General features: G+C 38.5%; 3 protein-coding genes and 1 pseudogene across 8 annotated transcripts; 1 reads left to right on the top strand and 3 right to left on the bottom strand.

The window, feature by feature from the left end:
- The first annotated feature begins 22,810 nt into the window (after positions 1-22,810).
- LOC117276745 (putative late blight resistance protein homolog R1B-17) lies at positions 22,811-24,610 on the top strand (annotated as a pseudogene).
- Positions 24,611-42,965: 18,355 nt separating this feature from the next.
- LOC104096171 (zinc finger protein 4-like) lies at positions 42,966-47,752 on the bottom strand. Of its 6 annotated transcripts, none has more exons than XM_009602500.4 (4): positions 47,177-47,574; positions 46,168-46,260; positions 43,795-43,928; positions 42,966-43,683 (listed from the first exon to the last, which is right to left on the bottom strand). In XM_009602500.4, exons 3-4 carry the CDS (start codon positions 43,837-43,839, stop codon positions 43,096-43,098), a joined length of 633 nt encoding a protein of 210 aa, XP_009600795.1. In that variant the 5' UTR covers positions 43,840-43,928; positions 46,168-46,260; positions 47,177-47,574; the 3' UTR covers positions 42,966-43,095. The 6 variants fall into 6 exon arrangements, with proteins under 6 accessions (XP_009600795.1, XP_009600794.1, XP_033511996.1 ...); XM_009602499.4 differs by having other exon boundaries at positions 42,966-43,686; positions 47,177-47,573; XM_033656105.2 differs by lacking the exon at positions 47,177-47,574 and adding an exon at positions 47,658-47,752 and having other exon boundaries at positions 42,966-43,928.
- Positions 47,753-54,935: 7,183 nt separating this feature from the next.
- Positions 54,936-55,469, bottom strand: LOC138909371 (uncharacterized). Its single transcript, XM_070200566.1, has one exon. The coding sequence runs from the start codon at positions 55,467-55,469 to the stop codon at positions 54,936-54,938; it is 534 nt and encodes a 177-aa protein (XP_070056667.1).
- Positions 55,470-56,331: 862 nt separating this feature from the next.
- On the bottom strand, positions 56,332-57,081 carry LOC138909370 (uncharacterized). The gene has a single exon (XM_070200565.1). The coding sequence runs from the start codon at positions 57,079-57,081 to the stop codon at positions 56,332-56,334; it is 750 nt and encodes a 249-aa protein (XP_070056666.1).
- Between the last annotated feature and the right edge of the window lie 15,008 nt (positions 57,082-72,089).

Raw genomic sequence — 72,089 nt, 5'->3', positions numbered from 1 at the left:
TGAATGCCTTCTTGTCTCCTCAATTCAATGCCAACGATCCGAAACTGAAATTCACCCCTTAATGATACTACAACGATATACTATACTAAGCAACTGCAGTCTACAATATCAATATCTAGTGGTACCAACATTAGTAACCAATTCCATAGTTTAGGCTATTTAGACAATTTACCAAATACCTAGTGGGCATACATTTATAAATTTCTTAACCATAGAATTAGTTCTTCCAACTACCATCATTTACCAATAATTCATCCCACCATCATTCTTTAACAACTTATAATCATAACATCACATGTGTGACCAACCATTCTCACCCAACCAACAAAATTTCATCAAATAATCACCTTTCAATCTCTACAATGGTTATGTATTTAAATTGAGAATTTATGGCTTCCAATCACTATACCATAAGTTCCAATACTTGCTTAATTCATACTCATATTTCCATAATAAATCCATACATGTACACATAATACTCTCACACCCAAGAATCATACTTCTTATGGCTTACTTTTAATCTAAATTCCGAAATTAAAAACTAGGGTATGGAACCTTACCTCTTTGATGAAGATCTTGTGATTAGATTCCTTGATTCTTGAAGAATAGTGCAAGATTGGATGATTAGAATGTTAGGTTTACTCCTTCTCTCTCTAAAATGCTCTTACATCTCTCTAAAATATCAGGTTTTTACCTCAAAAATGACTTAACCCCTCTCTCTACCCGGCCTTGGGGTTATGTAATGGGTTCCTACGTGCGCGGCCGCGCACCTGGGCAAGTGGTCGCGCACCTGAGGCAGAAACTCTCAAATATGCGCGGCCGCGCATATGACACAGGTCCAGTAAGATGGCCATAACTTTCTGTATACATATCCAAATGACAAACGATTTGATGCGTTGGAAACTAGACTCAACGATATTTGATTTGATAGGTTATAAACCATACAAATCTTCATATCTTGAGAGTTATGGTCATTCGAAGTTAGGTCTTGTGCGAACTCTCTTGAAACTTTATCCCATCATATAATTTTCAACTTGACTTAGCCTTAGGGATATTCTTAGGCCATAAACCATTTTTAATGCACCTTATACATATATTATCTTGATCAATTAATATCATTCAAATTATCAGTCTTGTTCATACCCGAATTAATATAATTAGCACCCGCCAATCTTCTTAATGGTCTTAAAACACTTCAAAATTTTCCGGGGTGTTACACATCTGGTATGCTTCAATTTCACATAAAACTTCCAAACTTAAATTGCATCCTTAAGTAATTTTATTAGGTAAAAATATGAATTAATTAACCATGTTAAGTAAGATGAGTCTATTTACAAACACATGTCTTGCATATATTTATTTACCGAAAAAAGGAAATGCACGTGAGTCTTACCAAGCTTAAGTTAGGTGACGATTTTCTCCGTGAATTCGCTCAATTTTAGGACACTTGACATACAGTCAAATCTTTTTATAACAACAACCCTATATAATATTTATTCACTATAAAAGACAAGTTTTTTTCGGAATTGATTTTTTAAGTTATATTTTACTCTCTATAACAGGCTTTCACATATAACAGCAACATCCATATTTATGGCAGAATGTTCTTTGTAAAATTACTCATATAATGACCTGACCGGTCGTTTTGAATGTATTAGCTTCGATCCCCTATTTACTGTTTCCCTCGTACCTTTTTCTGCTTATGTGACTTGCCGGGAGGTTTTGTTTTTGGGTTTCGGAGTGTTTTGGGACACTTAGTCCCTAAAATAGGAGTTTAAGTCTTAGGATTTTGACCGTAGTCGGAACTGTGTGAAGACGATTCCGGAATCGAGTTTTGTCTGTTCCGTTGGGTGATTTTGGATTTAGGGGCATGTCCGGATTTTATTTTGGGGGTCTGTAGCTCATTTAGGCTTGAAATAGCATAAGTGGAATTTTTGGAGATTTTGACCGGTAGTGAACTTTTTGATATCGGGGTCAGATTCCAATTCCGAAAGTTGGAGTAGGTCCGTAATGTCGAATATGACTTGTGTGCAAAAATTTGAGGTCAATCGGACGTGATTTGATAGGTTTCGACATCGATTGTAAAAGTTTAAAGTTTCAAGTTCATTAAGTTTGAATCGGAGGGTGATTCGTATTTTTAGCGTTGTTTGATGTGATTTGAGGGATCAACTAAGTTTGCATGGTGTTTTAGGACTTGTTGGTATGTTTGGTTGAGGTCCCGGGGGCCTCGGGTGTGTTTCAGATGCATAACGGATTGAATTTGGACTTAGGCTAGTTGCTGAAGATTTTCTGATTTCTGGTGTTTTTGCACCTGCGGAGGGGGTACCGCAGGTGTGGGATCGCATGTGTGAAGGAGGAGCCGCAGATGCGGCCAAGAAGGAGCTGGGAAGGAACCTGCAGGAGCGATACATTTCCGCACCTGCGATAGTCGCAGATGCGGTCGCATAGCCGCATGAGCGGTACCTGGGATTCTAAGTGGAATCCGCACCTGCGATGGCATTTTCGCAGGTGCGGCGTCGCATATACGACAGAGTGTCCACAGGTGTGAGATTTCTGGACAGAACACTAAAATACAAAGGTTCTCTATTTTTGCTCATTTTCAACATTTTGAACTCGGGTTTGGCGATTGCTTGGGAGCATTTTGAGGGGTTTCTTGAGATAAGTTCCTTGTGCTTATTTTTGATCAATAATCTTGCTTCCCCATTTATTTTCCCACCTAGTTAATGTGTATTTAAGGTGAAAATTGAGAGTTGGAGGATAGGGATTTGAAGAGTTTGATTTGGGGTTTTGAGTGGTCATTTGAGGTCGGATTTTGATAAATTTGGTATGGTTGGACTCGTGAGTGAATGGGATTTCGGATTTTGTAATTTTTGCCCGATTCCGAGACGTGGGCCCAGGTCGACTTTTTAGGGCGAATTTCGGAATTTTTGTTAAAGTATTGATTTTATTAATAAGATGAGTCTATTATGGTTGTATTTATGATATGTAATAGCTTTTGGCTAGATTTGGGCCATTCAAAGCCGGATATTCGTGGGAAAGGCATTGTGACCGATTGATTGAGCTTGGTTCGAGGTAATTGGCTTGTCTAACCGTGTGTGGTGGGAATTCCCTTAGGATTTGGTACTGTTTTGATATGTGAGCATTGTGTACGTGAGGTGACGAGTACGTACACGGGTTAATTGTTGTAAAACCTCAATTTCTGCTAAGTAAAACATGTTTCCTTCTTATTTGAGTTACATCAGCATGTGTAGTATCATGTTAGCTTAGAATAGCATGTCCACTTGCCTTAATTGCTAATCTGAATTCCGTGCAGCATGTTTAGTGAAATTCCTGCTTTTCCTTGACTTGTACTTTGTCTAAATTGTAGGATTTCGTGTTGTAGCTGTTAATTCTATTGTTTGAGCTGCATATTTACTTTGGGACTACAGAACGGTATTCCGGGAGATCCCCCTGTACTGCATATTTACTTTGGGACTACAGAATGGTATTCTGGGAGATTCCCCTGTACTGCATATTTACTCTGGGACTACAGAACGGTATTCCAGAAGATCCCCTTGTACTGCATATTTACTTTGGGACTACGAAACGGTATTCCGGGAGATCCCCCTGTACTGAATATTTACTTTGGGACTACGGAACAGTATTCCGGGAGATCCCCCTGTACTACAAATTTACGTTTGGGACTACGAGACGGTATCTCGGGAGATCCCCTGTTGTTATCTCTGTGTACCGAGCTGTTGTCTTCTATTATTTCATTCCTGTTAAATTTCAGTTTTTATTTTACTGTGGTATTTCATTATACCTTATTTTATTTTATATATATATATATATATATATATATATATATATATATATATATATATGGCCCTAACCTGACCTTGTCACTACCTGACCGAGGTTAGGCTTGGCACTTACTGGGTACCGATTGTGGTGTACTCATTCTACTCTCTGCACATGTTTTTCATGTGCAGATCTAGGTGCTCCTTATCAGCCGCACTATTAGTGAGCCGGGACAGCTTTTGAGACTTCAAGGTATATCTTCCACGTCTGTAGACCTCGGAGTCCCCTTCTACTCTTTCCCATGTCCATTATCTTTTGTATTTTTTCTTTGTTAGGCTCTGATGTATAGAGACACTAGACTTTCCTTCTGTTGTTTGTGATTCATGATGTTCCGGTTTTTGGGATTTTTGTGTATTTTGAATAGTTGGTTATTGTACATGCCAGGCGGCATGGTACCTAGTTATGTTGTTACTGCTACAGTTAGTTGTTAAATTTATGTTTTTATTTCATTATTCTGCAAATGTTAGGCTTACCTAGTCGTAGAGACTAGGTGCCATCACGACGTCATACAGAGGGGAAATTGGGGCGTGACAAGTTGTTATTAGAGCTCTAGGCTCATAGGTGTCGTGAGTCACAAGCCGTTTTATTAGAGTCTCGCGGATCGGTACGGAGACGTCTGTACTTATCTTCGGGAGGCTATGGAACTATTAGAAATATTTCACTACTTTGATTCCTTGTCGTGCGAAAATTGTTGACTTCAAAAATTCTAAACTTCTATATTCTATTCTCTCACAGATGATGAGGACACGTACAAGCGGATCTGATGACCAGGCACCCGCGCCCCCTGCTAGAGCCACGAGAGGCCAGGGCCAGGGTAGAGGCCGAGGACGTCCACGTGGTGCAGCCAGAGCACCCGCACGAGATGCTACAGAGGAGCCCCCAGTAGCTCCAGCTGGAGGGCAGACACCTGAGGTACCTGTTTCTGCACTATCCTCCCAGGAGACTCTAGTCCAGTTTTTGAGCATGTTCAACACCTTAGCTCAGGCTGGATTGATTCCACTTGCTCTTGCCACATCTCAGGCTGAGGGAGGAGCACAGACTCCCATCGTCGGTACTCTAGAGTAGCGGGTTCAGGTCGACCAGGTTCCAGAGATTGTACCAATGCAACCGGTAGCTCCAGCTCAGCCCGAGGTTAGGGAAGCAGCTTCTGAGGCGGAGCAGCTCAGACTTGAGAGGTACAAGAAGTACCACCCACCTACCTTCAGCGGATTAGCTACAGATGATGCTCAGGGTTTTCTGGAGGAGTGTCATCATACTCTCCGTACTATGGGTGTAGTGGAGACGAGTGGGGTTTCTTTTACTACATTCCAGCTTAGAGGAGTAGCCTATCAGTGGCGGCGTGCTTATGAGTTGAGTAGTCCGGCTGAGGCAGCTTCACTTACATGGACTCAGTTTTCGGACATGTTTTTGAGAGAGTATGTCCCTCAAAGCCTCAGGGACTCATGGAGCGCGGAGTTTGAGCAGTTGCGCCAGGGTGCTATGACTGTGTCAGAGTATGCAATTCACTTTAGTGATTTGGCTCGACATGCACCGACCTTGGTGCCACAGTTCGAGAGAGGGTTCGATGGTTTATTGAGGGACTCCACCCCAGCATCCAGATTAGTATGGCCAAGGAGTTGGAGATGGATATTTTTTATCAGCAGGTTGTGAGTATCGCCAGGAGATTGGAGGGCATGCTTGCCCGGGATAGAGAGGAGATGGAGGTCAAGAGGTCTCGAGAGATTGGTTCTTATTCTGGTGCTTGTGCCCCAGCAGCTCGCCATGGTAGGGGTTATGTGAGTCTCCCCGTCCATTCAACTCTTCCAGCCACCAGCCTTATTATGCACTGCTAGTATCTAGCATGCCTTCTGCACAGGGTGTTCCTAGCGGCCAGTCCAGCAGACCTGGACCGAGCCAATCACAGTAGCCACTCCCTCCCAAAGCTTGTTTTTAGTGTGGCGACACTCACTATATGGTGAAGGATTGCCCCAGATTTAGGAGGGGTGCACCTCCACAGACGTCTTAGCCACAACGTGCTCCACCGGGTCCTCAAGCTATGATTACAGCACCAACTGCCACCCTACCTGCTCAGCCAGCTTGAGGTGGTGGTCGAGGAGGTAGAGGTCGCCCTAGAGGGGGGGCCAGGCCAGATATTATGCCCTTCCTGCTCGTACAGAGGCAGTCACTTCTGATTCTGTCATTACAGGTAGTCCCGGTCTGTCATAGATATGCGTCTGTATTATTTGACCCAGGCTCTACATATTCTTATGTGTCCTCTTATTTTGCCTCGTATTTGGGCATGTCTCGAGATTCTTTGAGTTCCCATGTTTATGTGTCTACTCTTGTAATAGATTCTCTTGTTGTGGACTGCGTGTATCGGTCGTGTTTGATTGCTCTTAGTGGTTTTGAGACCAGAGCCGATTTATTATTGCTCCGCATGGTTGACTTTGATATTATTTTAGGCATGGATTGGTTGTCATCCCATTATGCTATTCTTGATTGTCACGCCAAAACAGTGACGCTGGCTTTGCCAGGATTACCTCGATTAGAGTGGAGAGGTACCTTAGAGTATACTCCCAGCAGAGTTATTTCATTTCTTAAAGCTCAACGAATGGTTGAGAAGGGGTGTGACGCATATCTAGCTTATGTGAGAGATGTCAGTATTGATACCCCTACAGTTGAGTCAGTCCCGGTAGTGAGAGATTTTCCAGATGTATTTCCAGCTGATCTTCCGGGCATGCCTCTCGACAGAGATATTGGTTTTGGAATTGATTTGTTGCCGGACACTCAGCCCATCTCTATTCCTCCATATCGTATGGCTCCTTCTGAGTTGAAGTAGCAATTACAGGAGTTGCTTCATAAGGGCTTCATTCAGCCCAGTGTGTCACCTTGAGGTGCTCTTGTCTTATTTGTGAAAAAGAAGGATGGTTCTATGCGGATTTGTATTGATTACCGCCAGTTGAACAAAGTTACAGTGAAGAACATGTATCCATTACCTCATATTAATGACTTATTTGATCAGTTACAGGGTGCCAGGGTGTTTTCCAAGATTGATTTACATACCAGCTATCATCAGTTGAAGATTCGGGAGCCAGACATCCTGAAGACTGCTTTCAGGACCAGATATGGTCACTATGAGTTTCTTGTTATGTCTTTTGGGTTGACCAATGGCTTAACAACTTTTATGCACTTGATGCACAGTGTGTTCCATCCTTATCTTGACTCATTCATTATTGTGTTTATTGACGACATTCTGGTATACTCCCAGACTCGGGAAGATCATGAGCAGCACCTGAGGACTGCGCTTCAGACCTTGAGAGAAAAGAAGTTATATGCAAATTTTTCAAAGTGTGAGTTTTGGGTAGACTCAGTGGCATTCTTGGGTCATATAGTATCGAGTGATGGGATCCAGGTAGATCCGAAGAAGATTAAAGCAGTATAGAGTTGTCCCAGACCATCCTCAACTACGAAAATTCGGAGTTTCCTTGGTTTGGCGGGGTATTACTGTCGGTTTATTGAGGGATTTTTATCTATTGCAGCGCCTATGACCAGGCTGACCCAGAAGGGTGCTCCGTTCAAGTGGACAAAGGAGTGTGAGTAGAGCTTTCAGAAACTCAAGACTGCTTTGACTACAACCCCAGTATTGGTATTGGCTTCAGGTTCGGGGCCTTATACAATTTATTATGATACGTCGCCAGTTGGCCTCAATGCGGTGTTGATGCAGGACCGTAGGGTGATTGCCTACGCGCCCAAACATCTGAAGGTGCATGAAAAGAACTCTCCGGTCCACGACATTGAGTTAGTCGCTATTGTTCATGCCTTGAAGATTTGGTAGCATTATTTGTACGGTGTTCCTTGTGAGATTTACATCGATCATTGGAGTTTGCAGCATCTGTTCAAGCAAAATGATCTTAACTTGCGTCAGTAGAGGTGGTTGGAGCTACTTAAGGACTATGTTATCACTATTTTGTACCATCCGGGAAAGACCAATGTGGTGGCCGATGCTTTGAGTCACCGGGCAGAGAGTTTGGTGAGTTTATCATATCTACCAGCAGTAGAGAGGCCATTGGCATTGGATATTGGATATTTCTGAGCCGAGTTGAGTATTGGCTTGTGTGGTCTCTCGGTCTTCTTTTTATGATCGAATTAGGGAGCGTCAGTATGATGACCCCCATCTGCTTGTCCTTAAGGACACGGTCTAGCACGGTGATGCTTAAGAGGTCACTATTGGGGATGATGGTGCATTGAGGATGCAGGGCAGGCTATGTGTGCCTAATGTGGACGGTTTGCGTGAGTTGATTCTCCAGGAGGCTCACAGTTTGTGGTACTCTATTCATCCGGGTGCCGCAAAGATGTATCAGGACTTAAGGCAGCATTACTGGTGGAGGATAATGAAGAAGGACATAGTAGAATATGTAGCTCGGTGTCTGAATTGCCAGCAGTTAAAGTATGAGCATCAGCGGCCAGGTGGATTGCTTCAGAAGTTAGAGATTCTGGAGTGGAAATGAGAACGAATCACTATGGATTTCATTGTTGGACTCCCAAGAACTCAGCAAAAGTTTGATGTAGTTTGGGTTATTGTAGATAGGTTAACCAAGTCGGCTCATTTTATTCCTGTGATGACTATCTATTCTTCCGTGCAGCTATCTCGAATCTACATCCGTGAGATCGTCAGGCTTCATGGCGTATCGGTATCTGTTATCTCTGACCGGGGTACGCAGTTTACATCATGGTTCAGGAGAGCTGTACAGCATGAGTTGGGTACTCGGGTTGAGTTGAGCACAACATTTCACCCTCAGACGGATGGACAGTCTGAGCGCACTATTCAGATACTGGAGGATATGCTCCGCGCTTGTGTGATAGATTTTGGGGGTGCTTGGGACCAGTTTTTTCCACTTGCAGAGTTTGCCTACAATAACAGTTATCAGTCCAGCATTTAGATGGCACCGTATGTGGCTCTGTGTCGGTCCTCAGTGGGTTGGTTCGAGCCGGGCGAAGCCAGATTATTGGGTACGGACTTGGTTCAGGGTGCCTTGGAAAAGGTTAAGGTGATTCAGGATAGACTTCGCACAGCCCAGTCGAGACAGAAAAGTTACGCGGATTGAAAGGTTCGCGATGTTGCATTCATGGTTGGAAAGTGGGTCTTACTTCGTGTTTCGCCTATGAAGGGCGTTATGATATTCGGAAAGAAGGGCAAACTGAGCCCAAGGTTCATTGATCCTTTTGAGGTGTTGAGGTGTGCTGGGGAGGTTGCTTACAATCTTGTCTTACCTCCCAGCCTAGCAGGAGTTCATCCGGTATTCCATGTTTCTATGCTCCGGAAGTATCATGGTGATCCGGCTCATGTATTGGATTTCAGCTCAGTCCAATTGGACAAAGATCTATCTTATGTTGAAGAACTAGTGGCTATTTTAGACAGGCAGGTCAGAAAGCTAAGGTCAAAGAACATTGCTTCTGTGAAGGTTCAATGGAGGGAATAGCCGATCAAGGAGGCGAATTAGGAGACCGAACAGGATATGCGCAACCGTTATCCTCATCTTTTCACCACTTCAGGTATGTCTCTATGCTCGTTCGAGGACGAACGATTGTTTTAAGAGGAGGAGGATGTAACGACCCGGCCGGTCATTTTGAGTGTATTAGCCCCGATCCCTTATTTACTGTTCCCCCGTACCTTTTTCTACTTATGTGACTTGCCGGGAGGTTTTTGTTTTGGGTTTCGGAGTGTTTTGGGACACTTAGTCCCTAAAACGGGAGCTTAAGTCTTAGGATTTTGACCATCGTCGGAACTGTGTAAAGACGAATCCGGAATGGAGTTTTGTCGGTTTCGTTAGCTCTGTTGGGTGATTTTGGACTTAGTGGTGCCCGAATTGTGTTTTAGAGGTTTGTAGCTCATTTAGGCTTAAAATGGCGAAAGTCGAATTTTTGGTGATTTTGACCGGTAGTGGACTTTTTGATATCGGGGTCGGATTCCAATTCTGGAAGTTGGAGTAGGTCCGTAATGTCAAATATGACTTGTTTACAAAAATATAAGGTCAATCGGACGTGATTTGATATGTTTCGACATCGGTTGTAGAAGTTTAAAGTTTCAAGTTCATTAAGTTTGAATTGGAGGGTGATTCATGTTTTTAGCGTTGTTTGATGTGATTTGAGGGCTTGACTAAGTTTGTATGGTATTTTAGGACTTGTTGGTATGTTTGGTTGAGGTCCCAGGGGCCTCGGGTGTGTTTCAAATGCTTAACGGATTGAATTTTGACTTAGGCTAGTTGCTGAAGATTTTCTGGTTTCTGGTGTTTTCGCACCTGCGGAGGGGAGACCGCAGGTGTGGGATTGCATATGCGAAGGAGGAGCGCAGATGCGGCCAAGAAGGAGATGGGCAGGAGCTGCAGGTGCGATGCATTTCCCAACCTGCGATAGTCGCAGATGAGGTCGCATAGCCGCTAGAGCGGAACCTGGGATTCTAAGTGGAATCCGCACCTGCGATGGCATTCCCATAGGTGCGGCATCGCATATGTGACAGAGAGTCTGCAGGTGCGAGATTTCTTGACAGAATACTTAAATGCAAAGGTTCGCAATTTTTGCTCATTTTCAACATTTTGAAGTCGGGTTTGGCGATTTCTTGGGAGCATTTTGAGGGGTTTCTTGAGGTAAGTCCCTTGTGCTTATTTTTTATCAATAATCTTGCTTCCCCATTTATTTTCCCACCTAGTTAGTGTGTATTTAAGGTGGAAATTGGGAGTTGGATGCTAAGGATTTGAAGAGTTTGATTTGGGGTTTTGAGTGGTCATTTGAGGTCGGATTTTGATAAATTTGGTATGGTTGGACTCGTGACTAAATGGGCTTTTGGATTTTGTAATTTTTTCCAGATTCCGAGATGTGGGCCCGGGTCGACCTTTTAGGGTGAATTTCAGAATTTTTGTTAAAGTATTTATTTCATTAATTAGATGAGTCTATTATGGTTGTATTTATGATATGTAATTGCTTTTGGCTAGATTTGGGCCATTCAGAGCCGGATATTCGTGGGAAAGGCATTGTGACCGATTGATTGAGCTTGGTTCGAGGTAAGTGGCTTGCCTAACCGTGTGTGGTGGGAATCCCCTTAGTATTTGGTACTGTTTTGATATGTGAGCGTCGTGTACGTGAGGTGACGAGTACGTACATGGGCTAATTGTTGTAAAAACCCAATTTTTGCTAAGTAATAACATATTTTGCTTCTTATTTGAGTTACATCAGCATGTATAGTATCCTGTTAGCTTAGAATAGCATGTCTACTTACCTTAATTGCTTATATGAACTCTATGCAGCATGTTTAGTGAAATTCTTGCTTTTCCTTGACTTGTACTTTGTCTAAATTGTAGGATTTCGTGTTGTAGCTGTTAATTCTATTGTTTGAGCTGCATATTTACTTTGGGACTACAGAACGGTATTCCGGGAGATCCCCCTTTAATGCATATTTACTTTGGGACTACGGAACGGTATTCCAGGAGATTCCCCTGTATTGCATATTTACTTTGGGACTATAGAACGGTATTCCGGGAGATCCCCCTGTACTGCATATTTACTTTGGGACTACGAAATGATATTCTGGGAGATCCCCCTATACTGTATATTTACTTTTGGACTACAGAACGGTATTCCAGAAGATCCCTGTGTACTACACATTTACATTTGGGACTAGGAGACGGTATCTCGGTAGATCCCCTGTTGTTATCTGTGTGTACCGAGCTGTTGTCTTCTATGATTTCATTCCTGTTAAATTTCAGTCTTTATTTTACTACAGTATTTCATTCTACCTTGTTTTATTATATATATATATATATACCAGTAGGGCCCTGACCTGACCTCGTCACTACCCGACCGAGGTTAGGCTTGGCACTTACTGGATACTAATTGTGGTGTACTCATGCTACTCTCTGCACATGTTTTTTGTGTGCAGATCCAGGTGCTCCTTATCAGCCGCACTATTAGTGAGTCGGGACAGCTTTAGAGACTTCAAGGTATATCTGTCGCGTCCGCAGACCTCAGAATCCCCTTCTACTATTTCCCATGTCCATTATTTTCTATATTTTTCCTTTGTTAGACTCTGATGTATAGAGACACTAGACTTTCCTTCTGTAGTTTGTGATTCACAATGTTCCGGGTTTTGGGATTTCTGTGTATTTTGAATAGTTGATTATTGTACATGCCAGGCGGCATGGTTCCCAGTTATGTTGTTACTGCTACAGTTAGTTGTTAAATTTTTGTTTTAATTTTATTATTCCGCAAATGTTAGGTTTACCTAGTCGTAGAGACTAGGTGTCGTCACGACGTCATACGGTGGAGAAATTTGGTCGTGAAAACTCATCTATAAAAGCCATATAGAATCTCTAAAATTACTAATAATAGTTCTAAAAATATGCACATGATCTTATTCATTGAAGAAAATCTCCATCTTGCATAATACATAAGATTTAAAGATTTACCATGATATCTTTTTCATTGGCCAAATGCCAAAAGATATTTATTGTAACGACCCGACTTATCGTTTTAAGAATTAACGCCCCATTCAGTGACTTAAGGTCTCGATCAGCTTCATAATATGTATAATGAGCCGCGGGTGTGGTCGAGTTTGATTTTTGGAAGATTTAGAATTAAATTGAAAGAACAATTCCTATTTAGAAGCTTAAATGGAAAGAGTTGACCGGAGAGTTGACTTTTGAGCAAACGACCCCGGAATGAAATTTTTATGATGTCAATAGCTTTGTATGGTGATTTCGGACTTAGGCATATGTTCGAATTTGGATTTGGAAGTCCGTAGGACAATTCGACGTATTTTGGCGAAAGTTGGAAAATGAGAAGAAGAAGAAGAAGATGATGCTTTGGCTTTGGTGGTCCGATCCGCGAAAGCTATCGAGGTCGCCAGACCTTCTGAGCCGATGACGGCTACACCGGTCGAGGCCAGTTCTGATACCCCGAGTCTCGATCAGAGTGTCCCGGGCGATTCGCTCGAGACCATGATAGTGGGACATTTGCCTTCTCTTCCGACCTTTTCTAAGGAGGCTTTAAAGGAAGCTCGAGAATTGAAGACCCCCGATATAGGCGGAGGCTCTAGTGTAGGGGATCCTTTTCGAGATTGCTTTACTGGAGTCGGTGATGCCTCCGATATTACTGACGTTTCTCTTCTCCTAGAAGAGGCCCAACGTTTCATTTCTCGGGTAATGATTTTACTGCGCTTGGTTTCTTCGTTCTTTTCTAAACCTGACTTGTGTTTTTTTTTTCCTTTTGTGTAGGCCATTAGCAAGTTTCGAGCTGACCTCAGCCAGTGTGAAGTCGCGCTTCAGAAGGTCTCGGGGGAGAGAGATGCTCTGCTATTTCTTTGCGGCCAAAAGGATGAGGTTATAAAGGACCTCCAAGCATATTTGGCTAAGGCTCGTGAAGAAGAGGCCGAACTAGATAAGCAGGTGAGCCTCGTTCTGTTAGAGTATGGGTTTGACCCAACTGTGGAAGCTAACCCTTCATTATCTCAGCTGCAGCAAAAGGTTGAAAAGATCCGGTTGCTTCGTGAAGAAGTCAATCAAATCAAGGCCGAATGTGATCGGTGGAAGGAGACTATCAACCGCCTGGCTGCAAAAAAAAGAAACTATCTCGGCTAAATTATCATCGGCCGATGTTTAGCTTCGAAGCGTCAAGCAAAAAGGTTCGGCTCAGGCCAAGAGGATCGAGGAGCTTGAAACAAGGCTTGCTGAGGGCAAGGCAGAGATTGAGTCATCGAAAGTCATGGCGGACAAGTCTATTGCTGTGTATTGGGCCGATGCCGAGGCTGCTCAAATGGAGGTAGCGGATACTGCCAACACTCAAGCACATTGGGTTGCCGAACTTGCTAAGTGTCGATCTCAGAGGGAGACCCTCGAGGAGATACACGCTCGAGGTTTCAATCTTGCTGAAGAGATAAAAAGGGCCAAAGAACTCGAAGCTGATGTTGAAGCCTTGGCTTTTGATGGCGACGACGATGATGATGATGATGATGGTATCAAGAGCGGGTCCGATAATGGGGAGGAGCCCGGTGGAGAAGAGACCGCTCTCGGTGATAACCCAGAAGCTTAGCCCTTAGCTTCTATGTTGCATTTATTCATGTAAACAATTTTTGTATATTTATACAAATATCTTTTTCTTTTTCTAACTTGCTTCTGCTTTCTTGCCTTGTGAAGATTTCATTCATGCCTTGCGAATGTTTTCATAAGGATTTAGGCGATTTCATCGAATTCGGCCTTCGTAGCCTTTATGGCCGAGTGAGTGTTTGCTCGAACTTGAAATAAAAGTAGCCCACAGGCTTAGTAGTCGAGTGAACGTTTCAAACTCGAAGTAAAGTAGACCTTAGGCGTAATGGTCGAATGGGTGCTTGCTCGAACTCAAAATGAAAGTGGCCCGTAGGCTTAGCAGTCGAGTGAATGATTCGAACTCGAACTTAAAGTATCGTAGCCCGTAGGCTTTTTATGATCGAGTGAGTGATTGCTCGAACTCGAAGTAAGATAGCCCTTAGGCTTTAATAATTGAGTGAGTGATTGCTTCGAACTCGAACTCAAAGTATCGTATCCCGTAGGCCTTTTATGATCGAGTGAGTGATTGCTCAAACTCTAAGTAAGATAGCCCTTAGGCTTTAATAATTGAGTGAGTGATTGTTTCGAACTCGAACTCAAAATATCTTAGCCCGTAGGCTTTTTATGACCGAGTGAGTGATTGCTCGAACTCGAAGTAAGATAGCCCTTAGGCTTTAATAATTGAGTGAGTGATTGTTTCGAACTCGAACTCAAAGTATCTTAGCCCGTAGGCTTTTTATGATTGAGTGAGTGATTGCTCGAACTCGAAGTAAGATAGCCCTTATGCTTTAATAATTGAGTGAGTGATCGCTTCGAACTCGAACTCGAACTCGAAGTATCATAGCCCGTAAGCCTTTTATAATGGAGTGAGTGATTGCTCGAACTCGAAGTAAGATAGCTCTTAGGCTTTAATAATTGAGTGAGTGATCGTTTCGAACTCGAACTCAAAATATCTTAGCCTGTAGGCTTTTTATGACCGAGTGAGTGATTGCTCGAACTCAAAGTAAGATAGCCCTTAGGCTTTAATAATTGAGTGAGTGATTGTTTCGAACTCGAACTCAAAATGTCTTAGCCCATAGGTTTTTTATGACCATTGAGTGATTGCTCGAACTCGAAGTAAGATAGCCCTTAGGCTTTAATAATTGAGTGAGTGATTGTTTCGAACTCGAACTCAAAGTATCATAGCTCGTAGGCTTTTTATGATCGAGTGAGTAATTGCTCTAACTCGAAGTAATATAGCCTTTAGGCTTTAATAATTGAGTGGGTGATTGCTTCGAACTCGAACTCGAAGTATCGTAGCCCGTAGGCCTTTTATGGTCGAGTGAGTGATTGCTCCAACTTGAAGTAAGATAGCCCTTAGGCTTTAATAATTGAGTGAGTGATCGTTTCGAACTCGAACTCAAAATATCTTAGCCCGTAGGCTTTTTATGACCGAGTGAGTGATTGGTCGAACTCGAAGTAAGATAGCCCTTAGGCTTTAATAAATGAGTGAGTGATTGTTTCGAACTCGAACTCAAAGTATCGTAGCCCGTAGGATTTTTATGATCGCTTGTATCAAAAATTCTTTTGATGGTGGTTGGCCTTTAAGCCTGTTTGAATCAGGAAGCAGGAAGATCTTTTCAAAGTGTGAGATATCTGAAAAAAGAAGAAGTTCTCCTTTATAAGTCATTATACATGTGTTTGTTTCTTGTGCCAGAGTTCGAGCAAAACTACGTGGGCATGGTTCGTTTTGACCATTTGGCCCTTACACTTTTCTCTATCGAGACCCTATTCGACATGAATTTGATAAGAAACAACTTTCTTGTGCCGAACTTGATTTATTTGATTGGTAGCCCCCCAGTATTCGAGGTTGATTACGAAGGAGCCTCAGATACTATTGATTTGTCCCTGGGTAGCACATAGTTGTTGCCTCATTAAAAACCTTGCCGGAAAAACCCATTTGGGATAAAAAAAACCGAACTAAGGGAAAAAAGAGTACAATGCGTGCTTTGAAACTAGAGGTCTTAATGTTTTTTGTCGAATTCCTGCAATGAGTTAGTGTCGAATATACGTATATAGACGATAGAGAAGATAAAATCATACCTTAACAATAATATCGTTTGAGAAGCGATATGTTCCAATTGTTTGGTAATGGTTTTCCATCCATTGCTCCAAGTTTATAAGAACCTTTTCCCGACTATATCAAGGATTTGATAGGGTCCTTCCCAATTTGGGCCGAGCTTCCCTTCATTAGGATCTCGAGTGTTGACGGTGACCTTCCTTAGGACCAAGTCCCCGGTCTTGAAATGGCGGAGGTCGGTTCTTCTGTTGTAGTACCTTTCGATTCGTTGTTTTTGTGCAGCCATTCGAACCAGTGCCGCTTCTCGTTTTTCATCTAATAATTCGAGGCTAGTATTCATTGCCTCATAGTTCGATTCTTCCGATGTATATCGGAACCTTGTGCGTGGTTCCCAGACTTTGACCAGAATTAAAGCTTCAAAGCCATACACTAAGGAAAATGGAGCCGCTCCTGTACTGGATTTAGATGTTGTCTGATATGCCCAAAGGACTTCGGGCAAAATTTCTCTCCACTTTCCTTTAGCTTCGTTCAATCTTTTCTTTATGTTTTGGATGATAATCTTATTCGTTGATTCGGCCTGTCCGTTCCCACTAGGATGATATGGTGTTGACAGTATCCTTTTTATTTTATGATCTTCGAGAAATTTTGTCACTTTAGCACCAATAAATTGCTTACAATTGTCACATGTTAATTCTGTTGGTATACCAAATCTACACACGATATGATTCCAGATAAAATCTATAACCTCTTTCTCTCTTAATTTTTTGAACGCATGTGCTTCAACCCATTTAGAGAAATAGTCAGTCATAAACAAAATGAATTTAGCTTTACCTGGGGCCGATGGTAGAGGGCCGGCGATATCCATTCCCCATTTCATGAATGGCCATGGAGAAATGACTGAATGAAGCTGCTCTCCGGGTTGATGGATCATTGGTTCAAACCTTTGACATTTATCGCATTTTCGAACGAACTCCTTAGTGTCCTTTTCCATGCTATCCCAGTAGTATCCTGCTCTGATGATTTTGCAAATTAGTGGTTCGGCGCCGGAGTGGTTTCCACAGGTGCCTTCATGGACCTCCCGTAAAACATAATCGGTGTCCCCTGGTCCCAAGCATACTGCCAGTGGTCCGTTGAACGTACTTCTGTACAATGTGCCATCTTCAACCAACGTGAATCGAGCAGCCTTGGTTCGTAGGACCCTCGATTCTTTAGAGTTCGATGGGAGTTTTTCGTTCTTTAAGTATTTAATATACTTATTCCTCCAATCCCAGGTTAAGCTTGTGGAATTTATCTCTACATTCCCTCCCTCGATTATAGATCTCGAAAGTTGAACGACAGTCCCCGAGTCGATCTTATCTTCTTCGACCGATGACCCCAGATTTGCTAGTGCGTCGGCCCACTGTTTTGTTCTCGAGGCACATGTTGTAGGGTCCATTCTTTGAAACGGTGTAGAGTTACCTGTAGTTTGTCCAAATACCTCTGCATCCTATCTTCTCGAACTTCAAAAGTTTTGTTCACTTGGTTCACCACTAGCAAAGAGTCACATTTGGCTTCAATGACTTCTGTTCCCAAGCTCTTAGCTAGCTCGAGATCTGCAATCATGGCCTCGTACTCAGCCTCATTGTTAGTTAATCTAGTAGTTTTGATGGATTGCCTAATAATGCCACCTGTGGGAGGTTTTAATACGATGCCAAGCCTGGATCCCTTCACATTTGAAGCACCATCTGTGAAGAGGGTCCAAACCCCCGACGATGTACCTAATTTTAACAAGAGTTCCTATCCAACTTCGGGTGAGAGGGTTGGTGTGAAATCGGCCACGAAGTCTGCTAAAATTTGGGACTTGATGGCCGTTCGAAGCTAATTTTCAATATCGTACCCACTGAGTTCGACGACCCATTTGGCCAGTCGGCCCGATAGTTCGGGCTTGTGGAAAATGTTTCGAAGTGGACAAGTTGTTAAAACGCATACGGGGTGACAATAAAAGTATGGTCTTAACTTTGTAGAGGAGTTTATCAATGCAAGCGCCAATTTCTCTAAGTGTGGGTATCTAGTCTCGGCCTCTCCTAAGGTCCGACTTACATAATAAACAGGAAACTACGTACCTTGCTCTTCTCGAACTAGGACACCACTTACTGTGATTTCCGATACCGCTAAGTACAAGTAAAGCTTCTCATTTGTCTTCGGAGTGTGAAGTAATGGTGGGCTCGATAGGTACCGCTTCAGTTGTTCTAGAGCCTGTTGGCATTCTGGGGTCCAGGTGAAATCGTTCTTCTTTTTGAGTAGAGAGAAGAATTTGTGGCTTCGATCTGACGATCTTGAAATGAATCGGCCTAAGGCAGCTATTCGTTCGATTAGCCTTTGCACTACTTTCACACTATCCACGACGGTGATGTTTTCGATGGCTTTGATTTTGTCGGGATTGATCTCGATCCCCCGATCCGACACCATGAACCCGAGGAACTTGCCCGATCCAACCCCAAAATCACATTTCTCTGGGTTGAGCTTCATGTTGTATTTCCTTAAAACTTTGAACGTTTCCTGCAAATGAGTCAAATGGTCCTCTATGCGCAGGGACTTAACTAGTATGTCATCAATGTAAACTTCCATCGATTTACCTATTTGTTCTTCGAACATTTTATTCACTAGGCATTGGTACGTAGCCCCTGCGTTTTTTAGCCCGAATGGCATTACATTATAGCAATAGGTTCCATACTTAGTGACAAATGAAGTTTTTTCTTGGTCCTCCGGGTTCATGCTAATTTGATTGTACCCGGAATAGGCGTCGAGAAAAGTGAGGATCTCGTGGACGGCTGTGGCATCGATCAAGCGATCGATGCTAGGCAGTGGAAAAGAATCTTTGGGGCATGCTTTGTTTATATCTTTATAATCTACACACATTCTAAGTTTGTTCCCTTTTTTGGGGACTACAACCACATTGGCTAACCATTCGGGATATTTTACTTCCCGAAGTGACCCTATTTTGAGAAGGTTAGTTACCTCATCTCTTACAAATGCGTGTTTTACCTCGAATTGAGGTCTTCTTTTTTGCTTCACCGGTTTGAACCTAGGGTCCAAACTCAGCTGGTGTGTTGTTATCGATGGTGGGATCCATGTCATGTCTAAATGGGACCAAGCAAAATAATCTATGTTATCACTAAGAAATTGAATAAGTTTTTTCCTGAGTTCGGGGGTCAACCCCATTCCCAGGTATACCTTACTCTCGGGCAGACGTTCGATTAATATAACCGGCTCCAGTTCTTCGATCGTCGACTTGGTGGTGTCGGAGTCATCAGGGACGATGAGATCTCGAGGTGTCGTAAACTCTTCCTCGTCATCTTCTATTTCCTGCTTCATCGATTCGGTCAAGACTGGTTGTTGTGATTGATATTTGGTTTCTTGCCTATCTTTTGTGCTCGACCTTTCTGAGGCCAATAACGTTGGTATCGGTGTTATCTCACCGACCGCAAACATTTCCTTCGCAGCATGTTTCTCCCCGTATACTGTCTTCACGCCGTCCGACGTAGGGAATTTCATCACTTGGTGTAGAGTCGAAGGCACTGCCCTCATATTGTGGATCCATGGTCTTCCGAGTAGGGCATTGTACCTCATATCACCTTCGATTACGTGGAACTTGGTGTTTTGGATGGTTCCAGCCACATTTACGGGCAGAATAATTTCCCCTTTAGTTGTTTCACTGGCCATATTGAAGCCGTTTAAGACCCGAGCTGCGGGCACGACTTGATTTTGTAAACCGAGCTTCTCCACTACCCAAGATCGGATGATTCGTAGAGCTACCTGGATCCACTAAGACACGCTTAACTTGAACTTTATTTAATAGGATAGAAATTACCATAGCGTCGTTGTGAGGTTGAGAGATGCCTTCGGCTTCTTCAATTCATAATGATAAAGTGCCCTCGGGTACATAGCCTCGAGTTTGTTTTTCCCTTATGGCCGATATCTTGTTGTATTTGAACACGGGTCCTTGTGGAGTATTGACCCTACCGATGATCATATGAATGATATGCAGAGGTTCCTCTTGTTTATCTTTTTTGCTGGCGTCCCTTTCTCTGAAGTGATTCTTGGCTCGGTCACTGAGAAACTCTCGAAGGTGGCCCTCATTGAATACACGGGCTACCTCTTCTCTTAATTATCTGCAATCCTCAGTCCTGTGGCCATGCGTACCATGATACTTGCACATCGAATTCGGGTTCCTTTGGGAAGGGTCGGTTTGCATTGGTCTGGGCCACCTAGTATCTTTGATTCTTCCGATCGCCGATACAATGCCCGATGCGTCGACGCTGAAATTGTACTCCGATAGCCAAGGTGCCTCTATAGGATCGGCATATTTAACAAAGCCACTCTTGCTCATAAGCCCCTAAGAATTTTGTCCTCGATCACTCCTTCGATTGTTCTGAGTGGCATTGCGCATTGAACCATTATTCATTCGATATGCGACGTACGGTTGATATCGGTCTCTATTTGGACTTTGCTCTCTGTCGATGTCCCTCTGGTTTTTAATAGATGTCCTGTTCTGATGCATGGATATGGAAGGAGCTCCAAACTAGTCGTCTTCGACCATAATTTTTGACTGATATCGGTTGTGTACATCCGCCTAAGTTATTGCTGGATACTCAATCAAATTTTGCTTCAGCCGATATGATGCTATTGAACTTTGCTCGTTCAACCCTTGGGTGAAAGTTTGGACGGCCCAGTCGTCTGTGATCGGTGGTAATTCTATGCGTTCCATTTGAAATCGGGACACGAATTCCCTCAGCATTTCATTACCCTTTTGTTTTACGTTGAAGAGGTCTAATTTCCTTGTTGTAACCTTTATGGCACCAGCATGTGCCTTTACAAATGAATCCGCTAACATGGCAAAAGAATCGATGGAATTTGGTGGCAGATTTTGATACCAAATCATCGCTCCCTTCGAGAGGGTTTCTCCGAATTTTTTCAATAACACGGATTCAATCTCATCGTCTTCCAAATCGTTACCCTTGATGGCACACGTGTAAGAGGTGACATGTTCGTTAGGATCGGTCGTACCATTATATTTGGGAATTTCGGGCATACAGAATTTTTTGGGGATTGGTTTAGGGGCTGCACTCGGGGGAAACGGCTTTTGTATGAATGTTTTCGAATCCAACCCTTTTATCATTGGTGGAGCTCTCGGGATCTGATCGACCCTGGAATTATATGTTTCTACTTTTTTATCGTTGGCTTCGACTCGTTTTGTGAGTTCCTCGAGAAATTTAGTAATTCCGGGAGTAGTCCCCGATTCTTGATTGTTTGACTTCACTATGGCTGGCTCCATTCTGTGGGTGATTTCTCGAAGCGGATTGGGCTCCGGCCTGCTTTGTTCCTCAGTTTGGCTATGCAACTGAGCTATCGCTATTTGCTGGGCTTGTAACATCTCGAAGATCATCCGTAAGCTGAATCCGATCTCCTCCACATTATGGGTGTCTCGAGCTACGGATCGAGTACCGCCCTGAATGCTTTTTTCCGGTTCGGAACATTGGTTCGCCTCAAGAGCCACCTGTGAATTGACATCTAGCGGTACTTCGACTCGAATTTCAGGTACTTCGACTCGAGCTTCAGTGACATCGTTAAGTGGCCTTCCGGCCCTGGGTATCAATTTGTTGGTTTCATCTTGAAGGCCGGCTTCGTGGTCGATAGGTAAAGCCATCAATCGAGGGTTGGCCATTGCTGATTCGAAGTTGTAAACTGGTGTGAATTGCATATTTGTATCAAACAACCACTGTTACCCTTAGCCCCACGGTGGGCACCAAACTATTTACCCAAAAAATCGGATATAGTTAAATTTATAAGTAGTTCTAAGGATATGTGATATAGCTTGACATAAATCGTACGTAGAAGTGGAAATGTTTAGATTCTTGGCTATAAAAACGGGAGATAAACTATTGAACAAGAAGAGTGAGTATGCTGAGTAAGACAAGCTCAAGAGATTTATTCTTCAATAAGAGAAGTAGTCTTTTCTTACAATGTGTGAACATGCCCTGTGCTTACAAGGATTCCCCCTTTTATAGTAAAGGGGTCTTACTTTATTTATAATAAAAAATATATAGTGGAGAACACATGATGAATTGTCTCTTCCTCGATTCCCGCCAAGATTCCCTGCACTAGTGTAGTTGCAACGGCTCTTATCTGCGAGCTCGATATTGGCTTGAGCTCGGTATTGGGTCGAACCCTCGGCCTTGGTTCGAGTTTGTCATTCGGGGTGAGTGTCAATCGGTCTGTGCGTCTCCGACAACCTTCATGTTGCCTTGTAGTTCGATTTGGTCATGGGCTCAATAATGATACCGAGCCGATTTCTCGATCATTCTTGGAGCTCAAAGCTTGTTTGTACTATCTTCGAAACTCGTCTCGAAGTCTCACTTCGGTCGCTTACCATTCGAACTCGATCAAACGTACGAAGGCCAAAATCTATTTCGACCATATACAATCCCATTATTCATTTACTTTTCTGTTGAGTTCCTCATTGGCTGTGGAAGGGTGATTTGACTCCTTATATAGTCATGGCCAATTCTATGCCTGGACATTGTAAAACCACACTTGCAAGAAAAATCTATAATGATCCTAAGATTCCATATGAGTTTTTCAGTTGCATTTGGGTTTTCGTTGGACAGTCATATATAAAAGGGGACATCTTTATTAGTATTTTGAAAGGGTTCACGAAATGCATTGAAGAGTTCCAAGATAAAAATGAGACAGAGATAGCTGAGGAAATATGTTATCGTGTGGCTAACGGAGGTAAATGTCTGTGTGGGAGACAAATGTTGTAGATTTTGTTAGGACAGCTTTCCCAGAAAACAAGACATGATGACCACTTGACACGTACATGTGGGATGTGGATAGATCGGTAAATGTTGATCCTCACTATCTGAAATTTCGAGATCAGAAGGAAAGTTTCCACCTGTTGGAAAATAGAGGTTTTGGCGATAGCCATTGTCCTGTTGAGTTAGTAGAACATAGAGAAGGCATTGTAGAAAAATATTGTGTAGTACCATGCACTTACAATTGTGGTAATTGCAGGAGCTTTAAGAGGTTGATTGGAGCGTAGTCAAGGAAAATGTTGGGAGACACTAATAAGAGATGTCTGAAGATTGTGGGACTGAGTTAAAATCATTTGCCTCAAGATAGAAAGTCTTGCTTCTTGTATTTTGGTGCCTTTCCTCGAGGCTTTGATATCCCTGCTTGGAAATTGATCCTCCTGTGGATTGCTGAGGGGCTCATTATTTCTAACTTGCCAGGTAGCGAAATTAAGGAGATAGCAGTGTGTTATTTGAATGACTTTGCAAATAGAAATTTAATGATGGTAATTGCGAAGAGGTCTAGCGGTCAAATAAAAACATGTCGTGTTCGTGACATGTTACATGAGTTATGCATTATGCAGGCTACTAGACTTAGTCTTATCCAACAAGTTTGTCTCACAAATGGTCAAGATAGTCCTTCTATACAAAACTCAAATACTTCGCGTCGATTGTCTATTCAATCATCTGTTCCGACAAATTTTATCTCCAAAACTACAACTGAAAACCATGTTAGATCTTTCTTATATTTTTCCTCAAATTATAAACAAATTGACCTTTCAAATATCGATGTCCAACTCATCCCCAAAGCATTTCCACTTATCAGGATCTTGGATATTGAATCCCTCAAATTTAGTATTCCTATGGAATTTTACCAGCTATTACACTTGAGGTATATTGCTATCTCAGGTGATTTCAAGGAACTTCCTAAACTCTTTAGTTACTTCTGAAATTTACAAACTCTTATGCTTAATACATCAAAGCCCACCCTTGATATAAAAGCTAACATATGGTACATGTCACAGTTGCGCCATCTGCGCACCAACAAACCTGCAAATTTGCCGCCCCTACTACCTCTACAAGTTTTTGTCTGCAAACTCTTTTTCTGGTTGCACCAGAAAGTTGCAACCAGGGAAGATGTTCTTGCAAAGGCTAGTAATCTCAAAAAAATTGAGTATTAAAGGGAATATGGCAACTTTTCTTGAAACTAGCAAGGGTGAATTCAGTAATTTTCGAGTGCTAGAGCGCCTGGAAAGTTTGACACTACTGAATGATGATACGAATAAAGCTCTTCACCTTCCTTTAGCATTCTTTGTATATCTACCCAAACTGAAGAAGTTAACTCTATCAAAAACAAGATTTGAGTGGAATGAGGTGAATAGGTTGGGGCAGCTGGAATGTCTAGAGGTCCTAAAGTTGGAAGAAAATGCATTCACCGGGAATTCTTAGAAGATGGATGTAGGTGGTTTTAGGAAACTTCAAGTCTTGTGGATTGAAAGGGCAGAACTCGTATCATGGGAGGCATCAAATTGTTCCTTCCCGAGGCTTAGGAACCTTGTTTATGTCTCCTGTCTTAATCTTGCAATGGTGCCACCGGAGCTGGCCGATTTAGATTACCTTCAAGAGATGGTGCTGGAAAACACAAGCAAAGTAGGTGATTCTGCAAAAGAAATAGAACGCAAGAGAAAAGAGAAACAAACTCCAGAAAGCATTAAATTCAAGCTCACTATTTCTTACCGAAGCTGATTCAAATGCCACAATGTGAAGGTGAAGGGATAGTCAAATTCATCTCCTGCTAGTATCATTATCCGTAGAGATTTTTCAATAAGATTGTATCCATCTTGTTGGCCTAAGTGAAGGTTAGTGTTGAAGATTGACAAAGGAAGCTCAGGCATGAACCAGGTCCATCCCTTGTGTGCATAGATACGGGCAGATTCGAGCATGTGGGATGCACGTGAAGGAGATAAGCTTAACGTGATATAATTGATATCTCCTGATCGAAAAAGTTGCATAATTGATAAGGAGAAGGACTCCTTAATCAAAGAGAACACTATCCAAGATAAGGGAAGACTTAGAAGTTGAGATCAACTAGAACTCTTCCACCAAGGAAGAGTAGCATTAGAACTCTAGTTATTTTCTACTCTACTAACTCTATAAATCGCAGGATGTTCTCATTCTACAGGCATGCACAAAAGAAGAAGTTAAACGTGAATTGAGAGCAAAATAGCAAGGCATTTTGCAAACAATTCGTGTGTAATTCAAATGTGCAAACCTGAAGCTACATGAACTAGATAGAAGAACCAGTTCCAAGTGTTTGTCTTTTATTCTAGTTCAATTGTAGTAGGTGCTTTCATATTGTACCTTTCAGCTTTATCTAGAGGCAATTATAATAGGTACTCAGAGTATTCAAGTTAGAGTTAACTTGAAGTTGTCGCAACAGTTAGAGGTTGTGTGCCACAACGGGATTAGAGTTAATCCTAGGTTTACAAAAATGTTTTGTAAATGCAGTTTTTGGCTCAGTGATTTAGTGAAGAGTTTTGGAAAAATCCTACTGGGAAGTAGGTCGTGGTTTTTTCACCTTTTGAGCCGGGTGTTTTCCACGTAAAAATTCTTGTGTTCTTTAATTTATGCATTTATTATTCCGCAACAGTAGTATAAGAAACACATAGAAGAACCGGGTCCTTTTATAATCTGTGCACGTAAAAAATTGGACACCACATAAATTATCCCCCCCCCCCCTCTTGTGTAGTATTGAAGTTAAAACATCAATTGGTATCAGAGCGGGTTATCCTTGAAGAGGCTAACACCTTAGGAGAAGATCGAGATGAGTGCACCACCTGGAAACTGGGAAGGGCAATCCACTGCTAGACCACCACTTTTTAACGGCCAGTATTACTCTTAATGGAAAAATAGGATGAGAGATCACATTATAGGAGAAGACTATGAGTTATGGGACATTGTCACAGATGGACCACTGGCTACCATGAAGATAAATGACGAAGGAGAAAAGGTGGCAAAGACAAGAGCTGACTACACTGCTGACGACTTGAGGAAATGGGAGAAGAATGCTAAAGCCAGGAAATGGCTTGTTTGTGGACTCGGTCCAGATGAGTACAGTAGAATCCAAAGTTATACCACTGCTAAGGAAATCTGGGACACTTTGCAAGTGGCCCATGAAAGGAACAACTCAAGTGAAGAGGTCCAGAGGAACACTACTATATTCTCAATATGAAAATTTCACCATGAAGGAAGGGGAAACCATCCAAGAGATGTATACAAGGTTCACCACATTGAAAAATAAACTTAAGTCTCTTGGAAGGATTATTTCTGAAGAAGACAGAGTTGAGAAGATTTTGATAAGGGTTCTGCCAGTTACTTGGGAGAGCAAAATCACTGCCATTCAGGAATCAAAGAACATTGCCACTTTTAAGTTGGATGAGCTAATTGGAAATCTCACTGCTTATGAATTTAGAAGGAAAACCATGAAGATGGATGTACCCAAGAAGGATAGGAGCATGGCACTCAGAATCACTGAAGGTTCTGATCTAGAAGATGATGAAATGTCTATGATCACAAAGGACTTCAAGAAGTACCTAAAGAGAGGAAAGGGTCCTTCAAGAAGTGGAAGCTACAGCAAACCAAAGGCTCCTGAAAGGCAAACCAATGAGAGATGCTACAAGTAGGGTAAGACTAATCACCACATCAAGAACTGCCCTCAATGAGAAATTGAATGGAAGAAGGAAAGAGCTGAACGAAGAAACAGGAAGAAGGAACAGGTTAAACCCAAGAAGAACAAAGGATCAACAAAGGCTATGGTTGCTGCTTGAGGAGAAAGCTCAGATGAAAGCTCAGATGATGAAGATAGAGATGAACAAGCACTTATGGCCATTGGAGAATCTGATGAGGAATCTGAGGTAAGTGTAATTCATCTCAAAGACAAGATTAAATTTTTGTCTAAAGAAAGGCTATCTGAATTACTTCTAGATTTCATTGATGAATCTGAGGATGTAAACAATGAAAATGAACAAATGTCTAAGGAATGTGTGATTTTGAAAGTAAAGTGTAAGAACCTGGAACTTAGGGTTAGTGAGACTATAAGTAAAAATATTGGATTAAAGAACCAGGATCATGCATTTGAATCAAATGTCCTAGAACTTAGATTTAAAAACCTAAAACTAAAATTAGGAACAAGTAAGAAGATAGATGATTGCACACAACTCACTCTAGAAGAAAATGTAGGTAAACTAAAAGATGAGTTTTATAAGAAGGATGAGCATGTTAGAATTTTGAAGGAGGATCTAGGCAAAGTCAAGCATGAACTAGACAGAACTTGTAAATGGAACAGGTCCTCCGATGAACTTTCATGGCTACAGGAACATCATAGTAGCAATAGAAGAGGACTTGGCTTTGGGAATCTGCCACCTAAATGGAATCCCAAAAGCAAGTACCTTACACTTCTTGAGAACGAGATTTGTACTCACTGTGGTAAAACAGGTCATTATAAAAGTGAATGCAATGCAAAAGATAAGTCAAGCCAAAAGAATAAAGAACTTATTTAAGGGAAGAATAGGCTACCAAGTTGGGCTAAAAAGAATTTGATTCATCATTTTGCAAGGGACCCAAACTAGTTTGGGTTCCTAAGACTAACACTTGATTTCCTTTTGCAGGTCCAAGTGAAGGGAAGCAGCCAAATATAGTACATGGATTGTGGCTGCTCAAAGCACATGACAGGAAGCAAGAACCAGTTCCTTTCACTTGAGGACTTCAAAGGGGGTAATGTCTCCTTTGGAAATAGGAAGAAAGGTGATATCATTAGGGTTGGAAAGGTAGGTAAGACTGATTCTCACTCTATTGAGAATGTCTACTTGATAGATGGCTTAAAATACAGTCTAATCAGTGTATCACAATTGTGTGATAGAGATAACTTGGTAGCATTCACCTCTACCAAATGTTTTGTGATTAATCTTACCACTGACAAGATTGTTTTGCAGGGAAAAAGAGTGAACAATATATATATATTGTAGATCTGTCCACACTTACAGAAAATGAACTTGTTTGCTTAAGTGTGTTGGACAATGATCCCCTCCTTTGGCACAAGAGACTTGGACATGCAAGTCTGAGTCAACTCAACAAATTAGTTTCCAAGGACCTGGTGATAGGGTTGCCTAACATCAAGTTCAAGGAAGACAAAGTTTGTGAGGCTTGTGCAAGGGAAAAGCAGGTAAGATACTCTTTTAAATGCAAGAAAGTGGTAAGCACCACCAGGACGATGGAACTGGTCCATATGGATCTTTGTGGTCCAATGAGAATATTAAGCAGATGTGGTAAAAGATATGTGATAGTGCTTGTTGATGTTTACTCTAGGTTTACTTGGACATTGTTTTTAACATCTAAAGATGAAGCATTTGACATGTTCACTTTTTTTGTTAGAAAAACTCATAAGCAACTAGGAAATCAACTTACATCAATTAGGTCTGATCGTGGCACTTAACTTGAAAATACTAAATTTGCTGAATTTTGTGATGAGCATGGCATAGATCATAATTTTTCTGCTCCTAGGACTCCACAACAAAATGGAGTAGTTGAAAGAAATAATAGGACACTTGAAGATATGGCTAGGACTATGCTTCTTTCTAGTAAACTTCCCCATAGCTTTTGGGCAGAAGCTGTAAATACTTCATGCTACATCATAAATAGGTACATGACTAGACCTCTTATAGAGAAGACTCGTTATAAGTTACTTAAAGGGAGAAAACCAAACATATCCCATCTTAGGGCATTTGGATGCAAGTGCTTTGTGCACAACAATGGTAAAGACTCCCTAGATAAGTTTGATCCCAGAAGTGATGAGGGAGTATTCTTGGGATATTCTTCACATAGTAAAGCTTATAAGGTCCATAACAAAAGAACTATGTTTGTTGAAAAAAGTGTTCATGTGGTTTTTGATGAAACTAACATCCTTTCTGAGAGACATGAACATGATGATGAAGCAATTGGGCTGGTGAGAAACTTAAATGAAACTACAGCCCAGACTAAAGCTGCACTAGAAGAAGGAACAGGTGATGGAATAGGTTCTTCTACCCAGGGCAACCTGACAGGGGGAATAGAAAAAAGAGAAAATGATCCTCAAACCTCAATGGAACATGTCCATGAACCTGTTCCACAGCAACAAAACTGGAACATCAAAGGAAAACCAGCTAGTTGTGAAATCCTACAAGTATCAAAGTTCTCATCCCATTGAGAACATAATTATTGATCCAACCTCTAGAATTAAAACCAGATCTTCATTAAAGAATCTTTGTACTTTTGATGCTTTTTTATCTCTTATTGAACCTAAAACTGTTGCTGAAGCTTTGCAGGATGCAGACTGGGTAAATTCAATACAGGATGAACTCAACCAATTTGAAAGAAGTCAAGTTTGGCATCTGGTACCAAAACCCTTGGATAGATCGGGAATTGGCACAAAATGGGTCTTCAGAAACAAACTTGATGAAGATGGAACTGTTACAAGGAACAAGGCAAAATTGGTGGTTCAAGGATATAGCCAGGAGGAGGGCATAGACTATGATGAAACCTTTGCTCCAGTTGCAAGGTTGGAAGCAATAAGTCTCCTTATAGCCTTTTTTGCTTACATGGAATTCACCCTCCACCAGATAGATGTCAAGAGTGCCTTCCTCAATGGCTATCTAAAGGAAGAAGTGTTTGTCAAGCAACCCCTGGGGTTTGAAAGCAAGGAAAGGCCTGATCATGTGTACAAACTTGACAAAGCACTCTATGGGCTCAAGCAGGCTCCAAGAGCATGGTATGAAAGATTATCAAAGTTTTTGCTTGAGCATGACTACAAGAGAGGTAAAATTGACAATACTTTGTTCTTGAAAGAAAAAGGTAAGGATCTCTTGGTAGTTCAGATATATGTTGATGATATAATCTTTGGAGCAACTACTGATAAGTTAAGTAAAGAATTTGCTAAACTAATGGAGAGTGAATTTGAAATGAGCATGATGGGTGAGCTTAATTTCTTTTTAGGCTTACAAATTAAACAAAATTCAAATAGAACTATGATCCATCAGCAAAAGTATGTAAAAGAGTTGCTTAAAAGGTTTAAAATAGAAGATTCCAAAGAAATTGACATTCCTATTGCAACAGCTACAAAGTTGGATATAGATGAACTTGGTTCATCTGTTGATCAAAAGTTGTATAGGGGAATGATTGGCTCATTGTTGTATCTCACTGCTAGTAGACCTGACATTATTTTCAGTGTAGGCCTTTGTGCAAGATTTCAGGCAAATCCAAAGGAGTCTCACTTGACTGCTGTCAAGAGAATTTTGAGATATCTAAAAGGCACCACTGATCTCTGTCTATGGTATCCAAAAGGTAGTAATTTCAATCTAGTGGGATATGTTGATACTGATTATGCAGGTTTTCTAGTGGATGGAAAGAGCACCTCAGGTATGGCACACTTTCTTGGCTCATGTCTTGTTTCTTGGGCTACCAAAAAGCAAAATTCAGTAGCCTCATCTACTGCTGAAGCTGAGTATGTTGTTGTTGCTTCATGTTGTGCTCAATTGTTGTGGATCAAAGAGCAATTAATGAACTTTGGAATTGATGTTGGCTGTATCCCCATTTTTTGTGATAAAACTAGTGCTATTAGTATGATCAAGAACCCGGTTCATCACAAGAGAACTAAGCACATAGATGTTAGGTATCACTTTTTGAGGGATAACTATGAAAAAGGGTTGATCACTGTAGAATTTTGTGCTACTGATAAGAAAATAGCTGACATCTTCACAAAAGTCCTAAGTTGAGATCACTTTGAAAGGAACATGTTAGAATAAGGGATTATTAATATCACCTAAAAGGACCTGTTCAAAATTCACAACGAAAAAAAATTGAAAAAGAAATATTAAAAAAAATTATTTTTGGTTAGAAAATCTGAAAATGTGTATATAATTAGATTAATTTTTTATCAGACTCATACTTTCAATAGTATACTCTTGTGACATGTGTTAAAATGACTCATTAATCTCTAATGATATTTTCTCTATTTTGGCAAATTTAGACTTACATAAGAATATTATCAGTGAAGAACCTGGTTCATCAAGATGTGATGACCCAAAAGGTCATATTATGTTTTAGAACTTGAATCTGAGATCTTAAGCATTAAAATATCATTTTTACCCTCCTCGATTTATGTGCGCAGTCAGGCGTGTTTCCAAAAAACTTTCATGTTGAAAATTGATGAAAATAAGAATTTTGCCTTAAAAGTTAATTTTAGTTGACTTCGGTCAATATTTTTGATAAACGGGTTCGGATTCGTATTTTGACGGACTCGGTTGGTCAGTATCGAATTATGGGACCTAGGCGTATGCCCAGAATCGAATTCGGAGGTCCCCAGCTCGAGTTATGATTTTTTGATGAAAATTAAAAGTCTGAAAATTTATTATTTTTAAGAATTGATTGATGTTTGGCATTGTTAGTACCGGGTCCGTATTTTGGTTTCGGAGCCCGGTACAGGTTCATTATAGTATTTAAGACTTGTCTGTGAAATTTGGTGAGAAACGGAGTTGATTTGACGTGATTCAGACGTCCAGTTGAGAAGATAGGAATTTTAAAGTGTTCTTGAGAATTTCATTTGATTTGTTGCTAAATTCGTAGTTCTAGGTGTTATTTTGGCGATTTGATCACGAGAGCAAGTTCGTATGATGTTTTTAGACTTATGTGCATGTTTGGTTTGGACCCTCGAGGGCTCGGGTGAGTTTCGGAAAGGCCACAGGATGTTTGGACTTTGGAAAATCTAGTTTTCTGCAGATTCTGGTGTTCTGACATGTCCTTCTTCGCGTTCGCGAAGGTACTCTCGCGAACGCGAAGGGTAAACTGGTCAGCTAAATTGGCTTATGGATTCAGTGCCGGTTGTTCGTGAGTTTCCAGAGGTGTTTCCTGCAGACCTGCCGGGGATGCCACCCGACAGGGATATTGATTTTTGCATTGATTTGACTCCGGGTACTCAGCCCATTTCCATTCTGCCATACCGCATGGCCCCGCCAGAGTTGAAATAATTGAAGGAACAGTTGCAAGATTTGCTTGATAAGGGCTTCATTAGACCTAGTGTCTCACCCTGGGGTGTACCTGTGTTGTTTGTGAATAAGAAATATGGATCGATGAGGATGTGTGTAGATTATTGGCAGTTAAACAAAGTCACCATCAAGAACAAGTACCCATTGCCGAGGATTGATGATTTATTTGATCAGCTTCAGGGTTCCCAAGTGTTTTTGAAGATTGATTTGCGATCTGGCTACCATTAGTTGAGGATTAGGGCATCCGATGTCCCTAAGACAACTTTTTGGACTCGGTATGGGCATTATGAGTTTCTAGTGATATCATTTGGGCTGACAAATGCCCCAACAGCATTCATAGATTTGATGAACCGGGTGTTCAAGCCCTACTTGGATTCCTTCGTGATTGTATTTATTGATGATATCTTGATATACTCCTGCAGTCGAGAGGAGCACTAACAGCACCTTTGGATCATTCTTCAAACTCTGAGAGACAGCCAGTTATATGCTAAGTTCTCAAAATACAAGTTTTGGTTGAGTTCAGTTGCTTTCTTGGGTCACGTTGTATCAGCAGAGGGTATTCAGGTGGATCCTAGGAAGATTGAGGCAGTTTAGAACTGGCCTAGACCTACATCAACTACAGAGATCCGTAGTTTCTTGGGATTGGCAGGTTATTACCATCGTTTTGTGGAGGGGTTTTCATCCATTGCAACCCCGTTGACCAGGTTGACCCAGAAGGGTACCCCGTTCAGGTGGTCAGATGAGTGTGAGGCGAGCATCCAGAAGCTCAAGACAGCTTTGACTACGGCACCGGTATTGGTGTTACCCACAGGTTCAGGATCCTATACAGTATATTATGGCGCATATCGCATTTGTCTGGGTACAGTATTGATGCAGGGTGGCAAGGTTATTGCATATGTTTCACGGCAGTTGAAGGTTCACAAGAAGAATTGCCATGTCCATGACTTAGAGTTGGCAGCCATTGTTCATGCGCTGAATATTTGCAGCCACTATCTTTACGGCATGTCATGTGAGGTTTTCACAGACCATCGGAGTTTACAGTACTTGTTCAAACAAAAGGAGCTCAATTTGAGGCAGATGAAGTGGTTGGAGCTATTGAAAGACTATGACATCAGCATTTTATATCACCCCGGAAAGGCCAATGTGGTGGCTAATGCTTTGAGTAGAAAGTCAGCTAGTATAGGTAGCCTTGCTTATATTCTAGTTGGTGAGAGACCGCTTGCATTGGATGTTCAGGCCCTGGCAAACCAGTTCGTGAGGTTGGATGTTTCTGAGCCCAGCCATGTTCTAGCTTGTACAGTTGCTCGGTCTTCTTTGTTTGAGCGTATCAGAGATCGGCAGGATGACGATCCTCATTTACTTGTCCTTAGAGACACAGCGCGGCATGGTGGTGCCAAGCAGGTTACTGTTAGAGATGACGGAGTTTTGAGAATGCAGGGCCGTATTTGTGTGCCTAATATGGATGGACTACGTGAGTTAGTTCTTGAGAAGGCCCACAATTCCCGGTATTCTATTCATCCGGGCGCCGCCAAGATGTATCAGGACTTGCGGCAGCATTATTGGTGGAGGAGGATGAAGAAAGACATAGTTGCATATGTAGCTCGATGTCTAAATTGCCAGGAAGTAAAGTACGAGCATCAGAGACCTGGTGGTTTGCTTCAGAATATAGAGATTCCTGAGTGGAAGTGGGAGCGTATCACTATGGATTTCATTGTTGGACTCCCACGGACTCAGAGGAAGTTCGATACCGTTTGGGTCATTGTGGACGGGATGACTAAGTCAGCGCACTTCATTCCTGTGGCAGTTACCTATTCTTCGGAGTAGTTGGCAGAGATTTACATTCGTGAGATCGTCCGTTTTCACGGTGTACCCGTGTCTATCATTTATGATCGAGGTATGCAGTTCACCTCGCACTTCTGGAGGGCAGTACAGTGTAAGTTGGGTACGCGGGTTGAGTTGAGCACAGCATTTCATCCTCAGACGGACGGGCAGTCCGAGCGCACTATTCAAATCTTAGAGGATATGCTTCGCGCATGTGTTATAGACTTGGGAAGATCGTGGGATCAGTTCTTGCCCCTTGCAGAATTCGCCTACAACAACAGCTACCATTCGAGCATTCAGATGGCTCCCTATGAGGCACTATATGGTAGATGTTATCGATCGCCGGTCGGATGGTTTGAGCCGAGAAAGGCTCGGTTATCGGGTACTGATTTGGTAAAGGAGGCCTTGGACAAGGTCAAGATTATTCAGGATAGACTTCACACAACTCAGTCCAGGCAAAAGAGTTATGCTGACCGCAAGGTTCGTGATGTTGCATTCATGGTCGGGGAGAGAGTATTGCTTCGGGTATCACCCATGAAGGGTGTGATGAGGTTCGAAAAGAAGGGAAAGTTGAGTCCTAGGTATATCGGACCTTTTGAGATTCTGGACAGAGTGGGAGAGGTGGTTTACAGGATTGCGTTGCCACCTAGTTTATCAGCAGTTCATCCGGTGTTCCATGTGTCCATGCTTCGAAAGTATCAAGGCAATCCGTCCCATATGTTAGATTTCAGCTTTGTCCAGTTGGACAAGGATTTGACTTACGTGGAGGAGCCGGTGGCTATTCTAGCCTGGCAAGTTCGCCAGTTGAGATGAAAGAGTTACTCTTCAGTTCGAGTGCAGTGGAGAGGTCAGCCTGTTGAGGCAGCTACTTGGGAGTCCGAGTCCGTTATGCAGGGTAGATATCCCCACCTTTTCACCAGCTTATGTACTTTTCTATGTCCGTTCGAGGATGAACGGTTGTTTTAGAGGGGGGGAATGTGATGACCCAAAAGGTCATATTATGTTTTAGAACTCGAATCTGCGCTTTTAAGCCTTAAAAATCTCATTTTTACCCTCCTCGATTTGCGAGTGCAGTCCGGGCGTGTTTCCGAAAAACTTTTATGTTGAAAATTGATGAAAATAAGAATTTTTGCCTTAAAAGTTGATTTTAGTTGACTTTGGTCAGCATTTTTGGTAAACGAGCCTGGATCCATGTTTTGACGGTCCCGCTGGGTCCGTATCAAATTATGGGACCTGGACGTATGCCCAGAATTAAATTCGGAGGTCCCCAGCTCGAGTTATGAATTGTTTATGAAAATTAAAAGTCTGAAAATTTATTATTTTTAAGAATTGATTGATGTTTGGCATTGTTAGTACCGGATCTGTATTTTGGTTCCGGATCCCGGTACAGGTTCATTATAGTATTTAAGACTTGTCTGTGAAATTTGGTGAGAAACGGAGTTGATTTGACGTGATTCGGACGTCCAGTTGAGAAGATAGGAATTTTAAAGTGCTCTTAAGAATTTCATTTGATTTGGTGCTAAATTCGTAGTTCTAGGTGTTATTTTGGCGATTTGATCGCTCGAGCAAGTTCGTATGATGTTTTTAGTCTTGTGCGCATGTTTGGTTTGGAGCCCAGAGGGCTCGGGTGAGTTTCGGATAGACCACTAAATGTTTGAACTTTGGAAAATCTGGTTTTCTGCAGATTTTGGTGTTCTGGCATGCCCTTCTTCGCGTTGGCGAAGGTACTCTCGCGAACGGTAAGAGTAAACTGGTCAGCTGGAATTTTCTTCTTCACAAACGCAAAGGCTTGTTCGCGAACGTAAAGCGATGGGGGCGTTACCCTTCGCGAACGTGACCAGCTCCTCGCGAACGCATAGTGTTAGGCACACCTGGGGGAGAGTCAGTGATCCTTCTTCGCGAACGCAAGCATGGTCTCGCGAACGCGAAGGCCAAGGAGGAGTAACCATCGCAAATGCGAGCAAGGTCTCTTGAACGCAAAGGCTTTGCAGCTCTGCTCTTCGCGAATGCGACAATGGCCTTGCGAACGTGATGCACAGTGTCGCCCAGTACTTAACAGAATCCAAACACGGGATTTAGCCATAAATTCATTTTTCTCAAAAACCAAACGGACTAGAGGCAATTTTCAAGAGTCATTTTCTTCCCCAGAGTATTGGTAAGTGATTCTAAACCATTTTCTTTTAATTACCCATTTCATTTCATAAATTTTCAACCTAAAATCTAGAGTTTTCATGGCAGAATTAGGGGTTTGGGTAAAAACTAGAGATTTCGAAAATTTGGGGATTTAGATCTCAATTTGAGGTCGGATTCCAAAACCAATTATATATCCGGGCTCGGGGATGAATGGGTAAATGGATTTTGGTCCGAACCTCGGGTTTTGACCAAGCAGGCCCGGGGTCGATTTTTATTTTTATTTTTGGAGGAAAATTTGGGAAATTTAATTTATGCAATATAATTGATTCCTTTAGCAATATTTGATATTATTGAGTCATTTTTGAATAGATACGAGCGGTTTGGAGGTGAATTCTAGAGGAAAAGTTGTGATTGAGAATTAAGTGGCCTTCGGAGCAAGGTAAGTGTTGTGTCTAACTTTGACTTGAGGAAATTAGGAACCTCACACTATTTGTTATGTGAAATTCATGTGAGCGGCGTATATGTGAGGTGACGAGTACTTATGCGTCGCCAATTTACCTGTTTTCCATGTTTCTCTCATTTTTCTTATATTGTCTCTTTCCTATGCCTAATTACTATGTGTTTATACTAGTGTTGTTAAATTGATCGTTCTTATCATGTTTACGGATTTTTTTGGTGATAATCTAGTATTTATTTCAAAGTTGAGATTGATATTGTGGAACCAAATGTTGAAGTAAGGCTTGTACTTTTTATTCTATCTTCCTGTTGTTATTTATGCATTGCATTATGGTAAGGGAGAGTGTTAATGCACGAAGGGTAATGTCGTGCCATATTGTGAGTGTTAATGCACGAAGGGTGATGTCGTGCTATATTGTGAGTGTAAAAGCACGAAGGATGATGTCGTGCCATATTATGAGTGTTAATGCACAAAGGGTGATGTCGTGCCATGATATGAAAGTAAATGCATGAAGGGTGATGCCGTGCCATTTCTATTGTTTTTATGGTGAGATTGAGAGTAAAAGCACGAAGGGTGATTTCGTGCATTTTTTCTTTATTGTATTCGTTGTTTCTATTGATTCATAGTATATTGGTTGTTCGAGTTATCATTCTGTTGTAGTTCCTTATCTCGTATTTCCCCCAGCATGTTTCCCACTCCCGATATTTCATGTCTGGCTCTTCATTATTGTTATTTGTATATACATTGTTAAATTGTACAGGTTGATTTGTAGGTGTCTTGCCTTAGCCTCGTCACTACTTCGTCGAGGTTAGGCTCGACACTTACCAGTACATGGTGTCGGATGTACTGATACTGCACTCTGCACTTTCTGTGCAGATTTTGGTACCGACTCGGGTTGATCGAGATTTCACTATTGGACCGCTATCCGAAGACTCAAGGTAGATCTGTCGGCGTCCACAGACCTCAAAGTCCCCATCTATCTTTTCTGTTCTACTGTTTCTTTCATTCAGACAGTTGTATTTCTTTCAGACTATTACTTGTAGTAAATTCTAGAATGCTCGTGAATTGTGACTCCAGATCCAGGTGGTAGTAATTAATATAATTTTTATATTATTCCGCACTTATTATATTTCATCTTAGCTAATTATTATTATTTACTGAATGGAAATAAGGATTTGGTTTAATAATTCTCTAACGTTGGCTTGCCTAGCAAGTGAAATGTTAGGTGCTTTCACGGTCCCGATGGTGGAAATTTCGGGTCGTGACACAAGATTACTCGGTATGTTTTCTACACTCTGCATAATTTGAAATAATAATATTTGGATCATGAGAAGAGTCCTACCTAATTCCAAACTCCTTTTGGACTTATCCGTTACAAGTGAACCAGTTCTGTTCAAAAGAGTCCCAACCGAATTGAAGTACCTAGATTCTAGGGATACACTCCAAAGTCTTTTCAAAACTGAAATTCAGTTTGATTAGACTTCTAAAAGTTTGAAAAGTTGTCGTTACCCCATTAATTACTCCTCTTTAAATTGATCAGCATTATTATTTTCCTCACTCCATCTTTTCAAGCCGTCAAATAATCTCCATCTTTTCTCATCTTCCAAACACAATCCAATTCTCTTCTCTCCCATACCCAAGCACAGAAATGGCTAACACTCCTGAAAATCCTTCATCCTCACCCAAGGAAATCATACCACACCATCTATCACACCTTCAACCACACCTTTGTCTAAGAAAGGAAGAACTAAGATGCTTACTCGCAAGACTGTGGTACGGAGCGCATTATCCAAGAAATTAGATAAATAATTAAAGGATAGCCAGGTCGAGGAACCTCAAAAATATAAAGACTCATTTAAATCTGCTACTGAGGGGGAAGAAACGATTTCTTCTGAAACTGAACAGGTATCTTTTGGCCCTAAAGTTACTCTTGAGACAATTTTTGAAATTGATACAAATTTGGAGAATAGGTTTGTGCTGGTAGGGTCTATAGCAGGTGTTGAAACAATAGAGTCTGGAGAAGTTGGTGGTAAAAATAAAAAGAGAAAAGAAAAAAAGAGCAAGGGAGTTAGGAGTGATGTGAGGGGAAAGGGTAAAAACCTGTAAGTTTAACCAAAGACACAGGTGCAATGGCTATTTGGGAAGAGAAATATGATGGAGTAGACGAGAGTGTACAGAAAACATGGGGAAGTGGGTCTGGCGAAGCTGCTAAAGGGCTTGTTCAACTTGGGAAAAATAGAGATGAACCTGGTTCATCTGTAGAGAAAACCCTCGCAGACCTAATGAAGAAAGTGGGGCTAAGGATAATGAGATTGAGAGGCTGAAGAAGAGGTTGGTAGAGGTGGAGACTGAGAGAGATGCTCTCAGAACTGAGCTGGCAAGAGAAAAGGAGAAGAATAATGGCATTCTTCAGTATATGCTGAAACTCCTCCAAGCCAAAAACCAAGCACCTAGTTCTTCCCAGCCTTAAGCCTCCTAGCCTAGTGTAGATCAACCAGTGTCTAGTTCGGGATTTTTTGTTTCTTTTGCTCATGTTTCCAGTATTTTTATTTCTTCTTATGCTTTGTGGTAGAATCTTATCAATCATCAATGAAATTCACTGTCTTTTGCTCTAACTGTTTGTTTATATTTCTTTGATGGTTAAAATTCTTATGATGATTAACCCATGATTGCATTTGAAGTAACCTCAGTGGCCATGAGTAAGTTTTAAAATTTGTATATCGCACATTTTTTATGCAACTTTTCGATGATGCCAAAAGAGGGGAAACGATTGTGCTTTATACTTGGAACAGTGATATTTATAACCTAATGAACCTGGTCCTTGATGATAAGTAATAAAAAGAAAAAATGTTTCTAACATTATGTTGATGTTGAGCTAAGTTGAAACAGGGCCTAAGCTTATGAAAAGCACAGAGTTTGTCATCATCAAAAAGGGAAAATTTGTTGGCCTAAGTGAAAGTTAGTGTTGAAGATTGACAAAGGAAGCTCAGGCATGAACCGGGTCCATCCCTTATGTGCATAGACACGGGCAGATTCGAGCATGTGGGATATACGTGAAGGAGATAAGCTTAACTTGGTATAATTGATATCTCCTAATCGAAAAAGTTGTATAATTGATTAAGTAGTCCTTCTCCTTAATCATAGAGAACACTATCCAAGATAAGGGAGGAGTTAGAAGTTGAGATCAACTAGAACTCTTCTACCAAGGAAGAGTAGCATTAGAACTCTAGTTATTTTCTACTCTACTAACTCTATAAATCACAGGATGTTATCATTCTACATGCATGCACAAAAGCAGAAGTTAAACGTGAATTGAGATCAAAATAGCAAGGCATTTTGCAAGCAATTCGTGTGTGATTCAAGTGTACAAACCTGAAGCTACATGAACCAGATAGAAGAACCAGTTCCAAGTGTCTGTCTTTTATTCTAGTTCAATTGTAGTAGGTGCTTTCATATTGTACCTTTCAACTTTATCTAGAGGCAATTGTAATAGGTACTCATAGTATTCAAGTTAGAGTTAACTTGAAGTTGTCGCAACAGTTAGAGGTTGTGTGCCACAACGGGATTAGAGTTAATCCTAGGTTTACAAAAGTATTTTGTAAATGCAGTTTTTGGCTCAGTGATTTAGTAAAGAGTTTTGGAAAAATCCTACTGGGAAGTAGATCGTGATTTTTTCACCTTTTGAGCCGGGTGTTTTCCAGGTAAAAATCCTTGTGTTCTTTAATTTATGCATTTATTATTATGCAATGGTAATATAAGGAACACATAGAGGAACCAGGTCCTTCTATAATCTGTGCACGCAAAAAATTAAACACCACACAAATCACCCCCCTCTTGTGTGGTATTGAAGTTAAAACATCACATCTCCATGCATAATGTCTTTCATTTGATAGAAACATGTTTTTTCTTGTGACTATTTCTATATTTCATTAGCTCGAGGTAATGATCCATGTGTTATGGATTTTAGAAAAAATATGCAAGCAGCAAGAAGGTTGAAAATAGGATTGAAAAACTGTCTCTAAAATTTTATTAATCATAGGGCTTTAAATAGCCAAATAAATAAAGTAGTAGACTCCTCCTACAACTAAATTACTTAACTCTTACTATAATTAAAATTCCGAATCTTCAAGCTGACTCCTCCTAAAACTAAATAACTAATTATTCTAGAAAACGGTAGCAGTAATAGATGCAAAATCCAACACTCCTCCTTGCTTCTATTGCTGCAGTCTAACCATTCATTTAATATCCCCTTTGGTGTCATTGACATAACAGATGTTGTTTCTAGTCTATCTCTTTCTATTTCTTTTCTATATATGGAAAGTTGAAAAATCATCATATAATAATCCAAAAATTGCAATAGAAAAGAAATAAGGGAGGTTTGTGATGATTTTTCAATCTTTTCTACTAGGTAATCTAGTATCCTTATGCATGAAGATAATCAATTCGGTCGTTGTGGTCGGACTCTATTATGGATTTCTGACCACATTCTCCATAGGGCCCTCTTATCTCTTCCTTCTCCGAGCTCTGGTTATGGAAGAAGGAACCGGTCATCCTCAATTCCTTCTTCTGCTATTAGTGCTTGTGCATGAGCATCTTTGAACTTGCACACTTTTGTAACATGACCTTTTTGTTTGCAATTTCCACATAATGCATCTGGTCTCCACCAACAAAATTTTTCTAAGTGTGTTTTCTTTTTACAATAGTTGCAATAAGGATAATCGACTTTTTCTTTTTGGTGTTTCGCATAAAAAAATACCCTCAGTAACTTTGTCTTGTCTGAAGGCCCTTCTTTGCTCTTGTGCTTGAAGAGCACTTATTAATTCTGCAACCGAGATGGTAGAGAGATCTTTAAACTCTTCCAGAGAGGAAATTTTGGATTCAAATCTCTCGGGAATTGTTACAAGAATTTTTTCAACTATCCTGTCATCTTTGAAATCCTCGCCAAGTAACCTGATTTTATTGACAATTAAAGAAATTCGGTCAGAATACTTAGCGATGGTCTCATTATCTTGCATTCTAAGAGATTCAAAATCTCTTTTCAAATTTAAAATATGATTTTGTCTGCCTCGTTCACTTCCTTGATACTCCAGTTTGAGTGTTTCCCAAGCCTCTTTTGCTGTCTCACATGCAATGATTTTAAAGAAGATTGAATCTGCAACTGAATTTTGAATTATAGTTTTGGCTTTGTATTTTTTAGTTTTCTCATCTGAATGAGCTTTGATTTGGGCAAGGGTAGGATTTGCAGGAAGTGGTTGTATAAGTTTGTCTTCCATTATAACTTCTCATAGATCATAAGCTTCAAGATAAGACTTCATCTTCACTGACCAAATCTGATAGTTTTCACCAGTAAAAGTTTGTGGGGTATTCAAAGAGAAACCGCTGCTTGTCATTGTTAAAAATTTGGTTAAAAATCGGTATGAGTAAAAATGCGTATGGTTTAAAAGTGGTTGAAACTGGTTGTTTTTCAGCGAATTTAGAGATCCGTCAAGATCAATGGAGGCTTTGATACCACTGTTATAGATTTTAGAAAAAATATGCAAGCAGCAAGAAGGTTGAAAATAGGATTGAAAAATTGTCTCTAAAATTTTATTAATCATAGGGCTTTAAATAGCCAAATAAATAAAGTAGTAGACTCCTCCTACAACTAAATTACTAAACTCTTACTATAATTAAAATTCTGAATCTTCTAGCAGACTCCTCCTAAAATTAAACAACTAATTATTCTAGAAAACAGTAGCAGTAACAGATGCAAAATCCAACACCATGGAATGATGAAAATATATGATGAACTAGTAATTTTCACTTGCATTCTGGATTGCACTTTGATCAAACATTAAATTCGGCAACAGGACTCTGTTGTAGTATAGAATTTAAGTGCCTATATGTCAACATCGAGCATTCAGTTCTTTTCGTGTTTGTTATTCGAAACATGTAAATGGTTCGACCAGATTGAGAATAGCAATATCAAATGCTGTTATTCCATCTTATAGAGACTTTTTTGGTCCTCTATTTTATGGACTACTGTGAATGATTTAGTGATTTCTTTCAAGACCATAAAGAGACTCCTTTAAGCGAAGAAACCAATCTTCGACACTTCTCCTCTCTTACTTAGTCTCCTCTTTGCAGGAAAGAATCAAGGCGTGACGCATTCCATATTTTGTTGCAGCCAGCTGATCTAAATACTTGTCAATGAAGAAACTTGTTTGTCTATTGTTTATTACAAGTATTGTTAAGTTGAAAATATTCCCTGCGTGGTTCTGGAGATTTAAATGTGCTCCACTGTCAGCTTGGAACTGTACCCTTCTCTGGGTTTCTTACATTTTGAGTTCCCGCTCATGTGGGAGTGTTCTCTTTCTTGTGAACTATTCCAACTTTCATATTTTATTGTGGTTGTATTTCCTCACTTCATTCAGTATTACTTTGTTTTACTGCTTAAGCTTGGATACCAATGTATTGCTGAAAGACATGTTATTTGCTACGTCTGAATCTCATTTTGTGTGTAATCTCTCAGATAGATTCTTGTTATTCTTCAATTGGAAGGTTTCCGTCTTTCTGAACCGAATTATGATCCATACTTCAAAACTCCTATATAGTTCTAAAATGAAAAGAAAAAAAACATATAACTTTGGTGTGTTGATTAAATCTTGCAGTCGTACGAGTATTGCAAATGAAAATATCACTTAACGAAGGAAAGCGCAGTAATGTAATATCACAATTATTTCAAGACAGTCAAAAAAACTCATCTCCTGTACAAATAGAGCACTAATGTAATATCACAATATTGAAAATTCTGATACAAAAAGTAGAATAGAATATGAGAAAAGACTTATCAGAGTTTCAAATTAAGATCAGGCAATGATGGATCTGTCCTAGTTTGAGGAGCTACAGCTACAAAGTTTATGTTGGAACCTTGCCCTGAATTAAACCTCTGATTGCCACCAATTCCCTCTACTTGCCTGAAGCTACCCGGCCAAAACATTTCCACTTCATCGTCTTCCACAAATACTGGCATCCCGAAATAGCCTTGTTCAAATCTCGCCCCACCTCTACTTGCGTGTGTAAGCGTTTCTTGGTACGAGACTCGTTGGTGCATAGAAGCATGAGCTTCCACGCCAAGAGATCGAAATGCAGCCCCATGTAGGGGCAACGATGCCAAGCTAGCATACCTGTCCGATAACATTCCCATCCGCATTGCCCTCTTCGCCAAAGTCCTCTCCCTCTTATGTGCATTCTGGTGTCCTCCTAAAGCCTGCGAACTGTAAAACTTGCGCCTACAGAAATTGCATGAGAAAATCCTGGATAATGCTGCTGTTGGAGGATGGGGTACTACTTCATCACTTGTCTCACCATTGGCGTTCAACTCGGGATCACTGCTGTTAAAGCCAAGAGTCAAGTCAAGAGTAACAGGCTTTGAATCCTGCTGAAGATTAAAAGAGTTTGTCAGGCAGGAATTGGTACTGCTGTCCTTGGAGGGACCAGGACATGTTTCTTGGACATATATATTTGAACCTAATTGGCAGCTGCTGACCTCAGACTCGTCTTCTGATTCCAAATTGAAATTTGGAGGCTTCATGTTGCTTGGACGAAAATCGAGTATGGATTTAAACTAGGTAAACTACAGGGTCTATTCAATCAATGGATGGTTGCCGTTCCTTGAATCACCTGCATTGTACAATGAAGTATATGATTTTTCAAAAGGAGAAATAATCCAATATGAACATGAAGCTACTGTTGAAGTGTGTGACCATCTCATCTAAAAGCTTAAGCTGTTAGAGGGAGCACACTTTTATTTACTTAATTATGTCTTCTACACGCTCCCTCACATGCGGGCTTGATTCTTTTTTGAGCCAAGCACGTGAAAATTCTTTTTGATATTGGGTGGCAGTGAGACTTGAACCCCAGACCTCTCCTATACCATGTTGAAGTGTGTGTGACCATCTCATCTAAAAGCTTAATTAAGCTGTTAGAGATAGCACACTTTTATTTACTTAATTATGTCTTCAACAGCTACTTGAGGAATAGACACAATGATCAATTAAGAGCATAGAAGCCAAAAGAAGTAACATCCAGTAGAAGAAGGGCTTCCAGACTGACTATAAACTACAATCAAGCAAGAGAAACAACACTTGAATGTACAAGGTAATGGAACACAAAGTTAACAGAAAAACAGATTCGAATTTATGTCTTAAAAATGCCAGTAAGGCAGACAATCCAGCGGACTCTGCATGGTCGCACAAGGCCAAACAAGCACTAGCTTGCAAGACATTCCAGAAGGCAGAGAATTTGCAAGAGCACAGTAGCTTTGCTTGCTTAATAATCATATTCTTCAACTCAATAGCTTCAAAATTAAGTGATACATGGGTGTGAAATGGAGAACATACATAGCATCATTGTAAAAACTCATTATACTAGATGCTTTAAGTAGTGCCTCAACTCAGCAAGATATTTGAGCTTTAACTCAAGAAGAGCAGAGATCTCATAGAACATGCACTAGAACAATAACAACAAACCCAGTGTATTCCCACACTATCTTTAAGAAGGCACAGAGGTTGTTTCTGGTAGACTCTCGTCTCAAAAAAGATAAAGGAAAGGGGCAATGACAAGCAAACCAATCGGAAGAACATGCACTAAAACCGCTCACAAAATACATAAGATGTCAGACGTACTGATCACATCAATCTGTTTGACAGACTCCTAAATGTAATTTTTACCATGATTAAACAGAAACCTAGATTTTTACAAGGTGGAAAATACACTCTATTTAAATTTTCTTTAACCTAATAAGTATATAGCAGAGGTGAATATACCCCCGGATATACGTATAATAGCATGTACAGCGTTCCTTTGTCCGTCTTCACAATCACCAGATATTGTTCATCCCAAACTTGGATACATTTTCAGACTAAGGTCCCAATATTCAAATTTTTACCTCGTGTAACATACCTGCAAGACCTTCAGCGGGAATGACATGACAGGAAGTTGACAGATTTTTTAGGTTATACCATTACCTATAGCAAGCATTATCAAAAGCACAAACATCTGATAATTCACATATTTCTTTTAGTGGTTATCATGTTGATTAATATTTTTAAGCGCAGAAGCTCCTTCGTAGCTTGTTATGACTTTATCTTTTCGACCTTCTATTCAGTTCATCTTCAGTATCATTTTCTTCCATAATCATGGAAAATGAGAATAAATATTGTCTAACCAAAAGTACTTTGCATAGATTTAATTGGTCGCTTAAGTTTCACTATTCAACTTCAAACTTCTTCTGAAGGTTTTGATTTACTTTCTTCTCTGCAGGTTGTAATCCATTGGTCTATAACGTAGCTGAGAAGAAATTCTAACCAAGGGGACATCGTTCGTGAAGTATCAGAGAGGAGCTCTTTAGTTTGTTCCATTTGCCCATGAAACTTAAAATTACTTCAGAGTTCCTGGATTTCTATGCGGACACCAGCGTTAAACAACAACAACAACATACCCAGTGGAATCCCACAAGTGGTGTCTGGGGAGGGTAATGTGTACGTAGACCTTACCCCTACCTTAGGGAGGTAGAGAGGCTGTTTCGACCAATTGATTATAACCTGAACAAGTTCACTATACACATATGCAAACAGCCTTCAAATTCCTATATCAGTAGAATAGGATATTACCCGAAAGCATAAGAATTCTCTATTCTAAAATCAGTACCAGCGCATCAAATAGAAGTACATCATTTGTTCACACATGGAAAAAGATCTACTTGTCTTCAGCCTTAAACACTGAGTTTATGTTAAACCTTAGACAGGTTGATATCATAATATGACTCAAGGTCAGTTAAATCGTGTATGAAAAAAGTTACCTAGTTCAACAAGATAGTGTAATGGTTATTTAAATCATATTTGAAAGAGATGTACAATACCTATGGAGTTTCACTTTGATTGCACTTTGAGAAATAATCAGAAGAACTCCAAAGCTTCTTGAACGCTAGTGAAATTCAATTTTTTGTAAGAACCTAAGGAAGAAACGGCAATATCAGAAAACTTCTGCAAAAGAATGACAACCCCATGTTCAAAATATGCTATCATTGGTTCTTTTCCTCCTTTTATTTCTGGTTTGAATACTATACACTTAATTTCATTCAAGAAACTCTTGAAAAGCTGGAAAACATAGAAGAAGCAAAAGGACACAATTACCCTAGATGTTTCTTCTTAGGATCTATTTTCATTTTTTCCCGTGCCGAGTGTCTACTGAAATAGCCTCTCTACATTCACTACAGGGGTAAGGTTTGCATACTATCTACCCTGCATTTCTGCAAGAGGATGTTTCCGCGGCTCGAACCGGTGACCTCCTGGTCACATGGCAGCAACTTTACCAGTTAACCCAAGTCTCCCCTTCTATAATCAACAACATAGTAAAGAATCTAAAACCCTCTATGGTTTGAACTAGAAAACTTCATAAAAGAGTTTAGCATCTTTCAGACAGTTTCACTTAGAAAATTTGATGTTAGTTCAATTCAATTCCTTAATCCAGTTTCTTCTTACATATCCAATTTATTAATATGCCAACATAGAGCAAAATAGTACTAGAACCTAAACTACACCAGAAGAGCAAATTTGAAGCTACTCATAGTAGATCAAGAAAAGAAACCAAAGTCAGAAACCAAAAGCTCCAATTTTTACAAAAAGAGAAATTAATAACTAAAAAATCATACTCGTAATAATAATAGTTATAGTAGTTGAAGCATTTTATTAGTAACCACAGTAACAATAATTATAACAACAACATACTAACCAACAAAGCTCATAATTTTATCATCAAGAAACAAACAGAGAAAAAGAAAAAGAAAAAGAAAAGCAACAATTCAGATGGAAATAAAGCTAGAAGCTAAAGCAGAAAGCTGGAGAAAAGAACAAAAAAAAGTAGAGTACCCTTTAGTTATTTCAAGAAACTTGCAGGCTCAGAGCTAAAGAAGTGCTATGACAGAATTGTTTAGCTTTGTGGGTATTCTAGTTTTTACTAAAAACGGTGAGGTAGAAAGAGAGATAATAAGTACTGTAATATGAAAGAAATAGAGATAAGATCATTGGAGACAGAGAGAGAGAGGTGCAATGTCAGATAAAAAAAGAAAGCAGACAGCAGCACACTACTTTAAAACTACAAATTTTGGTTGTTTGGGACTCTTTAGTTCAATTCAACCACTACAGATTGGAAAAAGCATTAAACAGTGACAAAGAGAGAGACATAGGAAAAAACAAACTAGTACTAGTACTGTTAGAAGAGAACTCTGTGTGTGTGTGTAAGTCCCACCAATGACATAGAAATTGGATCCTCAAAGTTAAAATGCATTTCCAAGATTCTATTCAGATTTTTCTTTTTAATAAGTTTTATGACAAGCCTTTTCAGCCTTACCGTTGTTCGCATGGAAACCCATAACTTGCCCATTCCTACCTCCATTGTCTTTTTATCTATTTTTCACATCAGTGTCCGCAGTTGGTCAGAAATTTTCGCAAAAGTTAAATTTTCGCAAAAGTGAAAAGAATTTCTGGACAAAGAGTGTTCAGTGTATTTACCCACCTCTAAAACATACTTCAGTTTTAATTTAGATTGTGCCGTTTGATTTGGCACAAAATTTAAGAGAAAAAAAAAAATTGAAACATGTGATATAAAAGCTTAAGATACAAAAGCTTATAGTCTGTTTGGCCAAGCTTCTAAAATCAGCTTATTTTGAGAAGTGTTTTTTCTCAAAAATATTTTTTTTAAAAATGTATTTGGTGATAAGCAGTTTGTGTTTAGCTAATTAATTTAAAAAGCACTTTTGAGCAATAATTAGTGTTTGGCCAAGCTTTTGAAAATTGCTTCTAAGTGTTTTTTTCTCAAAAGTGCTTCTCAGAAAAGTGTTTTCGGAGAGAACATACTTTTTTCTGCTTCTCTTCAAAAGCACTTTTTTTCCTTCCAAAAGCTTGGCCAAACACCTCAATAAAAAAAAAGCACTTTTAGCCCAAAAAAAAACTTGGCCAAACAGGCTATTAGTGGGGTCACGATATTTGTGTGGCTATAAAAGTTTTTTATTAAGGGTAAAGTGTGTAGAATGAAGAGTTTAAAATTAAAATTATTTCTAAATATAGAAATATGCCATTCTTTTTTAAACGGACTAATACGTAAAGTGTCATCTAAATTGAAACATAGAGTGTAATATTTTATTTATGTATACAATATAATTTTTCGACAATTGACCATCCTTCGGATAATGTACTTCGCCCCTGAGTGTGCGGTATTCGCTTTGAAATACTAATTAATTAGGATTCAAGTAGCATGAGATAGGAAAGAGAATTTTTTCCATTTCTCATATCTCAAATACAAAACCTTTGATTAAGGGCAGAAGATTTTATCCATTTTACATAACTTCCGGAGATTTCCTACCTCCATTGTACTTTCTTTGTTTTAATAGTTTTGGTTTCTCTTGCATTTTTTTTTATTTTGTTTCCTCATATTTTTGTCTTCAAATAAAATGGAAGGGTTGGAATGTGTAGTGGACAATAAGTAGAAATTTGTACTGCTCCCCTCTGAAAAACTATCCTTTTAAAGGAGTAGTACTAAAGTTTATGGTGAAGAGTTATTGATTATCTAGCTACTATCCGATAGAATGTTTTCGTTTAAAAAGTAATTAATTGCTATCAAAATATAACTAAAATTTAAGCAGTTTTAACTTCAGTAAATCCAATAAGATTAGTCAATTTCGAATAGTCTTTTAAATTTAAATACCACATTATTTTATCTCATTTAAATTTGAAATTGTTTTTCATTTATTTCTTTCTTTTTTAGTTTTCAATCGTTGTTCAATACTCGTATTAAGGTTTCGATTAATTCAAATATATACCGTGTAAAGCCTATTAAAAAAAAAAGGAAAAAAGCTCCCTACCATAATGTTTTCATCATTAGAGCTCGAACCTAATCTTACTACAATTTTCAAAGGTGGAGGGTGTGTGAAATGACATGCACATTAGGTTATTGTATAGCCCAAAGACAACATAGCACATTTAATACCACTAGGCAAACCAGACAATAGTATGGACCACCAACCTTATTATAAAGTAGTGTGACACCTCCTCGTGATAATTATGCAATTTGTCTTCAAGAATTGTGCTCGTATCCATTCATAGGCTCAGATATTCTCTTTTTCCTATAACAAAACTTAATGGTCATGCCAACATGACGAAAAACATTTAATAGTTCAATTTTCTTTTATACTCATGGTATCTCGGTTTGCTATGTGTACCTTAACTAATTTTATAAGTTGTCTGCTATTTTTTATCAATATAAATATCGGATAATTCTGTCCATTAAAGATTTAACAGATTTTATCTCGGTTAAAATTTGAACATATGATTTCATGTTTCTCAACTCATTTCTTGAATTACTGGACCACACTCTTCAGTACAATATTTAATAGTTTAATTGATAGCCCGAAGCTTGAATGCAATAATTTGGGAGAGGGAGATTTCTAATTAGATCTATTTAATTCATATACACTCTTTTTATACACTCAACGATTCATTCATTGGTTTATACAGATATATTAAATATTGGCATGATTTTTTCTATCGAGCTAACTTTCTTATCTTTATTGTAATATTTTATTTCACTATTTTTTTTATTTTTTTTTATAATTAAAATTTTATATATACCAGAAAAAAATATTTACAATCAAGACAGAACCCTTACAAAGCTTTATTGTACTTCCCTTCCCTCCCCTGTACACTCTTTCTACTATCCTTCTACTATTCGCTAACTATTACTTCGGATAGTAGTCCAATCTATTCATTATTTTCTCTATTTTCCTGTTGCTTTGACACTGCACTTCTTGTACAATTAGTTTGCTAAGTATCTCACAGTTCCTCGACTTGGCTTGAAAAAGTCTTGCATTCCTCTCCTGCCACACAAAATATACACAGCCTGCTAGCACAACCTTGAACAGTTCTGCTTTTGCACTTCTGTTTCTCGCCCAGTTCTCTGCCCAAAGTAGTTCCTTAGACCAGCCATAGATGTTTCTGTAGATACCTTGTCAGTTGAGCAGCATTTTCCATAGTTCAACAGCATATTGGCATTCAAAGAATAGATGTTGAATGGTTTCATTTGCACGTGAACATAAAGGATATATTTGATCATTATGAATGCCCCATTTTAGCAATCTATCTTTTGTGTATAGCCTGCCATTAGTCACCAATGTTAGCGTGAATACCCACTTAGGACATCATGCATTGTTGCATACCAATTTCCTCCAACTCACTTTGTTGAATTCTCCTCGCAATTTATGGTACATGTGTTTTATAGAGCAAGTTTGCATCTGCATCAGACCTTCGTAGGTGTAGCCTACTTTCTCACAGTTCTCTTTGGCTTTTAGAATCCTCCTCATAATCCATGATGCTTGGCTAGGTTGCACCTCTCATACATGTTTGCTTTTTATATAGTAACAGTGCACCCATTGTATCCATAGCTTGTTCTTCTCCTTGCATAGGTTCCATAGCTGCTTGCCGATGGCTGCTTTGTTCCATAAGCCTATGTCCATTACATTGAAACCACCTACTGACCTGGGCTGACAGACTTTCTCCCAAGCTAGGAGAGCTTTCTTTGAAATATTGCTATCCCTTGTCCATAAGAAACTTTTGCAAATTGCCTCAACCAGTTTGGTAATCTTCATTGGTAACATGAATATTTGAGCCCAGTAAGTTTGAATGGAGAATATGATAATTTTGATGAGTTGTAGCCTCCCTGCATATGATAATAACTTGGCTGTCCAGGATGTGATTCTTCCCACTAGTTTGTCAATTAGAGGTTGTCTGAATTATTGACACTCTTTTAGAGCTTAAAGGTACTCCAAGATATCGTACTAGCAACTCCCCTCTTTGGATTCCAAGAAACTCCAATATTTCTTTTTGAACATCTTGTGAAACTCCACCAAAGAAGATGGAACTTTTCTGCTTATTAATTTCCAGTCCTGAAGCTCTTGAGAAGTCCAGAAAGCAATTGTATAATAGCTGAACTGAAATTGTGTCTCCTTTGCAAAATAATAAAAGGTCATCTACAAATCCAAGTTGCATGATCTGCATCTTGGCACATTTGGGATGAAAGTTCAAGTCCGGGATACAGTGTAATGCCTTCAATCTTCTAGTGAGGTATTCCATTGCTAGTACAAATAGAAATAGGGATAGGGGATCTCCTTGTCTAAGCCCTTTCCTGGCCTCAAATGGTTGAGTTGGTGAACCATTCAAGATGATGGTGTAAGTAATACTTTGTACATAAGTCATTATCCAATTCACAAATTTATCTAGAAATGCTAATGCACACAATACCTATTCAAGAAAAGGCCATTCAAGTGAATCATATGCTTTCTCCATGTCCAGTTTTATCATGCATCGTGGTGACACCCCTTTCCCTCCATACCCGTTTACTAACTCATAGTTCAGTATGATATTATCAATAATAACTCTTCCATGAACAAAAGCAGATTGAGTCTTATCTATTAAATCATCCATGACTCCTTGTAGTCGACTAGTCAGGACATTTGAAATGATTTTGTAGATTGTAGTGTAGCACGAAATAGGTCTATACTCCTTTATGGTAGCATGGTTTCTAACTTTGGGTATAAGAGTTATTTATACGAAGTTAACTGGTTTAAACATATGTGATGATTTAAAGAAATTCAGTACAACTTGTATTACCTCCTCCCCTATGATATTCCATGACTTCTTGAAAAATACTACATTGAGTCCATCATATCTTGGAGCCTTCAAGTCATCTATATCTTTTAGAGCTTTCCATACATCTTGCCTTGGGACAGGCTGAATGTAACACACCGAAAAATTTTGAAGTACTTAAGTGTAAAGCCCGATAAAGTTTACAAAGAAAATAATATTTCATGGTGCCGGACTAAGCTTACGTGTTTTGAGGATTGTAGAAATTCTTCACGGTGAGCTTGCTCGCCGCGGCTCGGACTTTTTGGGTTAAACAATGCACCGAAAAGTAAAGGAATTTTTTTGGCAGAAAGGTGCATTTCTGCGGTCCACTATGGGACCGCAGAACCACTCTGCGGACCGCATAATGGCCGCAGAGTGATGCAGTTAATTAGGTTGGTTGAAAGCAACTATGCAGTCGACTATGAGATCGCATAACAATTATGTGGACCGCATAGTGACCGCATACACAGACAATTCTTTTGGCTATTTTGTAACCAATTATGCGATCCGCATATCGGTTATGCAATCGCATACCTTGTTCCGGAGCTCCATTTTTGAGTTTTTAAAACCCGACCCTATTTCGTTAAATACACTCTTTGGGCCATTTTTGAGACATAATTTGATATTTAGAGTGAGAGAGAGTGCCCTAGAGTGAGAAGGTGTTCTTCAATAATTTTTCTTCAATTCTTGCTCAAGTTTTGGAAGATTAAGAAGGGAAGCTCACTAGGTCTTCATCCTAGAGGTAAGATTCTACACTCTAAATCCTAATTTTGAAATTTCTGAAAATGGTAACTAGCAAGATAATTTTTTGGGCATGAGAGTTATTTATTTTACATGCATGTGTTATCAAAGGGTGTAGGAAGATTGTTGAGCTAAAAATGGTAAAGATTGGGTTGTGGGATGATGAAATTCTCCATAAAAGGACCTTGGAACCTTAATGCACACTTAGTGTTTGATAAAATGCTCAAATGAGCTCGAACCATGATCACCTTCCTAATTTTGATTCAATTTGTTATATTTCTACAATAGATTGAAGTTGCTAAGAATTTCGGAATATTTAGAGTGTAAGGAAGCTCAAGTGAGGTATGTTGGCTAAACTTTTCTCTTAGAATTGAATCCCACGATATTCATGTAAATTATGTAAGTCTCGAGTGATTCATTATGAAATTGGCTATTCCGAGTAAGATTGAGTTGAAAGATATATGTTCAACAAGCATCCCAAATGCTCTATTCATGTTATGTTATCAATTGAGGATGCGTTAAAGTATGGGTTGTGTATTAATAATGTTTCGACTTTAAGTCAAGTTCAAATGAAGGCTATTATGCCCAATTTTGTGAAATATCTCTATGTGCATTAGACTCTAAATTGCTCACATGTGTACTACACACTTTGATTTGAATTGTGTTTATTGTTGATGATGAGGATGATATTTGAAATTGATATTGTGAGCATGAAATACTGAATATGGCCAACGTGCCAAGAATGATCTTATAATTATGGCCACTAGTTGCCAATGAAATGAAAAGATGTGAAAGTATTATGAGATGCGATGATTGATATAAAAAGGTTGATGTCTTAAATAAGACAGCCTAGCCGATCGGGTCGTGATCGGATACCATGTCGCACACGTGGTGGTGATTGTATTGGAAATTATAATTGAAATTGTGATTGTGGTCGATGTCCCTAATGGATAGCCTAGCCGATCAGGTCGTGATCGGACTCCGTGTTAAAGACAGTGGTATTGATATTGAGAGAAATTGTGGTTGATGTCTCTACTGAGATAGCCTAGCCGATCGGGTCGTGATCGGACTCCGTGCTAAGAGTACGGTGGTACTGGTTTTGTGAATAATGGTATTGTGAATAACGGTATTGGTATGGTGAATAATGGTACTAGTATTGTAGACAATGGTATATCGATACTAAAAATCTCCCAATGTGAGATATGAAAATTAATTTGAACACTGTCTTGATCCTAAATTGAGGTTTGATGTTGATTAAGGCTTTCATTAACATTATGATAATCTTATTTGTATTATTTGTCATTCTATTGAGAGGATGTTTAGTTATACATACCAGTGCTATTTGACGGTACTAACGTCCCTTTTGCCGGGGACGCTGCATCTTTCAATGGATGCAGGTGGTTCCACATCAGGAGATATTGATCAGTGATAGCAGTGCACTTCCTTCCCAGTTGACTTTGTGAGCCCCACTTCATCCCGGGGTCATGTATCTTTTGTACTTTGTATATTCGGTTTGAGGTATAGCAATGGCTTTGTTGCCGGCATTATCATTGTACTCTTCTTTATCAATAGAGGCTCCGTAGATATAATGTGGGTTGTGTATTGGTGTTGGGAAAAGACAAACTATGTTATGTTGTAGATGTATTACTTGTCCATTTGAGACTTTAAAAATGATGATACTATTGGAAATGAATTGGTATTGTAGACATGAACACATTTTTATCTAATTAATGATAATATGTATTATCTCTATTCATGGATAAGTTTGGGTAGAATAAAATCTAACATGCTTGCTCGGTCGGGTTCACTCGGTTGAGCGTTGGTCGCGCTCCTCGGTTTTGGGGCATGACACTGAATTAGTTGAATTTGGTGTTCTCTTTTGAGCATTTTCCCTCTTTGCATGACATTTGGATCTATTGCTGGGATTGCAGGAGCATTTGGCCTTAGCAATTATTTATAATAGCCAAGTATTTTAGCCTCTATTTCCTCCTCCATATGTACCTGAACCCCTAGATTAGTAGTGAGAGCATGGATTCCATTTAAAGTGTTTCTGCTCTTCATATGTGCAAAGAAATATGTAGAATTAGAATCTCCCAACTTTAGCCATTGCACCCTTGATCTTTGCCTAAAAATACTTTCTTCAATCAGTATCCACTTATCTAGATTACCTTTCAGTTCCTTTTCTTTCTCAGCTAATTCTGTATTCATTTTTCTACAACCAATTTTCTATTGCACTTCCGGTAGTTCCCTTCTGACTTCTTTTGATTCTGCCATCAACACCTTTATATTGTTGTGTGTTGAGGCCCTTAATAACTTGCTTGACTCTCTTGAGTTTGTTCCACACTCCTTGTAGATTTCCAGTATCTCCAGTTGTACTCCATGCTTGTTCTACTTCTGGTATGAAATGAGGATGATCAACTAGGCAGTTAAAGAACTTGAACAAACTAGCTTTCTTCCTCTGTATTTGTGAGATCATCAGCTTAAGGGGTGAATGGTCAGAGAAATATGGTTCTAGGATTTGTATATAAAGATTGGGCATTGTCATCATCCAGTTTGTATTAACTATTCCCATGTCTATCATGCTATAGGTATGATTATTTGTCCATGTATAATCCCTTCCCACATTAGATAATTCATTCATGCCAATGTCATTCATGAATTCCCTGAAATCCTTTATTTCCATATCTTGTATTATAGTACTATGCTGTCTATCCTGACTATTAAGTACTGAATTGAAATCTCCCATTGCTATCCATGGTCATTGTTGTATATTGTATATTTGCCTCAATTTTTGTCACATACTCAACCTATCTTTAATAGTATGCAAGCCATATACTGCTGTAAAATCAAATGCTAACAATCTTGAGTGAGTTCTGACTTGTCCATGTATGTACTGGAAATCCATGCAATTGGTTCAAAATTAAAAAAAATTGGGTCCCATAGAATCCATATTTTGCTCTTATTATTGTTGCTGAAGTTTAATATCCATTGCCATCATGGTGCAATTTGTTTGATAATACTACTAGCTTTCTGCTCCTTTATTCTGTGTTTTACTAGTGCAATCACTGCCTTTTTATTATGCTTTATGAACTTCTTTGTCTCCTTTTGGTTGTATGATTTATTTAACACTCTAACATTCCATGTAATTACACTCATACTAGTATGAATTGTGTATCATGATATAGCTCTTGTCCCTCGTAAGGCTCCACCTGCACATTGCTTGGTCTTGGATCATTGGTTGTGTGCTCTTGTCCCCTTTCTAAGGATTGGAACCCATTACTGCCACCAAGAGCCTTGCCTTCAGCTAGCTTTATTTTTTCTATCCTTGCTGTTGACTTCCCACTAACTGTTGTCCACCCTTCTTCTTCAGGTTGTTCAGTAGTTGCACTAATCTGCATTGTACTGTCCTCTAGGGGTTTTGGTGTTTCCATCCTCTTTATTTGCTCGTTCTCCTTATCTTTTTCCTTAGGTCCATCCCTCTCAGTCTTTTGCCAGATTTGCTTGACTTTATTCCCCCTCCCTCTGTATGCCTACCTTTGTGGCTGCTGCATTATGTTCTCATTGCAATTGTGCCCTATCTGTAGACATTTGGTGCAGTATGTAGGTTCTCAGTCGTAGGTTATCTCTTGCTCAATTGTTTTCCCCATTGGATCCTGCAGCTTCACCCTTCTAGGAAGGGGTTTAGTAATGTCTATCTCAATCAGCATTCTAGCATAAGATATTCTAACTATACCAGTTGTACAGTCACCAGCATATACTGGATTACCCAAGGCACTTCCAATTTTGCTTAATGCCTTCATACTCCAGCAATTCAGGGGAAGATTTAGAAACTTCACACACAGTGGAATGGTTCTAAGTACTTCTTCATGCAAATTGAGGTATGGTGTCCATGCTTTCATTACAATGGGACGATTGTTAATGGTATGAGGCCCAATATACATAACTTGATTTCTTTCCTCCAAATTTACGAATCGAATTACAAAGTAGTCTTCATTATAATAATAGATCTGAGGTTTCATGGAGTACTTACCCACTGAATTAAGGAATCGTTCCATTGCTCCTATGGATAGTGAATTCCCAATGACATACAAAACAAGTGTTGTGTTCCATTTTTCATTTTCCTGCTCAACATCCTCTAGGTCTGATTGCACAATTTTCTCCCCATCTTTTATCATTGGTACAATATATTGAAGATCCATACCTCTCGATGTCAGCTTATTCCCTCCTACAACATTTGCCCATGATTGAATTCCACTTGCCTTCACCATTTGATCAGTATTTTTGGGATTTTCAGCCTTGTCAGATTTGCATGGCACAGTTGCATTGGTATTTGATGTTTTTGAGTTCATCTCTGCCATTCCACTATTATTTCACTATTAATAATATAGTATATATGTTAAATTGCATTTTAAACACTATAACTAGTACTAAATGTTATCATAAAAATATAAAATGAATGAAATATTTAGTTAACCAACACTCGTCTACCTTCACTTTTTTCTATACACGAGCTTGCCACATCCAAAAGAACATTATAAGGGAAATAATTTTTTGTGACGTGTGTGATATGCCAATAAAATCCATATGTACGATAACTAAGAAAATCTCTCGAGGAGACTCGAGGTTAAGTGAAATTGAATGTCATTAGGGATGGAGCTCAAAGGTTACGCACAAACATGTATTCAAGGGGTGTCAATCGGCACTCCTTCATAGGAATTATATTGTGTAGGTAGATAAATTTTTTTATGTATATAAACTATATCTCTTCGCTTATTTATGGGTTCATTTCTTTATATTATGACCTCCCCTACCTCATCCTAGTGAAATTCTGGCCCCGCCTTGCGTACGAATTTGTATGAAATATGAATTCAGCTTTAGTTCAAACTTTATATTTGTATTAAGAAATTTAGGGGAGAAATGAGAAATAACCAAATTTATAACTGGTAATTTAGTCATTTTTTCATGTAAAGATAAAATCTGAACAAAAATACCCTTAAAAATCCGAAAAAATTCCAACATAATATGTTGTAGTTCAAATTTTTTACTTATTAGATTCCAGCATAATGTGCTGGAATTTCATAATGTGTTGGAATTCCAACATAATATGTTGGAAGTTTATACGCATGAGCTCCATAATCCAACATATTATGCTGGAACTTTTCGTGTGCTGGAGTACATAATATGCTGGAAGTTTATACATAGGAGCTTCATAATCTAGCATAGTATGTTGGAACTTTTCACGTTTCAGCAAAATAATGGTTATTTTTTAATGACTTTGCAAATGCTAGCTATTTTCAATTACCAGTCCAAAAGCTGGCTAGCCCGTGCTATTTTCACTAGAAATTTATTAAATATGTATCAAAATTTAAATTTAGAAATTAATTACTAACATCTAATATTATTATCCTAAAATTTAGAAGACATAAAATTTAAATTTTGACGCGGTCTCTTACTTCATCCAACTAGAAGTACACTAATAATTATACGAAACTAGCATGAACTTAATTCTCCATGTAATGGAGATATCATACTGTCCCTACTGAAGATATTTTTTCCGATATTTCATGTGGCAATTGCCTTGATCTTTAACTCCTCCACTTCAATAATGCAATTTCTAATATTTTTAGTGGCAATTATCATATTTGGACTATTAGATTAAGCTTTATTTCAACTTTGATTAGAAAGTTTAAACTATATATGCATGGAAGCAATAAAGTTGTGTGTGACACCTCCTCGTGATTATTATGCAATTGTGCTCATATCCATTCATAGGCTCGGATATTCTCCTTCTCCTACCATCTCATTTAAATATTACATACATCGTCAATATAAAAAAAAATGGTACTATTAAATTACACAAAAAATATTTATAAATAAGCCTTCTTAAAATATGAGATTTTAAATCTTGAGAATATGATCAAATTGTCTGTTAAAACATATAAATATGACGCATAACAGTATAAAAATCCGTACACTAACAATGTATTTAACTTAAATTCTTTTCTCTAATAAAAATCTTGCTCGTGTCACATGACTAAGAACAATATATTTCAACTTTTCTTCAAGTAAATGGCAAAATACCTTTAAACCCCCTAAACTTGGCACGCATTATTGGTTACATTCTTGAACTATTTATGGTCTTAATTACCCCTTATACATGATTATTCGATAGTTGTTACCCCCTTGGACGATCTCATCCGAGGGAAGTGGCATGCACTCGTCTGCCACGTGGATTTTTCTATCTATGTGGCATTATTTTAAAAAATAAAATATTTTTTTTTTACTTTTTTAAGTATATTACTTTTTTTAGATAATCTTTTTCAAATAAAATTTATAATAAAACTTGGCTAGAACTACATTATTTAGGCTAACTTTTTTATTTGGCTAAAAATAATAAAGTTTTATTTATTCTTTTTGAATTTGACCTGATAATAAATATTTATACAATTGAAATAAATAGTCAAGGCATCTAAAAAGTTATAAAAAATACATAGTTTGAACTTTATTATTTTAGCTATAATTTTTTATATATCTCTAAATTATGGTGCTCTAAAAATATTTTTATAGATTTTACCTGAAAAAGTAAAAATACACAATTGAAATAAGTAGTCATTGCATCAAAAGAAGAAATAAAAAGGGTGTACAATTTCAATTTCATTATTTTGGCTATACTTTTTTTATTTGGTAAAACTAATGAAGTTGTAGCCAAAAAAAATTTTATTGATTTAACTTAGAACTAAAAATACACAATTAAAATAAATAGACATTATATATAAAGAAAAAAACAGGAAATATACACAAACTGGTACTCCATTATTTTTGCTAAAAGTTTTTTATTTGACTAAAATAATGCAATTCCTACAAAACGTTTTACAAATTCGGCCAAAAATAAAAAAAAATAAATATGTAGTTGGAACAAATAAACATTATATCTTAGAAGAAATTAAAAAGAATATGTTAAGATGAAGCAAGAAGAAATACATAGTTATAACAAATAAATCATTATATATGGCAATATGACAATTACAAGTTAAAAAATAACCTAGTTGAAAACTGATTTTTTAATTTTTCTTCACTCTCACGCGCTTAAAAGAGAGTGTACCCACACGCTTTGCCACATCAGCGTCCAGGGAGTAATGACTCTCAAAAGGCCAAGTTCGGGGGCAATTAAGATCACGAATAGTTTAGGGCTATAACTAATAATCCGTGCCAAGTTTAGGGGGAGGGGTTTAGGTATTCCGCCTAAGTAAACTATATATTCAAATACAACTTTAACTTTCAAAAATTATTTTTCAACACAACTTAAATATAATAATTTAAATTTCAACCAAATTTAAGTTCAAAAGCTAACTAAGAAAATTTATATAGGAAACTCGAGTTAAATGCAATTAATTGGATGCTGTCCAACTAGAAGTACAGTAACAATTATAGGAAACTAGCTTGAACTTCTCTATGTAATGGAGATATCAAACTGTCCCTACTGAAGATCTTTTTTGTCGATATTTGATGTGAAAATTGCCTTGATCTTGACTCCACCATTTCCATAATGCAAGTTTAATAATTTTTAGAAAGCAATTTGGACTGTTGGTTTAAGCTTTATTCCAACTTGATTAGAAAGTTCAAAAGATGTGGAACCAAAAACTTTTTGGACTAAACAAACCTAAAATTTCAATTTGCTATAAAGGTGCTTATTGTTATAAAAATAATTATAACGTGGATGTCTATTTATTACTCCGCTATAGATAATCTTCCTGAAAAATATTATTCGTTTGGTACTCTATTGAAGTTTATCTACAAGTAGCTGATGCAGGCAGGTTGCAAGCAACTCAATTAAATGATTTGCAGCAGCTTTTTATTAAACAGGCAGGTTGCAAGCAGCTCATGCAGACAGCTTACAAGCAGCTCAAGAAAAACCTAGAAACTGCTTCGTTTCTTCTATAAATAAAGAAGATTTCAGTTTATTATGTACACAGTTTGAAGTTGAATAATATATCAACATCTCTCTATACTTGTCTTCAATTTATTTACTTTACAGTCTTTATTTTATAACATGTTATCAGCACGAGTCTCCAATTTCATCATCACTACCTGACTGTAAGGCAACATACTGCCCTTGTGCGTGGTCAAACTGAGTTCATTCAGAGCATTTTGAGGAAAATTACATCATTGGAGTGGTGAACAACACGTTGGCTTTGTTAATTTCCAACTCTATGAAGAGATGAAATCCTTCTGATGTCATTTCTCAAAGATACGGCTTATTAATTTATAATTTTAATTTGATTTCCTTCATGAGCTTGAAAATTATGCTTATTATCTATGTCCATCACGTGCTATTTCTAAGCAACTAGTGATACAGGACTTGCAGGTATATTGTGATTTGAAATAAAAATTTGAAGGCTAAGAAGATAATGGATATTAAATCAACTTGCTATGTTACGTGCTATGTATACGTATTAGCATATAACAACTATTTTTATATATATACTTGTTTTCATCATGTTGTCATCTCCATAAAAGATTACAAAGGGAATAACAATGTCAGATCCATCTAAACTCCAGCAGAGTTTATGAGAAATATATAATTACTAACAGTGATAATATTTCCTAAGTCTCGTTATGACTTAACTTCATGGTTCACTTGAACTCCAATAGAGTACGGTCACCAGAAGCTGTTATGTTTCATATATCTCATTGTAACTAAATTTTATTAATCACTAGAAGTGTTATATGCCTATGATCACCAGAAGTGATAATTTAGGCTTTCTTTGGTTACAATTGAAGATAAGCTAGAGAAATATTCTATATATTAGATGCATGCCTCAATTTGCTCCTAAAGTAGCATTATCGTAAAAGAGGTTCTAAGACATCACACAATTTGGTGTGATTAATTGCACGCTCGAATAATTATGTTCTATCTTCTGAAGGAAGAGAACTTTTGATAATATTAATCAATTTCATGAAGTGAATGTGACAATATTAAATATGAACACGCTCTTGATGTAAATATATTACGATTCACCTCCATGAGAGGTAATACGATTGAGAGAATATATTCTCAATATTTCATATTTCAAATTTCTCATGAAGTAGTAAATAATTAAAATTTCCTCCTGAAGCAGGAAAATATTATGTAGTGGTAAAAAAATATTAAAATTCTTAATTTTCGTCATTTATAAATTTAGAAATATCTTTATATTGTTCATTTGATTATGATTTTCTCTCATGACACCAGAAGTGTCTGAACAATATTTGGTAGTACAAAATTTATCAAAAGCTCCTGAAGATCTAACTATTTGTCTAGAAGACACATGACACCAGTAGTGTCAGATAAATATTAGATTGTGAATAATAAATGAAGGCTCTCGAAGAGCTTATATACAAATATGTCATTCATATTATATGATTATGGTCAAAATATATGTTGTAGTAAACCCGAAATTTACTAATAAATGGCTATCATATTGAGACTACAAATGACTAGAAGATTGGAAATCTTCATGTTTCCACAATCATATGGGGTAAAATAATATGTATGTGAGAAGTGACCCGCCTTATTCTTTAATTTGTACTATATCATGTATCACAGTAAACCAGAAGCTTACTAATGCAAAAGCAGTCAAAGTAAACCAGAAGTTTTACTGAGGCAAAAGTTCCTACTGTAAACCAGAAATTTACTGATACAAAAGTAGCCACAGTAAATCAGAAGTTTACTGATGCAAAAGTTTATGCCATAGTAAACCAGAAGTTTACTTAGAGATAGCACATGTCATGATAAACTTGAAGTTTTCATTTGCCATTTTTAAATGAGCTATTTGAGAATTCAAATAAGCATATATTGATGAACTAGAAGATTCTTCAAGAATTCTCTTGTGTTGCTTGTTCTCATAATAAATTGATTATACCAGCTAAAGTTGGGACTAAAATCCCTAATTTTGGAACATATAAAAGGTTAATATGAGCCCATTCACCTATCATATGAACCACTTATAGATGCATATATGAGATGGTTACATGTGTATTTATTGTCAACATGCAGTTTGGCATTTAAAATTGCCTTTCTCAATTAAGAGCATAATTTTTAGATTATGAAATCAAGATAGTTCATCTTGATGATGCTAGTTTATATCCAAGATAATTTAGCATTGAATACATCCTATTAATGGCTAAACTATTTCTTATGAGAACAAAGCCTCATGTGTTGGTCTAAGATTTTCTAAATTTCATACAACAACACCTGTATGCATTAGACTAATAAAATATGACGAGTCCTCCCCTCACAATTGGTTTAGTATCAGAAACTAAATATTTTTACTATCTAATAACTTTTGATTTATGGTATATGATTAATTTTTCTACCACAATGCACAAAGATAGGTTTTCCAAAGAAGATTGGGGATATGAGTTAGTTTTTCTAACATTTGAGGGATGGAATAAACAGCTGAAAAATATGCTATATGAATCGAATTATCATTAATATGATCCTCACTTAGAAGATAATTCAAGTTAAATGTCAGAAGCATTTGCTGATCCAAAATTAAATATCATATTTCTGATGCAAATATTTCTATTAAAATTAAAGTCCCCAAAGAATAAAGTTTACTGCACGCATGAAGCGTAGTAAACCGATCGGTTCCAAAAGTAACAATCCTTGAAAAATGATAGGAGCAAATGATCAAAATGATCACAATGAGGAGGAAATGAGCTCTAGAAGAGCCCACGGCATAACATTTCATGAAACTCCAAAAAAAGTTCAGGTACCTGAAAATAAAGAAAGTGCTGAGATCTCAACAAGTTATGTCGGTTGCGAACCGATACAAAATGAGCGTCGACGATATATTTGATACAATATGGTGCACAATATTGTAAAAGATTCTGATGATCGGACCTGTAGTCCAGACACCTAAAGATGTCATGCCATTTAAGTGCAAGTCATAACCTATATGACTCAATTGATTAAATCTATATGAAGATCCCTGAAGGATTTAAAATGCTTGAAGCATATAATTCAAAGTCTCGAGAAATTTCATCAATCAGATTACAAAAATCTTTGTATGATTTAAAACAATCAGGGTGCATGTGGTATACTCGCCTCACTATATTGATGAATGAAGGTTATATAAATGATGACATTTGTCCATGCGTTTTTACAAAAAAAATAGTATTAGAGTTTGTTATATTTGTTGTTTATGTTAATGACATAAATCTCATAGGAACTCCAGAAGAGCTCCAAAGGGAAAAACTTTGTCTTAATCTGCAAATTGAATATTTAGCAGACGAGATCTTTACCCATTAATATGTATACACATAAAAGGTCTTAAAACACTTTTACATAGACAAACCGCACCCATTAAGTACCCCAAATGGGTGTTCGGTCACTTGAAGTGAAAAAGGATTCGTTCCGAACTCCAAAAGAGGATGAGGAACTCCTTAGTCCTGAACTCTATCTCAGTGCAATTGGTGCACTTATGTATCTTGCTAATGCTAACAAAGGTGATGCAAATCGTATTGGTTATGCGGGTTATTTATCTGATCCCCATAAAGCTCGATCTCAAATCGGGTATGTGTTTACATGTGGAGGTATTGTCATATCATGGCACTTCACAAAGCAATCTATTGCTGCTACTTCTTCAAATCATGCTGAGATAATAGCTATGCATGAAGCAAGTAGGGAATGTGTATGGTTGAGATTAGTGATTCATTTTATTCAAGAAAAATATGGTTTGGAATGTGATAAAAGATCCACAATTCTATACGAAGACAATATTGCATGCATTGCCCAATTAAAGGGAGAATTTATAAAAGGAGATAAAACGAAGCACATTTCACCAAAATTATTCTACACACATGATATTTAGATAAATGGTGACACCGATGTGCAACAAATGCGTTCAAGTGACAATCCAACAGATTTGTCCACTAAATCTTTGTCAACTTCAACTTTTGAGAAGATGGTATACAAGATTAAAATGCAGAGACTCAAATATTTGGAACAAGGTTTTCATCAGGGGGAGTAAAATACGCGTTGTACTCTTTTTTCCTTACTAAGATTTTTCCCATGAGATTTTTCTTGTAAGGTTTTTAATGAGGCAGCTAGAATTGTGTATTACTAAATATGTGTACTCTTTTTCCTTCACTAGGATTTTTTTCACTCGATTTTTTCTAGTAAGGTTTTAACGAGGCACAATATCTTTTAATGAACATCCAAGGGGGAGTGTTATAAAAATAATTATAATGTGAATGTCTATTTATTACTCCGCTATAGCTAATCTTCCTGAAGAAGATTATCCGTTTGGTACTCTATTGAAGTTTATCTACAAGCAGCTTAAACATGCAGGTTGCAAGCAACTCAATGAAATGATTTGCATCATCTTCTTATTAAACAGGCAGGTTGCAAGCAGCTCATGCAGACATCTTACAAGCAGCTCAAGAAAAGCCTCGCAACTGTTTCGTTTCTTCTATAAATAAAGAAGATTTCAATTCATTATGTATATCAGTTTGAAGTTAAATAATATATTAACCTCTCTCTATACTTGTCTTCGATTTATTTATTTTACGATTTTATTTTATAACACATATTTAATTTTTCAATTTGCTATAAAGGTGCTAGAATGTCAACTTTTTGGATAAACCGAACCAAAATTTTCATTTTGCTATAAAGGTGCATATTTTATTATGTCCAATTAATTAATGATTCTTTTTGTATGCTCATCAACTGATTCTTGATTGTATTAAAGCCCACATGGAGCTCGATTTGTGGACGGTACATTTGTACTAACTTTGTGTTGAATTAGGCCAATTTTAAATTTTAATGGGTGATAATTTTAAATTTGGAGTAATAAACAAACATTACAACATTTGATTCCAGTCTTTTTTTTTCGGAAAAATTCTCAAGAAAACTCAGCAGTTGCTATCCTTCAGGTGCGCACATGATAACTTGCTCACTGTGCAATAACTCGCAAACCACACAAGAATATAAATCGCACTAGCCAAGTTAGGTACGACTAGCTCGCAAATCATACAGAAAATTATAAACCGCACTAGACATGTTCGGTGCGACGAATTCTGACTAAGAAGACTGCTATCAATCTTAAATCTCTAGGAAACCACCAACCAATTATGTCTTTAATAATCTACCTTGTACACAAATAAAAATTATTCAACCACTATCAAAAATATCTGTGATAAAAGGATTATATAAGATTTAATCTGACGAAATCAAGATTTTGAGAAGATCACATGACTAATATAATTTATACTTAATCCCATTTCACATTATTTTATTTAGCTTTCAATGTCCAATGTTCCACATTTCCTTTTATTTAAATCAAAGTGATCACCAGCTAGTGGGACGAATGTCGATTTACATTGAGCCCCTAACCTATGTACTTCTATATGGTTAATTACTTCTTTATTTCTTGATTAACAAGAAGGAACTAAATAAAAAAATTGCTACGTACTATGTTTATTTCTAATTGTTTATAATTGGTTAATTTTATAATGAGATTGGCTCTTTGGTTAAGGCTTCTAAATGTCTTTTACTACTCTCCGATCACAATAAGTGACAAATTTATCTTGGTCACGCTCATTAAGGAAATACAAAATTTTAGACAAAAATAGTCAGTGTGACTAAACTATCCATAATTAAATATTGCAGCATAGTTAATGTGAGAAGTAAAATACTTTTTAGGGATATGTACATAAGGGTAATTTTGAAAAAATAAATTAATTTTTTTTTAATTATATAAATGAACACTTATTTTGGATCAAAATAAAAAAAGTAAATTGGTCCGTTATCGTGAACAGAGGGAGTAGTATTTAGCAATTGGCATGCAACTCATACGACAGTCAAGTCCATACTCATATTCCAGAAGAGCATTGAATTCAATTTATTAACTCAAAAGTTTTGGATCCGTCTTTTGAATTCTTCCTCTTCTGCATATATTAGCATAAATAATTTGTCATTACTACTAAAAAGAAACACCTATAAATACTCTCGTCCCTCTTTGGTTTACTATCTTCTTATCAGTGGCCCTCTGACCCAGACTCCCAGTGACCCATTCACCGCCTGCTTCATGTTAAGATCAGAGATCGAAGCAAAAACTAGAGAGAGAAATTAGGGTTCTAAGAGACCAAGAGAGAGAAAAATATCTGCTTTCTTAATTGAATCAGCTGAAAATGAAAAGTATTTTTTCATATTTATTCTCAGAGTTGGGCCTATACATTTATAGGACCCGAAAACTAAAGCTGGGCTGGCAGCCCAATCTGCTAATTATAATAAATAAAAAATCTGGACCTGAGACCCAAATACAACTACACTATCACACTAACTAATACCAGAGTCTAAACCATAAATCCCAACATCCCCCTCAAGTTGGAGGGTGGGATAACACCCGACTTGCCAAGATGAGAGTGATGAGCATTGTTAGGCAGAGATTTGATAAAGATGTCAGCCACTTGAGAGGCACTTGAGGTATGAAGCAAGCTGATCAACCCATCTGCTAGCTTACTCCGGACAAAATGACAATCCAACTCGATGTGCTTAGTCTGTTCATAAAATACTGAATTTTTTGCTATGTGTAAAGCAAACTGGTTGTCACATAATACAGGTGTCACAACCCGAAATTTTTACATTCGGACCGTGATGATGCCTAATATTTCACTTGCTAGGCAAGCCAACGTTAGAATAATATTATCAATTTTTAAAATAATTTTTAAATTTGTTAATAACAAAGAACAAATACGGAAGTAAAGTCTAAATTATAGTGAATAATCCATAAAAACAACGGTGTCTAAATATCATCCCAGAATTTGTGTCACAAGTGCACGAGCTTCTAGAATAAATACAAATAAAGGTCTGGATAAATTAAAGTTGTCTAGAAACAAACACACATCTAAAGTAAAATAGGCGGGGACTTCAGAACTGCGAACGTCGTGCAGTTATACCTCAAGTCTCCTCTAAGTAGCCGAAATCCGAGCAAGTCTATGGTATGCTGCTAGGACCAACTCCAAAATCTGCACAAGAAGTGCAGAGTGTAGTATCAGTACAACCGACCCGGTAAGTGTTGAGTCTAACCTCGACGAATTAGTGACGAGGCTAAGGCCGGTCACTTACATTACCTGTACGCAATATTAGTAACAAAAACAATAATAAAAATAAATTAGGTAATTCATTTATAATAATTGAAGCCAACTCAACAATCATAACCAATTATCATTTCCATCAATTCTGTTGCAGCATACAACCCGCTCTCACATTATATTCACATTCAATTCTGTTGCGGCGTGCAACTCGATCCTTTAATATGGACTTTTAATAAGCCTGTTGCGGCATGCAACCCGATCCTCCAATATGGACTTTTAATAAGTCTGTTGGGGCGTGCAACCCAATCCTCCAATATGAACTTTTTAATAAGTCTGTTGCAACGTGCAACTCGATCCTCCAATATATTCATTATAACTAATTCTGTTGCGGCGTGCAACCCGTTCCTCCAACATATTCATTTATCAATTCTTATAGAAAAAATTTCCCTGATAAATACAACAATTAATATAAAATTATAAGACAACAAGCATACAATAATTATGATTTAATTATTAAACAAACAAAGGCAAACAACAAATTATAATAAAAATCAGAGAGAAATATGCAGTTTAATATTTAATATGCTAAATGTCAAATAACAATTAAGGTACATAATTCAAATAGCATGTAACAATTAATGCAGGAATTAAAGAATTAATATTTGACAAGGAATATGAGAGAAACAATTATTATAATAATTAATTCATGATTTAAAACAATTTATGATTTTTTAAGTAAGCAGGCAAACAATTAATTTGACGACGTATAAACACTCGTCACCTCGCCTATACGTCGTTCACATGCAATTCACATAACAAATAATTTAAGGGTTCTATTCCCTCAAGTCAAGGTTAACCACGCCACTTACCTCGCTTTGCAAATTTCAATCAATTATTCGACCACGACTTTTCCTTTTAAATTTGTCTCCAAAAGCTTCAAATCTATTCACAAACAATTCGATATACTCAATACGAATCATAGGAATTAATTCCATATGAATTTACTAATATTCCGGATAAAAATCTAAAATTCATTAAAATATTCGACAGTGGGACCCACGTCTCAAATATCGGAAGAACTTATAAAATCCGAACACCCGTTCCGATACTAGTCCAACCATATAAAATTTATCAATTTCCTATGTCAAATGGACCATCAAATCTTAAATTTTTGTTTTTGGAAGATTTTGTAAAAATCTGATTTTTCTTCCATAAATTCACGGATTCATGATACAAATGAGTATGAAATCATGAAATATAATCAATATAGGATAAGGAACACTTACCCCAATATTTTCCCGTAAAAATCGCCCAAGAATCGCCTTACCCGAGCTCAAAAATGAAAAAGAGTTAAAAATGGGTTGAAACCCCATTTCCAAAACTTAAATTCTGTTTTCTAGGATTTTTACTCATCGCGATCGCGGAAATTCGTTCGCGATTGCGTAGAACAACTTTTGCCTAAGTTCATTTTACTCTTCGCAATCGCGGGAATGGCTTCGCGATCGCGAAGCACATTTTGGCTGCCCAGACTTTTAACTCTACGCTGAATATATTTTTCCAGCCTTACGCGATCGCGTACTTACTTGTGCGATCGTGTAGCATAATTGACGTGCCTAGCTTCTGCCTTCCTTCCTTCTACGCGATCGTAGCTGGTCTCTTGCGTTCGCAGTGCACTAGGAGTTTACCTTTCGCGATCACGTGCCTATCTTCGCGAACGCGAAGGGTAAAACTCACTACTTACAATTTTCTCTTTGCGATCGCAGGAATGGCATCGCGATCGCGAAGCACAATGCACGAGATGACAGCAGAAGCTCGAAAATCAGATTTTCTAAGTTCAAAATTATCCCGTAGCCTATCCGAAACTCACTCGAGCCCTTGGGGCTCTAAACCAAACATGCACACAAGTCCTAAAACATCGTACGACCTTGTTCGCGCGATCAAATCGCCAAAATAACACCTAAAACTACTAATCGGACACCAAATCAAAGGAAATTTTCAACCGGACGTCCGAATCACGTCAAATCAACTCCGATTCTCACCAAATTCGGCAGACAAGTCATAAATATTATAGTGGAACTATACCGGGCTCCGGAACCAAAATACGGACCCGAGGCCAATAAATCCAACATCAGTAATTTCTTAAAAATCATTAAGCTTTCAAGCTTTTAAATTTTCATCAAAATTTTATATCTCGGACTAGGGACCTCGGAATTTGATTCCGGGCATACGCCCAAGTCCCAAATCACGATACAGACCTACAAGAATTGTCAAAATACTGATCCGGGTCCGTCTGCTGAAAATGTTGACCAAAGTCAACCCAATTGAGTTTTAAAGCTCTATTTCACATTCATATCCATTTTTTTCACATAAAAACTTTTCAAAAAATTATACGGACTGTGCACGTAAGTCGAGGAATGATAAATGGTGCTTTTCGAGGTCTTAGAACACATAATTACTTATTAAATCTAAAGATGACATTTTGGGTCATCATATTCTCCACCTCTAAAACAAACGTTCGTCCACGAACAGAGTTAGAAAAAGTACCTGAGCTGGAGAAAAGGTGTGGATATTTACTTCGCATGTCCGACTCGGACTCCCAGGTAGATTCCTCTACCGTCTGACCTCTCTATTGCACCCGAACTAAAGGATAACTCTTAGACCTCAACTGTCGGACCTGCGAGGCTAGAATAGCCACCGGCTCCTCCTCGTAAGTCAAATCTTTGTCCAATTGGACTGAGCTGAAATCTAACACATGGGACGGATCACCATGATATTTCCGGAGCATAGACACATGGAACAGTGTTGAACCGCTGATAAACTAGGTGGTAATGCAAACCTATAGGTTACTTCACCCACCCTTTCAAGAATTTTAAAGGGTCCGATATACCTAGGGCTCGTCTTGCCCTTCTTTCCGAACCTCATTACACCTTTCATAGGTGAAACCCGGAGCAATATTCTTTCTCCAACCATGAATGCAATATCACAAACTTTACGATCGGCATAACTCTTTTGCCTAGATTGAGTTGTGCGAAGTCGATCCCGAATAATCTTGACCTTATCCAAGGCATCCTGTACCAAATCGGTACCCAACAACCGAGCCTCTCCCGGTTCAAACCAACCAACTGGCGATCGACATCGCCTTCCATATAATGCCTCATATGGAGCCATCTGAATGCTCGACTGGTAGCTATTATTATAAGCAAACTCCGCAAGTGGCAAGAAATGATCCCAAGAACCTCCAAAGTCTATAACACAAGCGCAGAGCATATCTTCCAATATCTGAATAGTGCGCTCTGACTATCCGTATATCTATGGATGAAATATTATACTCAACTCCACCCGCGTGCCTAATTCATGTTGTACAGCCCTTCAGAAATGTGAGGTAAACTGTGTACCTCGATCTGAAATAATAGATACGGGCACACCGTGAAGGCGGACAATCTCACGAATGTAAATTTCAGCTAACCTCTATGACGAATAGGTAACTGCCACTGAAATGAAATGTGATAACTTGGTCAACCTGTCCATAATGACCCAAACTACGTCAAATTTTCTCTGAGTACGTGGGAGCCCAACAACAAAATCCATAGTGATACGCTCCCACTTCCACTCAGGAATTTCTAACTTCTGAAGCAAACCACCAAGTCTCTGATGCTCGTACTTAACTTGCTGACAATTCAGACACCGAGCCACATATGCAACTATATCCTTTTTCATTCTCCTTTACCAATAATGTTGCCGCAAATCTTGTTACATTTTGGCGGTACCTGGATGAATAGAATACCTGGAACTATGTGCTTCTTCAAGGATTAATTCACAAAGCCCATCCACATTAGGCATACAAATACGACCCTGCATTCGTAGAACCCTATCTTCACCCACAGCAACCTGTTTGGCATCACCGTGCCGCACCGAGTCCTTAAGGACAAGTAAATAAGGATCATCATGCTGCCTCTCTCTGATGCGCTCATATAAAGAAGACTGAACGACTATGCAAGCTAGAACCTGACTGGGTTCTGAAACATCTAACCTCACGAACTGATTAGCCAAAGTCTGAACATCTGCAGCTAATGGCCTCTCACCAATCGGAATATACGCAAGACTGCCCATACTCACAGCCTTTCTACTCAAAGCATCGGCCACCACATTGGCCTTTCTGGGATGATACAAATGGTGATATCATAGTCTTTGAACAACTACAACCATCTTATCTGCCTCAAATTAAGATCCTTTTGTTTGAACAGATACTGAAGGCTACGATGATCAATAAATACCTCACACGAGA

This window comes from Nicotiana tomentosiformis, chromosome 4, assembly GCF_000390325.3.
Source record: "Nicotiana tomentosiformis chromosome 4, ASM39032v3, whole genome shotgun sequence".
Lineage (NCBI taxonomy): Eukaryota > Viridiplantae > Streptophyta > Magnoliopsida > Solanales > Solanaceae > Nicotiana > Nicotiana tomentosiformis.
The sequence above is the reverse complement of the archived record's forward strand: the minus strand, read 5'-3'. Positions and strand labels throughout refer to the sequence as shown.

What these genes read in the sequence shown, in the direction of transcription:
- LOC104096171 (XM_033656105.2), bottom strand. Translation starts at nt 43,839, where the DNA reads ATGAAGCCTCCAAATTTCAATTTGGAATCAGAAGACGAGTCTGAGGTC.
- LOC138909371 (XM_070200566.1), bottom strand. Translation starts at nt 55,469, where the DNA reads ATGGGAGATTTCAATTCAGTACTTAATAGTCAGGATAGACAGCATAGT.
- LOC138909370 (XM_070200565.1), bottom strand. Translation starts at nt 57,081, where the DNA reads ATGGCAGAGATGAACTCAAAAACATCAAATACCAATGCAACTGTGCCA.